Consider the following 72,089-nt stretch of genomic DNA (forward strand, 5'->3'; position numbering starts at 1 on the left):
TAACTTTGTATTTCCAGAGCAGCGTTAGGTCAGGCCCTTAAGGAATGTAGACCCAGAGGCTAATATTTGCTCAACTCCAAGTTCAAAATAACGAAATGAAAAATTACAGACTGTTAAGACTACTGCCGATTAGATACTGGCAGCTCACCTTGAACGCCCTGTGGTTTTCTAGCTGGCAGTTGAGACACATGGTGTGACGTTTTAGTAGGCGCATTCCCAGAAACATTATCGAGTCTCTTTACTATGGACATACTTTCTCTGGCCCAGTTCCCAGGCTAATGGACTCACCTTTTAGGATTCTATACTCCGCTCCTTTCCAGTTATTCATTCTTTTCCTTAAATTGTTGCATTTCCAGCATCACGGATGTTTTCAATTTGATGTGTTGCTGAGCTAAGTGATTGTTCTGGAACACGTTATGGACATTTCCAGTTGCCAGTGGATGTGCTGACTTTTCATGCAGCACAGCTCATCATAAAATCCATGCTTGCCCTTCCAGAGGCTCCTGGCCTGCCGCATGGTCCTCCCTTCCAGGCTGTGGTCTTTTACCCATGTGCCCTGACTGCTGTTCATTCTCATATTCTGGAAATTACACCATCATTAAGGACGACCAAATCCAAGAATGCAAAGCTTTGGTGAATGAAACGCCATCACTAATTAAAAGGAGGCTGCTTTGAATTTGTCCGAATAGGCCAGAGACTGCATATAATTAAATCACAAGTGTACTGGTTCACATCAACAGGTAGAGATTAATGGGTGAGTAGTCTGAATAACAAAACATTTTTTAAGAGGAGCACATGAACTCAAATCCAAGGGTGTGGGTTGAACTTCATTAGTAAACTCTCTCTTAATCAAATGTCTCTGCTCTTAATGAGAGAGCTGTATTTTAAGACCAGAGAAGGAGCCTGGAAATCAGAACAGACCCACTTGTACTTTGCAGATATAAATTTCTCTTACCTAATTGATGCCTTAAATCAAGATGTCACATTAGAGGCCTGTGTTGAGAGAAGGTCTGTAGGAGATCTTGTTTGGCTGAGGCACGGTTTCTAATTCCTCAGAATTTGCACCCATTTGGGCCGGCCGTGCATTTCCAGGTATTGCGGGCTTGTGGGAAACCCTGATTTTTTAACCAGCCCAGCGACATCAACAATGCATCCTTTCATCTGGTCTTTCTTCAGACACCAGTTGGTTCAGCCCTGAATATACGGGACAGTGATAAGTGCTGCTAAGAATACATGCTCAGTATCAGGTTAGGAGCCAGTATCACCATGCCATGACAATTAACGTAAAATTTAGCTCAAAACCCGATATTCTCAAAAGTGATTTAATTGCTGAGCATTCACTGTTATGCTGTTGAATCTTTGAATAAACTGTATCAGATTCTGTGAATCTGTGTCACGCGGTTAATGTTCATGCCTGGCTTGCACCATTAAGGCTGTTTGGAGATAGGATCTTTCCTACAGCTCTTCTTTACTTGTGAGCCTTGGTTAAGTGCTTGACCAGTGTGGAAGAATGTTTAATTGTTCTTCAATAAACTTTTTACTGTGTGAAGATAGGGCGGAGGGTTTGCATATTCCTCATACTCTGCTTCCTCTTAGTGTTAAATCTTATATTAGTGTGGTACCTTTGTCACAGCGGATATGCCAAGATCAACGCATTATTCTTTACTAAAATCCATACTATTCGTCTTTCTTTGGACTTTTGGATATCTTTTTTTTTGTTCTAGGATCCCACTCTGGTTACCCCATTGTAGTTAGTCTTTGCTCTAGGTTTTAAAGTGTAATTTTGACATGGATGAAAGTATACACTTAATGTATCATTGCATGGCAACCAGCCACACTTAAATTTTTCCATATTAAATGCTCTCCTTTCTTTTTTATAAATGGGTAATTTTTTTTTTTTTTTTTCCGGTACGCGGGCCTCTCACCGTTGTGGCCTTTCCCGTTGTGGAGCACAGGCTCCAGACGCGCAGGCTCAGCGACCATGGCTCACGGGTCCAGCCGCTCTGCGGCATGTGGGATCTTCCCGGACCCGGGCATGAACCCGTGTCCCCTGCATCGGAAGGCGGACTCTCAACCACTGCGCCACCAGGGAAGCCCAATGCTCTCCTTTCTTTAAACATCAAAAAACTGATAAAGAGTTAATGATCACTACCTGATTGATGCTATCAAAAGTTTGAGTTTTCTGGTAGTTTTACATTGTCCCCCTGTGTGTTTTTTTACAGTGAAGATCACTCACATCCAATGGAAAAGGTTAGAGCGTCATGAATTCACATTTTTTAAAATAAGTTTATTTTTTTTAATTTATTTTTATTTTTGCCTGCGTTGGGTCTTTGTTGCTGCACACGGGCTTTTCTCTAGTTGTGAGGAGCGGGGGCTACTCTTCGTCGCAGCGCGTGGGCTTCTCATTGCAGTGGCCTCTCCCGCCGCGGAGCACGGGCTCCAGGCACACGGGCCTCAGTAGTTGTGGCGCACGGGCTTAGTTGCTCTGGGGCATGTGGGATCTTCCCGGACCAGGGCTCGAACCCATGTCCCCCGCATTGGCAGGCGATTCTTAACAACTGCACCACCAAGGAAGCCCCCATGAATTCACATTCTTCATGGACACGTGTGGTGTTAGTACAACTTTTAGTATTTTACCAAAACGAAGGACATGTAGATTTGCTCCAAGTAATAGCCTAGTTTTCAGAAAACAATAATTAAGTCCTGAGGAGTTAGGGCAGCCAATTCCTCCCAGAACCTTTTCTCTCTTTAGGTCTTCCCCATCTCCAGTCAGCCAGCTGGGGTGAGGGTACCGGCATCAGGTAAACCCAAGGGGACCTTTGTGTAAAGAAGCACTCAGGACAGCCATGTGGGAGATCTGACTGGACTCTCACCACCTTGGACTAATCGCTGACTGAACTGGGCTGGCAGTAATTGCCGAGGTGGGTTATGGGGTGAAGAAGGTGGATAGAGGTCATTCGTCCAGCCCTGGTGACCTGCAGAAGAACATGCTAGTCGGGGAGAAAGCAGATGACACGAGTTCCCAATGCTGCATTCATTTTGGTGGCCCCTAAACTCGCAGTGATGAAATCCTTCCTTAGTCCTTCTTGTCACGAGCCATGTCTTATCTACAGCAGGAATGTGAACGTGTGCTGGTCTCTTCCAAGTGAGACTTTCAGCTCCTAAACTGTCATATCTTTGGATAAATAATCCTAGTTCTCTAGCTTTCCATAGTTCTCTGTCTTTCATCCTTTAGTCATCACTGTGTCTCCCATGCATCCTCCACATCCTGCCTACTTGGGCAGCCAAATCCTCCCCACAGGGTCTGGGCAGTGGCCTGATGTGCTGATGTAGCATTTAATGGCATTTGCTAATCACCTAGTACAGTGTGCTTCTCTCTAGCCTTCTTTTTTTTTTTTTTTTTTTTTTTTTCTCTTTTTGGGCATGAAATTTTAAAAACCTAATAAAATTAATATTTGTTCAAAAGCCCACATATTGTATGATTCCATTTATATAAAATGGCCCAAACAGATAAATCCATAGAGACAAAAAGTAGGTTAGTGGTTACAGGGTCTGGGGGAGGTGAGATTCTGGGGGACTGCTAATGGGAACAAGGTTACTTTTGGAGGTGATAAAATATTGCAGAATTACATAGTGGAGATGGTTGAACAACTTTGTGAATATATTAAAAACCACTTGATTATAGACTTTAAAATGCGGACTTTTGTGGTATGTGAATTATGTCAGTTAAAAGCTTGATGCTTGTTCATTGTAAAGATGTTGAAAAATAAAAGAGGACATTTAAATTACCTATATAATTTCAGATAACTAATAGTGACACTTTGATGCGTGGGTGGCAGTTTTGTTGTTTCCGTTTTATGTTTGTTTCATTTTTTTTTTCCTTTCGGTTGTTCTTGACCCTTTTAGGGCCAGGAGAAATCCTGTTGGAATCTGCCAAGGCACTAGACCCTGGTCTCACCTGTCACCATACCCCAGGTTCACATTTGCGCCTGTTACATTTTGCTTATAAATTTTAGGAGGTGCAGCATCTTGAGTAAAGATGGCTGTTCTGCACTGTAGGAGAATGAAGACTCTTAACTTCAGAATGTAAATACTGCCCTTATTTCTCAGGAAGCAACAATAGGGCCTAGTTTTGCTGGAACTTAAGGTGTCAGTTCTAAGGACCGAGGTGATTGGATATCGTGAATTTATTCACACATTTGACTTGCAGAGGAAATGGGCAGGATCTCAGCCACTGTATGCTTTCACATCTAAGTCCCAAAGCTTGGGGTCCCTGATATTAGCCTGGTGGGCTACTTGAAACTTACCTGTTTTTCCAAATATGTAGATGATGCTCTCTTGCTCAAATGCCCAAGCTAAATTTTGCCTAGGGTAAAAATTAAGGCTGAGGAGAAACAAAAAATCAAATTCCAGCATATGTGCTGACCAGGGCAATGTATTCAGGGAGAATCTCAGCACTTCTAATGTCAAGAACAACTTTGCATGTCTCTGTGGGGGTGACATCTGCTCATAAGTCAACAGAAGCATTTGGATCACCTCCGGCTCTTCTCCCATGAAGAGTGCGCATGTCTACACCCCGGCTTGGATGCTCATGAAAATACTTATGCTTCCAAACTAAAAGCTGCCTTGGAAGAGCCAGGAGCCTTGTGCCCAGTGGAATTGGGCTAATGGCGCTTATTTTTCTTCAGAGTGTATATTTATTTGACTGTTTCACACCATTTGTCAATTTCTAAGCAGTTAATAATTTTTATGCCTCTTTCAGATATGTGTATATAGTACAAGTGTGTTTGATTTCCTGTGGTCTCTCTACATTTAAACAGTGCTGAGTGATGGTATGTGTAACATGCCAATTTAAAATTTCAAACCTCAACTGAACCGCGTTGATTGGCTTACATAGCTCGTGCTTGTCCCTGTCCTGTAGCAGCCCCAGATTCTGTCTAGGTTTTAGTGCTAGGACCATTAGCCCTCAATAGAGACGCAGCATCTGATGTCCTCCAGCTGTTTACAATCCATTGAGGAAAATTTAAAAATATGCAACTATTAATTCAGAGAAGTGATGTGATTGCCACCGGAGAGGTGTACAGTTTGTTTTGGTTTGTTTTGTTTTTAATATTTATTAATTTATTTGGCTGCGTCGGGTCTTAGTTGAGGCATGCGGGATCCTCCACTGTGGCGCGCGGGCTCTTCGTTGCAGTGCTCAGGCTTCTCTCTAGTTGTGGCATGCGGGCTCTAGAGCCCATGGGCTTAGTTACCCCGGGCATGTGGGATCTTAGTTCCCAGACCAGGGATCAAACCCGAGTACCCTGCATTGGAAGGCGGATTCTTACCCACTGTACCACCAGGGAAGTCTGTTGGGGCATAGTTTTAAAAGGTGTTCCTTCTGAATGGTTGATCAAGGACATTTTATGAAAGATGGTACGGGTGCATGGCTTCTGACGGGTGGGTAAGTTTGGACTGGGAGTGATAGAAAGGACTCTACCATAATTGAATGTGAAAAGCCATGGGCCCATTCAGAAATAATGTCTCCTGTTGGTTGCTTGGGAACTGGGCCTGAATTCTAAGGGCATTGCAAGCTGCTGCGTCGCCTCGAGTGTCCTGTGACTTAGGAACAAGCGGGTAGAGAGGATCAGCTTAGACACACGGGTACCCTTAAGTGTAAACCGGCCAGTGTTTGTTTAGCTAAATAATTTGAAGAATCTTGCGTACCTGGTTCTGCCTGAAAATCACTTGTACTGCACTTTTAGACACCAGTTTTTCTGAGCAAGGCCTCATCTTAAGCGGGATCTGAAGTGTCTGGGGGCTTTGTTAGTTCTCGTCTCTCATTTGAGAGGCAAGTGGGATGACCCAATATTGAATTATAAACCGCCTTTAATAATTTTTTTAAAATGTGGTAAATACATATAACATAAAATTTACCATCTTAACCATTTTCAATGCACAATTCAGTGGCATCAAGTACATTCACATTGTTGTAAAACCATCTCCATTATCCAGCTTCAGAACTTTCTCATCTTCCCAAAATGGAACTCTGTCCCTGTTAAACAAACACTAACTGCCCATTCTGTTACCCACTATTCTACTTTCTTTGAATTTCAGTACTCTAGGTATCTCATTAATCATATAGTATTTGTTTTTCTGTGTCAGGCTATTTCACTCGGCATAATGTCTTCAAGTTTCATCCATGTTGTAACACGTGTCAGGATTTCCTTCTTTCTAAGCTGCATCATTTTCCATCGTATGTGTGTCCCACTCTTTGATAGGCTTTGATGCTATAAACCCAGATTCATCCAGATGTGTTGTCAGAGTCACCCTTGACTTTGCCATTTCTACCCCCACCTCCAACCAGTGCGACCCAGTCAAGGCCAAGGTATGGGGTGAAAGTCTTGAAAGTAAACTGCGTTGGGATATTGAGAAGGGTCTCTATGAGGCCCCAAACAGTTTCTAGGTCATCAGTCACACCTGCCCACCCTTCCCCGGCATTCCAGGACGGGGGACCCATGACTCTGTGTTGTATTCCCACTTGAACAGACCAGATCTGTTCTTGCCTTTGGTGTTTATGATTTTGGGGGTGGCTGCTCCCTCTGACACAGCCTCTGAGGTGTGGGGTTGCAATTGCCATAAGGATCAGAAACTTCTGTCCTTAGAGTTACGGGTAGATCAGCCCTTGGCTGCTAGCTGCCGGTGGGTCTGGAGGCCGGGAGGGGAATGAGCTGCTGAAGAAACCCTCCAATTCTGAATTTATTCAGAATTACCAGGGGCCTCTATTTGGAGGGCCACCTGCTGACTCTGGCTCCAGAGTGTTTAATTTTGCCAGCCCGTGTTTTAATCTCTCTCTCTTTCCCTTAATGAAACTTCAGCCACATGTTTGCTTCCTCCGTATGTGCCGCAAATCATTTGCATTTTGCTGTTCTTGGGATAAAGCAAGAATCACTTTTGCTGTTGTATCAAATCTGATGCTAGAAAAGCCCTCTGGAAGCTACCATAACGCCTTATCCCTCTAGGTTTTCTATACGGTGGGGAGTTTTGCTGAAACATTATTATCTCTGCATGAGAAGCAGAGTAAAGGTCCTGAAGGGAAATCTCAGTAATGTGTGTGCTGTGCTCTTTTTGCACAGGGCAAGCAGAGGTTCCCGACCCGAATGACCCTTTGGGACAACTGGATGGACACGACAGCCCTATTCCAACTCTAAAAGGTAAATTGTGAAGTGCTCTTTGAATGCAAGTGTTCGAAAGTGTTTTCGTGGTACCATGTAGAGGGGCTCACAGTGCCATTCTACTCAAGGCTTGGCCTGATGAGATGGATGGTCAGGGTCCCCTGTGGCCCAGTGCTGCCCCATGGGTGGGTGTGAAGTCGAATCCAGCCTCTGTATCCCAACACTGAATCAAATCTTGGAGACAGAGTTTTGGGTGAAGTAGAAAAGAATACATTTATTGCTTTGCCAGGCAGAGGGGGTCACAGCAGGCTAATGCCCTCAAAACTGTGTGTCCCAACCTGCAGGGGGTAGTGAGGAGTTTTATAGTAATGGCTCAAAGACGGCATGATCAGCTTGTGGACATTCTCCTGACTGGTTGGTGGGGAGGTAAGTGGGAGTCAGCATCATCAACCTTCTGGTTCTAACTGGTCTGGGGTCTACATGCTTGTGAGCAGCATACCTTTCACTTCTCCCACCAGGTGGGGGTTTCAGTTTCTGCAAAACAGCTCAAAGATATTGTTATGTGTATCCCTTGAGGGGGAACCAGGACCCTGCCCCAAGGCTGCACTATTGTTTCTTGACTGTTCCTCCCTTGTCTCCACATCCTCTCCCTTCCCTGATTAGCAACTGTTGGAACTGCCCATTGGAACTCAGGGAAGGTCATGGAGGCCGAATGAAGCCTATTTCCTGTAATCAAGAAATGGGGGGCACAGACTTTTGTGCCCAGGAACCCCACAGGGTCCTGCTTAGTATCCGTGCAGTGGCCTGCCTCCCTCCACATCTGTGTCTCTTGACGCAGTTGTGAGGGTGCTGAGGGCTGGTTGGAGCTAGTCAGAAGCCTGTGGGTGGGTGGGAGATAGAGGGCAGGGGTAGACAGATCGCCACTGGAGGGAGGAAGGGGCTTTGGGGATGTTTCGTGGGCCTGAGTGGAGCCTTAAGAGCTGGACTCCTGGCTTGGCCACGAAGTCTCCTGAGGACAAGTGGCCGTCTCCTGGGCTTATTGTCGAGGTGTAATTGTCCAGACTAAGGGGCATCTCAGGCGGGCAGGTGGCCCTCCTGCAAAGGATCACCAAAGACCATGTTCTTTGTCTTGTTGCTCCGGGCTTTCCCAGAGGTCACTGTAAGGGTTACTGTTCACTTGGCACTCTTTGTTGGCGTCTTAGATTTGTAGAGTCCATAGACCCCCTTTCCTGTGATGCAGCCCAGTCACTTGAGGAAGTGACGATTTTCCTGCTTCATCCGCTGTCACCATATTGCCTTAGATTATTGCCTCAGTCAGCTTGAGCTGCCGCAACAAAACACCACAGACTGGATGGCTTAATCAACAGATATTTATTCCTCACAGTCCCGGAGGCTGGAAGTCCGAGATCAAGGTGCTGGCATGGCCAGGTCCTAGTGAGGGCACTCTTCCTGGTTTGTAGGCGGTGCAATCTTGCTGTGTCCTCACAGGGAGAGAGAGCGGGCTCTGGTTTCTTCCTGTCTTATAAAGATTCGGATCCCTTCCTGGGGGCCCCACCCTCATGACCTCATTTTAACCCTAATTACTCCCAATGGCCTCTCCTTCAAATACTGTCACACACATGGGGTTAGGGCTTCAACATGTGAATATGGGGGGACACAGTTCAGTGTATAACAATTAACGATTAAAACAACCACTTCATTTCTGTTTAATTTCTTTTTTTAAGCATTATTCAGAACCCAGAAATCCATATTAGTTGCTCAGCCCCTTGCACATTGAAGGTCCCTGTGTTCCCTCAGGAATGTGTTCACCTCCACGTGTCCAAGGCTGGGTCTCCTGGGGATTGAGCAGCAATGACTCAAGTCCACCAGTCTCAGCCGAGTTGACCAGATGTCCCTCTGTGTCCTGAAAGGGCCTTCTGGGGTCACACAGGGAGCTGCTGCCTTCTGGCCTCGAAACAGTCGTTTAAATCAACAGAAATAGAGTCACAGATGTAGAAAACAAATTTATGGTTACCAGGGGGGAAAGGGGGTGGGAGGGATAAATTGGGAGATTGGGATTGACATATACACACTACTATATATAAAATAGGTAACTAATAAGGACCCATTTTATAGCACAGGGAACTCTACTCAATACTCTGTAATGACCTACATGGGAATAGAATCTAAAAATGAGTGGATATATGTATATGTATAACTGATTTACTTTGCTGTACACCTGAACTAACACAACACTGTAAATCAACTATACTCCAATTAAAAAAAAAAAGAGTGCGTGGCTCTACATGCTGTTCGTAGCACCTGGTGTCTGGAGGCTCCTTGACAAGGATTTTCCTCTTTAGTATGTTATGCAGTAAATACACAAGTTAGTTTCCTCAGTCGACCGCCTCGCAGTCCTACTTTGGTCGCTGTGACCTTGCTTGTTAGGGGAGAGCCTCTACTGGGACAAGGATGTGTTCCCCAGGCAGACAAGACCTGGTCTCTGGAAGCTTGTGTACAATGCTGGGCCTCAGGAGAGGTTTCTTAGGAAGAAAGATACTTTTTGATGGTTAGATTCTGAAATCACTTCTCACAAGTGTGACTGAGCCCGAAGTCGAGACAGCCCACACAGATTTCCTGACTGCTCCGTACCAGGCACTGTGTGAGGCTGGGCACAACTGGTGATCAAAACAAGTGTGTCTCTGCCTCTCAGAGTTTACTGGACTGGGGAATTGGCATCGTAAGGGAAAACTGTTAAGTTATAAAACTAGGAGTTGTGACGAGTAGTCTGAAGGAAGAAATGAGGGTGTGGTGAACTGGAAGGAAAGGAAAGGATGTCTTGGTTTAAGGAAAGGATGTTGTGCTGAGGTCTGAACATCTGACATTCGCTAAAAGAAGGTGGGAGGAGGGTGTGTCTGGGGCCAGGGCAGAAGCCTGTGAAAAGACCTTGAGGCCAAGAGGATTCGGTGTCCTGGGGCAGCTGGGAGAAGGTGGGGGCTTATGGGCTGGGGGAGCTGAGGTTGGAGAGGTTTTTGGGTCCGGTACCATGGCCATCAGCCATGTGTGGGTCTTTAAATTTAAGTCAATTAAAATTAAATAAAATTGACTCCAGTTCCTTGGTCTTACTAGCTATATTTCAAGTGTTCAGGGGCCACCTGTGGCTAGAAGCCACCATGATATGGGCAGTACAGATCTAGAGCATTCCATTATCAAAGAAAGTTCTGTTGGGCAGCCCTAGGAGAGCGTGCACAGCTGTTTAGATGGCAGGAGAAAGCTCTATTTCATTGTAAGAGACGCCCTTCATTCTGGAAAGCCTGGGACGTGGTATAACCTGATTTACTGTTTCTGAAGATCTCCCTGGCAGCTCTGGAGGATGATGGAGGGGAAGTAGAGGGGAATTAGGAGGAAGGTGTGGCTAAATAAGTGGACGAGCCACAGCAACAGCCTAAAATCCAACCTGCAGTCATTCCGTGGACGCTAATATTCCCTTGGGAAAACGTGCTCTGGGGCTGTGTTTAGATGTGCAGACCTCTTCCTCCAGGCAGAGCGGGGCCTCCTTGTGGGCATGGGCTGGGGTGTGCAGGGGCCGGGAAGGAGTGCTGCACTGGCCACTGCTGTTCTTCAAGCCGAGTGTTCACAGCTGCCCTAAAGGAGGCAGAAGCAGCCGCTGGACTCCCGGTCCACTTGGTTGGAAGATGCATTTGCTAATCGAGGTGCTGAATGACCATGGGCTGAACGGTCATAGAAACTTTATTGCCAACTAGCCGTAAGTTCCAAACATCAATAAGTCAGCTTCAGTGGCTTGGGTGGGATTCCTTGACCTCCTTTTTGGTATTCGAGCAACTTCTCAAGCCTAGAACAGGACGCTTTCTAATGTCCTCTGCTTAGTTGGAATTGGGTTGCCTCGTGATTTTGTTAGCCCACTTGTGACTGTGTTACAACTGTGTGCACATCAGTGTGTGTGCAGGGCTGAGGGGAGTTTCAGTTAGAGTTTGGAAGCTTCTCCAGGGCGCAGAAATACCAATTGCAGAAGTTAACTTGTCAAGCGGGTGTGCGTGTGTGTGTACACGTGTCTGTGAGCATGTGTGCACGCTTGTAAAAAGGCAGTAAGAAAGGATGCAGAGGCCCACAACAAGCCGGGCCCCTTTTCTGTAGTGGCAGCACCGGATAGTGAAGCATGGTGAGTGCAGCGGTCCGTGCTTGGCTTGGCCAGGAGACAGGCCTGGATTGAGTGGCGCTCCACCATCCTGTTGGGGTCCGGGCACTGCTCTCGGCCACATCTCACCCCCAGCCATTGGAGGGATGGAAGGGCTTAGTGTATAGCTCTCACCCAAAAAGCAGTGGCTGGATGCTGAGGCCATTTGTCATTATCACAGTTATGATTTTCAGTGTGTCCATCAGTTTCTAAGCATCGAGACCACAGCAGCCCCTCAGGGACAGGAGCCTGGTGAATGGCCCCCCAGGGAGACCCAGGGGCCTCAGTTATTCCCTTGCAACACAATTCTCTAGTCCTGTCGTGCGATTTTACTTCCTTATGGGTTATGGCTCTTACACAAACGAGGACTCAATCCACTCTTCCTTTCTGATCCCCCGACCTCCTTCTCACACCCTCAGTGACGGAAGGAACTGGCCTGGCAATGCCAAATCTATTATTCCACGCATTTTTTTGTTTAAAGAGCTTCAGGGAGCATTACTACTTGGCCACATTTGGCTTAAATCATATATAAAAAAATAATAAGAGCCGAATGGACTGTATGAGTTATTTCTTTAACCCAGTTACCGTTTATGATGCCCACGCATCTGTAAAATTGCAGGCAGGTGGAACCGACCAGCGGCCAGCCTGTCACCAAACAAAACAGGATCTGAGAATTAGTGACAAGCGTAAAAAGCATTTGAGTTCAAATGCACTGTGCCAAGATTGAGCACTTAACATGTAATTGGTGGTTGGTATTCAGGGAGAGAGAGATCCCAGAGTCTAGAAGGAAAAAATGAATACAAAAGACACTGTGATTTACAGCTGAAACGTTTGCCTGAAATTTCTGTATTCCAAAGTACTGTCACTGTTAGGACTGAAGGCTTACGACTCCGGTTATAGCGATATTTAACAGGAGTTTTATATTCTTTGCTATATTAGACACACTATTTATTATTATTATACTTACAAAAGTGTGCATTTGGCCTAGAAACCATTTGCTCTTTTGTTCCAAGGCTGTATTTTAAATGCATATGTAACACATCTCCGGTTTTGTAAAATCAGTACTTTGGAATGTGTGTGGGAAGTGGATCATTTCTGAGAGCCCGGACAGGTGGTACTCATCTTGTTCGTCCTGCAGCCTCCAAAAATAGACTCGCTTGCTTGTGTCTCCTGTCTTAGGAGGAGGACTACTCATCACCCCCACTGAAACCAGAAGGGGAATTCCTGACTCTCCCCACGTGAGGATGTGTTGCAGTGAGAGGTGATCTGTAGGGCATTCTAAATCACAGGGCCGGAGTCGATGCCTTACTCACCAGGCTGCCCCCTGCTATTTGCGACACGCTGTGCTGCAGTGCTGAACTAAAATTTCCTGGGACAGAGAAAAAAAGCCATCAACGGAGTTCACCATGTTGGCATGAAGACGATGCCTGATGTCTGTTTACTGGGTGCCTGGTTCCCGATTCACATAGGACACAAGGATTGATTAGCATATATGTTGGGTGCATTTCTGTATTATTCTGGAACTCTTGATGTGTGTGTGAATGTGTGTGTCAGTGTTTCCTGCAGTTTACTAGAGAGTGAGGGTCTCCAGGGCTGACGGGGTAAACTTGAAAACAGCACCCTGCTTGCAGACACAGTTAGCGTTAAGTCTGTGGCTGGAAACTTGGCACCTCCCCTCTGGGTGTCCCCTGGCTGGTCATGGAAACCTGGGGCTCCCCCAGACAGTGAGCGGAGGGCCTAAAATGTTGCCCCACTTCCTCTGGACAGATGTAACATGGGTTTCCAGGCTCTGATCCCTGGCCACTCTCGAGGTGAAGGCTGCTCGTTGAGCTCCCCTGACCCTCCTGCCGGCTGTGAATTTGCAGAGCCCATTGGGCTGCCCGGGATCTGGACAAACTCAGCCATGTTGGGAGAAAGCCTCAACCTACAGATGAGAGATTTCGAAATGTACACAGTCATGTTGTCCGGGGCGGATTGGGTGGCACGGGAGCTCGTACACGTGCACGGGAGCCCACTCTGGGGAGGGCGGGGACACAGCCTGCTTCCAGGAGCATGAGGCCAGTCTCTGTCTCCAAGCCTTCCTCTCTGCTTCTCCTTCTCATGTCCCCCACTCACTCTCCCAGGGTAGCTGCTGGAGACCTGCACGTCAGCTGGGATGTAGTCACGGCAACTGGTGGCCAGTGTCTGGCTGGACCATCCATTGTTGTCCCTATTGAAGGTGACAGAGAGGCAGTCATTCTTCTTCAGCCCACTGAGTTTGAACACCAAACTGCAGGGAGCTTGTTCATGTGTGCTTGTCTAACGTCTGTCTCAGGTGTGTGCGTCTGTGTGTGTGTGTGTGTGTGTGTGTGTGTGTGTGTGTGTCTGTGTGAATGTATCTGTGTCCCTGTCCCTTTGAAAGGATGTGGGTGTCACCCTGTTTGTCAAATGGTCTCCTTCCTTCTCCCTCTCTTCTGCTTTTATTCCTCAATCCCTCGAGCCCCCTGCAGTATTTTCCAAGGGCTGTCATAACAAAGGACCACAAACTAGGTTCCTTAAGCAACAGAAATTTATTCTCACAGTTGTGGAGGCCAGAAGTCCAAAATGAAGGTGTTGGCAGGGTTAGCGCTTTCTGGAGGCTCTGAGGGAGAAACCGTCCATGTCTCTTAGCTTCTGGCATTGCCGGCAGTCCGTGCAGTTCCTGGGTTTGGGGCCGCATTACTCCAATCTGCCTCTGTTTTCACGTGATCTTCTCTGTGTCTGTATCCAAATGTCCCTCTTTAAAGGACACCAGCCTTTGGATTAGGGCCCACCCATATGTCCTCATCTCAGTTTGATTACATCTGCGATGACTCAATTTCCAGGTAAGGTCACATTCACAGGTTCCAGCACCACTATCTCACTGGGGGACACAGTTCAACCCACAGCACCGTGTTCTCCACCAAACACTGTTACTTACTTTTCTCCATCTGTCAGGTCCTTTAATTTCATTTCCCCCTGTTTTTCTCATTTTCTCTGATTTCCAACCTTTCTAGTCTCACACCCTCCTCTGACCCTGTTGCTCCCCCGGTAAGCTCCCCTCCTCCAACTCTTTCTGCTGCTGGTTCCGTGCAGACCGCTAGACAGCTCAGCGGGAAGGTCTGAGCCCCTGCCACTGCCCCCGACGGATTTATTGGCCTGTAAATACTTCCTTCTGGGAAGAGCAGCTTTGTCCTCTGCGCTGGCTCTCAGGGTCCCCTCATCACCTGCCCTTCTAGGCAGGTTGTTTTATTTCCCACCAATCAAAGCCCTGTGACCTCATGACCCTAGTACACATGGCTTTCCTTATCTCCTCCCAGGCTAGTCAGCGTGATCTGGTAAACAAGCAGACCCTCAAACACCTTAGTCATTTGACCAAGTTGGTGAATATGTGGACGGTCAGTTGGTGTAAAAAAAAAAAATCGTTAATCATTGATCTGACTGTGAGGTCAGGAGTGGTGTCCACTGGAAACAGGTTCTTTGTTACCTCTGCCTTTAGTATGTTTTCACGCTTGGACTGAGCTCCACTGTGTAGAGTTTAGGGGCAAGCAGAGAGCTGGCCTGGGCATCAGGGAGATGGAATGCATTAGCGTCAGTTGTTGAAGTGACCCTGCTGTGAGGAAGGGGAACCCCCCTTGGATAATCAAAAGGGAAAACTTCTGTTCTCCTCTCTTAACGCTGTGGCGGGCTGACCGGATCCAAGGTAGCAGAATTTGCGGTCGCCTATGTCTAGCTCCTCCTGGCCTGTTCAGTTGCGTCTGGAGAGGTTTGGGGCAACTCTAAAGGAAGGCTTTGTGAGCTAGAGGAGAACTTAGCAATGGCCAGTACAAATGCCATATTTCACATGGAAAGGAAATGAAGCTGAGAGGTGAAAAACTGGCTGGCAATTGAACACCAAGGGAGAAAGCAATATTGTGCTTAGTCTTCATAGAATTTTCTTTCTACTTTCATTTCGGCCTCCAGAGAATAATGATGGTTGTAATGGTGGACCAAAGTAACTTGGCCTCCCTCAGACTTAAATTACATACAAGTGCTCAATAAAATATTCGTAAAAGATGTAAATGCTTAGATGAACTTGCAAGAGAGATGGAGAAATGCCCAGGAGCCAGGAATAGGAAGGAAACAAAATTGTGATAGCCCTGGACTGCCAAGGCAGGAACCAGCCAGGTGGTTCCACTTTGTTTACAGCCATGGAGAATGGCCCAGTTTTCCTGGGAAAAAGTTTAACTGAGACAAAGAGTTGGACTCTGCAGGTGTTGTGCAGTTATGACATGAGCTTTCCAATGGTGAGCTCTTCAGCGGTGTCACCTTGTGGCCATGGGGCAGATGTGGATGCATCCATGGGCTCCAGAGTAGAACGAGCACCAATAAGACGAGGACACTTTGGCAAAAGATGGTGCAGGCCAAGGGTAGCCACAGACACATCAATCTTCAGTGTTTTGACGCTGGAATAGCTTTCACTAGAGAGGATACCCAGAAGTAGAAAATCCTGATTTTGAGATTACATGAAATAACTAAACATGCTAAAGTTACTGATTTCACTGGAATTGGATGTATTACATTTCCTTCAATCAGGAGAAATAAGGGGTTGAGAAAAAAATGAAGTTTGGTTTTAGAAAAATGAAGGAATTTACATTTTTTATGCCTTAATATAAGGCCTATGAAATATCACCCCTGCTGTAGAAACTATTCTGCTAGGCTTAGTTACATCAGAAGCCTTGGGTTTCAATATCATGCCAGAAGGCAACCCATGAGGCAGAGATCAGAGATGTTGTAGATTAGGCACCGTGGCTAAGTCCTAGGAGACCTAAGGAAACAGGGGGGAATTTTCATTCATTAGCCCAGGAGGGTGAGAAGAGGGCTTGCCTGAAGCCTGGTTCGAGGTGGGAAACACAGAAGGCTTTCCCATGAGAAATCAGACTTGGATCCACACATCAGGAAACCACATTTACATTTACCAGAATGTTGTGGGGGAACCCTGAGCCCAAGAATGAACGTGAACATTTGACACTGCCTGTTGCAGGAACCCAGTCCTAAAGGGATGCTCACAGAAAAACCAGCCCTGCAGGGGAAAATTACAAAGTACACTCAGAGAGGCCCAGGATGAGTGATGAGCTAGTAAACAATGAAGCCAGAAGGATTAAAGATAAAGGAAGAAAAAGCAGTGGTGGGTTTGAAAAGGAACCAAAGAGACCTTCTAGAAATGAAAAATGTAGTAGACGAAATGAGAAAACTTGATGGACAGTAGACTGTGCTTAGCTAAAGATTCTAAAAGGACAGGAAATATAAAAGTAGGTGAATAGTTTGGAGGAATCACATTAAGAAATTCAGCATATATCAAGAAGGAGATTTCAAAGGAGACATAAAGGGGAAGGGAGAAACGATATTTCATGAGATACTGGTAGAGAATTTCACAGAATTGATGGAAGGCATGATGTTGGAAATGGCACGGAGGCCCGTTGAGGCTAAAATAAAACTAAATTCACAGCTAGTGACACTTCGAAACGGCAAAGACAAGGGGAAATATGAAAAGTAGCCGAAGAGGGGAAAGGTCAGATTACCCACAAAGGAACAGCAGAACTTGTAACAAAACCACAAAAGACAGAGGACAGTACTGTAATTGTCAGTCTAGAATTCTGTACCCAGCTAAGCTATTATTCAAGTGTGGAAGTAACAGGTAATTTTCGACCAAGGGTAAGAGTGTTTACAACTTCAGTCCTTTACCCAAAGAGCGGATGAGAATCAGGAAGAGCTCAGTTGAACCAGGAGGAAGGAGTGAGATGCAGGCAGACTTGGCAAGGAAAGAACTCGGTAGCCTTGGTAAAGGTTGGCAAATCTAAAGAAATACTGTTAGTAAAAATCATCAGTAATAATGACCCCTGGGAATGTACAAATGGAGTGTAACTAAACACTGGGAAGCAATGACTCAAAGCTCTGGTGTCTGGGGGGTGATTGTAGCTCACAGCATTTCAAGGTGCTTGTATTTGGTTGTATTGGGGAGACTTTGTCAAATTAGGTATGCCTATAAAAATTAGTAAAGCTAGCTACTTAAACCTAACTTTCAAACAAGTAATGGGAGAATAAAGAAAAAAAATGAGTAGAAAATAGGAAGAGAGAATTAAGAAGCAAAATTAACACTTTAAAAATAAACCCATCAGTTAAGAAACTCATAAGGTTAACACATACAGACTTATAAATTAACCTGTTAAATTATACGTTGTTTACAAGATTCATGTCTAGTATGTAAACATAAAAATCATTAAAAAAATAAAAATACAGAGTAGGACTACATTAACCAAAAGTACTCTGAAATAGGTACATTGCTATCAAACTAAATGGTGTTTTAGACACAGAAGCCTTACATAGTGATGTAAAGACTAGACGATATAATAAACTGGGAGTTTACTGCACCCAGCAACATAGTTTCCAATATATAAGCAAAACCTCAGAGAATTATTAATGGCTATTTGCCATATACAGTATCAAATTAACACATATCTCATTGAAGCTAATAGATAAGTATAAGTATTAAAAATTTGAGCAACAAATTGACAAGCTTAATCTATTGGGCATATATAAACACCTGCATTGAGCAATTAGGGAAAACACATTCTTACCAATCAAATGTGGGACGTTTTAGGAATTGACTCTGCACTAGGCTGTAAAGCAAATCTCTCTCTCTTTTTTTTTTTTCATGTTTCATTTTCTGTTTATTCCTTGAAATTGTGGTGTTTGTGCAAGCACATCTCAGTGGTATCAAAGAATTATCATCACACAGACTATGTTTTGTGACAACAGTGCAATTAAAGCACACCTTTAATAACCAAGAAAAATGATAAATTACAAGTTAACTGGGGTCTGACCAACCACATGGAGATTAAATAAAATAATTTATTTGGTGGCTAAATAAGAACTTGAAAAATTCATATTTAATGCATACATTAGAAAAGGAAAAAGATAGAAAATTTATTAGGAGAAGTTAGGAGTATAAAGATTTGAATAGACAGCTACAGTAGGAGAGCCTCAAGGACTGGTAAACCTTCCTAAAGACTCTTGAGCTCATGAGGAATCCTTAAGATACAACCTAAAACAACAGCACTGTTTCATGTCCAAAATATTGGCAAACATTTGAAAGCTCCCAAACACCAAATGCTGGCAAAGTTGTAGGAGAAATACTTTAACTCAGACACTTTTGAGACCTAGATCGATGAAAGATTTCAAGGCCCTATGACTTATCACTAATGCATCCAGGTGGATGCTTTTGAGGTTATTCCCATACATGTACAAGTTGAGGTGTATAAAGATGGTCATTAAACACTGTTTGTATTAGCAAAAATGTGGAAACGATTTACTGCTCCAGAATTGGGAAATGGATAAAGAAATTGTGGTTTGTTTGTACAGTAGAATATTATACAGTAATTAAAATAAATGAACTACATCAACATAGGTAAATCCCAAGCTGACTCTGAGTGAAAAAAAGCAACTAGCAAAGATGATCTTTCAGAGAAAATTCTAAAAGTATAAAATAATACAAATATGAATTGGAATAGTGTAGTTCTCTGGAGAGGAAAGGACAAATAGGGAAGGGTGTGCTTTAGTTACATTCCAGAATGTCTTATTTTTTAAGTGTTGTAAGTCAAATATGGTAAAATATTTGCGTAAAATCTTGATGTTGTGTACATGGGTACTACTATGTTAATATCTGTATTTTTCTCTGCAATATTTCAGTATTAAAAATTGTTAGCTCAGGGCTTCCCTGGTGGCACAGTGGTTGAGAGTCCGCCTGCCATTGCAGGGGATGTGGGTTCGTGCCCCGGTCTGGGAAGATCCCACATGCCGCGGAGCGGCTGGGCCCGTGAGCCATGGCTGCTGAGCCTGTGCGTCCGGAGCCTGTGCTCCTCTCCAAATTGTTAACTCAAAAATAATTAATATTGAAGAGGAGGCAAGAGGAGATAGGAGCAGTATGAACTTTGGAAGCAAAAAGGCTATATTATTGTTATTTGAAGAAAATCTACATAGAAAATCTAAGACAACTCAGAAACTCTTATAACTAAGGTAGTTCAGTAAAGTGGCAAGATAAAAGAAAAATATACATAAGGGACAGAATAATGGCCTCCCAAAGATGTCCACGTCCTAAGTCCTGGAACTCAGAGCATGTCACCTTTCACGGAACAGGGACTTGGCAGGTGGGACTAAGTTCAGGATTTTGAGATGGGAAATGATCCTGGATGATCCAGGTGGGCCAATGTAATTACAGAGGTCCTTATAAGAGAGAGACAGGAGGGTCAGTCACTCAACAGAGATGTGATGATGGAAACAGAAGTTGGAGTGATACAAGGAAGGCACCATGGGCCAGGGCATGCAGGTGGCCTCCAGAAGCCAGGAAAGGCAAGGAGAAAGACTCTTCCAGAGCCTCCAGAAGGAATACAGCCCTGCTGACACATTGATTTTCGGACTTCCGACCTGCAGAACTGTATGTTAGTAAATTTGTGTTGTCTCATGCTGTTTGTGCTAACATGTTACAGCAACAACAGGAAATTAGTACAATACGTAGAAATATAATAGTTTTCCTATAATAAATGCAGTTCTCTCTCCATCATCCTATCCCAGTTTTTAAATGGAACTTATCAGAATGGAAGAGAAATAGCCGTGGAATTGAGAAACTCGCCCCTCCGTCAAAGTAACATTTGTTATTCTTGATGTCAAAATGTGTTTCAGTCATCATAATTTAACGCATGTGACTTTGACATAGCAACAGGCCAAGATCAGTGGGGTGGGGGGCAAGGTTAGAAATGAATAGTGGCAGCTGGGAACACCCTCTGTGGAGGTGACTTTCTGGCAGAGAATTGACTTATGAGAAATAGAAAATATCAGAGGACTAGGGGTTCTTGGCTGACTGCACCATGAGGGATCAGTTGGGTGTGTTTTAGGAAGAACAAGGGACCCCCCCCCCTTCCAGTGGGGGAGAATGGGGGAAGGGAAAGAATATTCCAGAAGCCTTGATACCATGGGTATAAATTAGCTTTTCTTCATTATCTGTCTTTCTGATTTCTTCCTGAAGGCTCACTTTTACTCACCTGCCTAGGGAGGGAGCTATGAATGTATGAAGTTACCATGTTATCAACCCATAGTTTTGGTCTCTCTGAGCTTCCTGCAGAGCATGAAGGAGGCTGATTCAAGACCTAAGTCGGGACATGGGTGCCGTCTGCGGACATCCTGCCCTTTTGTCCATTCCCAGCTGGACAGGCCTCTTATATGCCATTGCACTCAGAACCTCCCCAGGTATTCTTTCCAGTCCTACCATGCCCTCCAGCGATGCTTCTCAGTGTTGTTTCGGGCCTGCTCTAAGTTCATTCTTGGATGGGTTTCGTTCACTGGAATTGTTGCTTTTCTTTCTCCTCAGCGCTTCAGAGCAGGGACTCTTAGCTCGGGCTGCACACTTAAGAGTTTTGACAAATTGCGCAACTGGATGTATATTGTAAGCTTCCAGGTGACCCCAATGTGATGACACTGTTGAACCCCACTGGTTTAGACGGTGTAGGGTCGAGAAGAGTTGGCAGGAACTCCCCATGTGGACTAGATCACTTCACTAGATTCTCCTTTGTTTTTTGTAGATTGAGGAAGGTGTGGCTTCAGGAGTGAGTGTTCATCTGGTTGAGAGTGAAGGGAATCTGGATAAATTGGGGAGGAAATCAGTGGAAGGCTTACCCCGGGATCTGAGCAAAACTGAGGGTGGTTGCCAGCACTCTGGGAAGGATGCTTTCAAGAGAGTGGTCCCCCTCCCCTTTGCCTGACACCTCCACCTCCCCTCTACCTGCTTGTCCGTGATTTGTTCACCTGGTCTTACCTTGCCCATCCCTCCTCAGCAGGCATTTCCTGACCCCAGGACTACACTTGTAATGCTGTGCAACCATCACTGCTCTCTAGTTCCAGACATTTTCATCACCCCAAAGTGAGACCCTCTACCCATTAAGAGTCACTCCCTTATTTCCCTTCCCCCAGCCTCTGGCAACCAGTAATCTATTTTCTGTCTCTGGATTTACCTATTCTGTACATTTCACATAAACAGAAATAGCCAAGAGTGCTTTAAAATTTAAGTCAACTGTGTAAGGTGCTTGATTCCAGCACCTGTGGATTTCTTTAGTCCTTGTTAGCTAGTGTTGATAACGCATCGGAAAGGGAAATACCAGCACCATCTCTGGATTAAGCCTAATAGATGGTTTCACAGCGCCCTACCCGGTGGGACAAGGTTAACATCAGGGCTGTCTATGCCCACATGGCGCGCAGACCAGGCACGAGCCCACCTGCCCTATTCTGCATTTCTCAGAAAGGAGCCTTCCTGAGGGACATGGAAAGACTTAAGTCTAAACCGCTGTCAATTTGTCAGTCAGGGGTGTAGGAGAAGCTGTTGGTGGGAACAGTGAAGAAGAACTCCACGTTTCCATACCCATTCGATGTAAAAAAGATATTCTTGAAAAGAAGTAGACACTAAGGGTCTATGTTTAGAGTAACTGGACAGTCCTGGACTCTCCCCAGGTTTCCTTCTAAGTTGTACAAAAGGAGCTGTCTCCTTAACTTTCTCCTGTGCTTCCCTCCCTTTCTTCCCTTTCTTCCCTTTCTAGACAAATGTTGTTTCCATGTTGAAGAAGATCCTTCTATATCTTTCAAGATTTTTAGCCGATCGATGGCGACATCCCAAGTTGATGTATGCAAATGGAGGAAGGCGGTAGCAGAACTACTCTCAAGCCAGCCCCCCAAATGGATGAGACAAGAGCCAGCAGTGACCACCCTGTCTCAGCCCTCAGAACCCCTGGGCCTGCTCCTTTTAGGTTTTTGCTAGTCAGCTTGGAGACACAGATCCTTACACTCTGCCTTTACACAAAGCCATTGCCTGTGTCTCCCAGGAAGCCATGGTTTGTCAAAGGCCTTTGGAAAAACTGTCATCAGGGTAGAGATGAGAATTATAATGAAACTTATGCCAGGAAGAAGAGATCATGGTGATGTATTCTGTCATATGCTATTTTGAATTGTAATTTGATGACTATTTTATATGCCCTACTGTGCATTTTCGTGTTATGAGACCTTAATGAAGCGTTTGAATCTTAAGCAACTTGTAAGGGCCTGGGCTCTGGCCAGAACATAGTGAAACAGTGTGTTCGCTGTAATCTGGGCAGCCCGGATTATACCAAGTAACCGCTTCAGAATGTCAAATCAGGTCTCATTTTGTTTTCAAAGATGCCGGGTCTAGTGCAGGAGCGTCAGGAATGCAGGTCTCTCCAAGGTGAGCTTGTGCTGTTAATGAACAGCCCTGACATCCAAGATATCACCCTGCTTGATTCAGCCTCTTTTCAAGGTGTTTGCCATCGACATTTTAGTTACCTCCCAGCTTTGTGTCATCAGTAAGAATTCTTTTCCTCAACTTGAGTGCACTGAGAAAGGGGTTGGCTAGCAGAGAGTCAAGGTAGAACCTAATGATGTTGTTAATAATATTCATAAATAGTAATCAGTACTACTTAGTGACACCTCTCTAGACCGATATCTATCCACTCTCCCCTGTGAAGGAAAACTGTCCCTTCATCTTGAAATTCACAACCTCCCACCTCCTCAGTTATCTCCTATCACCCAACACCTGAGCCATCACTCATCCTGTGAAACTTATCCCCGGGGTCCACTAGAAATCCTATAATTTTTCATCCAATTAAATCAGTAATACAGATATGTGCCATCTTTCAATGTTTCACTTCATTAAAGCAGAAAAAAAGAATAGGGACCAACCAGAAATCAAGCCAAAAGATTTAGAACTTGAATATGCTTTATAGGCTTTTTTGATTGCTCTATTATCTTGGTTTTGTCTGTGGTAAGTTCATCTCCTGATGATTGATTGTCTTGTCTGTCTAGCCTTAGTGGGTTTTTTTAGTGTTGGAATTTTAGTGTGCATGTTTACCTTGACAGAAGGTATCCCCCAGCCCCTGACTTCCTACACCACACACACACACACACACACACACACACACACACACACACACACACACCCCTCCCCCTCCCCACCGCTGTCTGCCTTACTTCCTCTTGTTCCCAGTGGCCTTTGTCACCAGCTGAGAAGCTCTTGTCTGTGGTTGAACTGGAACCCCACGTTCCTGGGCAGTGTTTCCAGCCCCACTAGCTCTGTATTTCAGGTACTTTTAGGCCCTGTTTTCCTTCCTGTGTGTGAGCCCTGGACGGCTTCTTCCTGCTCCTGCCCTGGGTGCAGTGGGCAGCAACACTCAACCGTGTTATTTTTGTTGTGTTCAGACCAATGATTAGCTTGTTTTTGAGGCTATCTCTGTTTTGTCACATGCTTTCTTTTTCTACTTTCCTTATTGTGGCTTGTGCTTGATGGTGTGGTAGAGGGAGGATGGACTTTCTGAATATGAATTTGCATCATAAATTTAGTGAGATTAGATTTAGTGCTTTCAAAAAGAAGTAAAGTTGATTCTCATTACTTGCAGATTCCATATTTGCAAGTTTGCTTATTACCTAAAATGTATTTTTAACCCCAAAATCAGTTCTCACAGTACTTTCATGGTCATTCATAGACATGCCCAGAGCAGTGAAAATTTTGAATTGCCCAGTGCACACATGCACACATTCCCAGCTGAGCCTGAACAAAATGACACTCTGCCTAATGTCCCAACTCATACTGTAAACAAATGTCCTTTTCATGATCTATTTAGTCCCATGTTTTTTGCATTTTTGTACTTTTTGTTGGTAATTTGCCATTTAAAATGCCCCCAGTAATGGTGCTGAAGTGCCGTCTGGCGTCCTAAGCAAAAGATGTGCCTTATGGAGAAAGCATGTGTGTTAGATAAGCTTCCTTCAGACACAAGTTATTGGTCTGTTGGTCGTGAGATCAATGTTAATGAATCAACAATACTTACTAAATAAGGTGTCTTTAAACAGAGCACAGTAAAACAAGGTTCTTTATTGATCGGTTGATTAGAATGCTGTGACCAGAGGCTCACAGGAACCTAACCCTGTGTTTCCCCAGGAGCAGTGAGTCCGTATTCTCTCATTCAGTGTTTGAGGCAACATTCTAGAACAAAATTACCCCAAATAACGAGAATGGGCTATACCTATGTGAGAGAAGAAGGAACCCCAGGCAGCCTTCTCTCCCAGCCCTCACGGACTCTTCTCCTTTGCAGGGTACTTTCTGAATTTCCTGGAGCCGGTTAACAATATCACCATAGTCCAAGGCCAGACAGCGATTCTGCACTGCAAGGTGGCCGGAAACCCGCCGCCCAGCGTGCGGTGGCTGAAGAACGACGCCCCGGTTGTGCAGGAGCCCCGGCGCGTCATCATCCGCAAGACGGAATACGGTTCTCGGCTGCGGATCCAGGACCTGGACACGACGGACACTGGCTACTACCAGTGCGTGGCCACCAATGGCGTGAAGACCATCACCGCCACTGGCGTCCTGTTCGTGCGGCTCGGTGAGTGGGGACAGGCCCCGGTGTGTTGCTTATCAGATAGGAATGTCCCCAGCCACCGAGCAGCAGATTAATTTGCGGTTTGAAACTGAACACACACAAGTCAGCAGAGAGAAAATCAATAAAACCCTTCCCCGAGGTCTTTCCCATTGTGCACGAGATCCTGGCTTAACCTGTTACCCATTTACTAGTAATAAAAGAAAATAGACGCAAATGGAGAGGTCTGTAAACCTGGAGTGCAGAACATAATCTCAGGCAGGCTATGTGTCAGGAGGTCACCCCACGGGGAGGCTGGCCACGCACGCTTCAAGCCCAGGCAATCCAGACAGGCACCCACCCACCCACCCACAGAAACCCAGCCCGGCCCAGAGGATGGGCAGGGAGCAGAGCGTGAGGACAATTTTGTACTCTTGTGCTTGTCACAGGTGGCATGAAGCAATTAAATGGCAGGCAGGAATATGTCCCTTTCATCCCAGTTCTGTGGAGGTCCCTGCAATGCCCCAGCCATTCTGTCACCAGTAAGACAGATCTTGTGAAACAAGTTTAGATGAGAAGAGAGAAAAGACAGCAAAAACTCCCAAAATATCTCCTGACATTTCTGCATCAACACAGAGCACCCCTTCCATCCTTGGTGGTTTCCCCCATCCTTGGCATATAATATTGGGCAGGGGCAGAGCTGGAGGCCGAAGACAGCTCACCACAAATAAGCACCCTGGGCTGCGGTTGCCTTTACCACGGGCTGGATTGGAAAAAAAAATTATACCAAATCATGAAGTATTAATAACTTGTCTTTTTTCTTTTCCTTTAGGTCCAACACACAGCCCAAATCATAACTTTCAGTAAGTATTTGCTTTCCTCAAACCATTTTCTCATTCTTTGTGGGCTTCCGTTATATAAGAACCCCGGCTTTAAATCGGGCAAACACATGTTTCTGCTGAATTTGCTAGAAGTTGGCTGGACTTCACACAAGGATGGCAATGTGCTTGCTTTTGGATGGAAAACTGTTATATTTTCCGTGTTGAGTGTTAGGGGAAAAGTCATAAAAGCAGGCATAGTTAGTTGCTATCAGAGATCGTGACCTTGCAGGGCAACTGGAGGCAGTGTAAGTGTACAGACCAGGTTGCCGGGGCTGCCAGGACCCTGGTGTCCTGGACACATTTAAAACAGAGAGGCAGTTACCCTGAAGTCCCAGTGCCACCTTAACTGCATTGCCAGCTGCAGTCTACAAAATGTGTGCTCTTAAAGCCTCGGGGAACCTCCACCATAGGCGAGGTCTCAGACCCACTTCAGAGCTGAGGAGACTGAGGCTCAGAGCCTGGCTCAGGGGTCTTCACCCACCTGCAGGCAGGTTCTGGCTGTGAACTCAGGCCTCTTGTTTCCCGGTGTAGCGTCTTTTCTCCTCCGGACCTCACACATCCATGAGAATCACTCTTTTCAGCGCCTGTGTTCGAGGTTAGCCATGGCTGTTGGATTCCTCATTTACTCTTCAGGCATATCAGAAAGCCTTTGCTTCACGTCTGAAAGTTCTGAGCAGTGGTGCAGACGCTGTGCTGGTCAGCCAAGCAGTGTTTGCTTCTCTGTGTCCCCCTGCTGCCTCGTAAACCCTGGCCATTGGGGTGAGGTGGGTGGGCAGGGGCCCCTCTTAGCTTACATCAGGTGCCACTTGCAGAAGGCAGAATTTTGAGAACTTTCTGTGCTGAGCCATAGTGTCCAAGCATTTCTCCTTAATAATCATTCATGCATAGAGTGAGAAAAGAAGAAATTGTATCCAGGGCACATCTGTGAGGCTTTCGAAAAGGTATAAGTTATTCAAAAGTTGAATTCTTATTTTCGTTTATATCTTATGTTGTCTATTTATGTATAATTTAAGTAAATATTATATAATATAAACATATATAATATATTGCAAAATATATAAATAAATAATTTACGTATAATTATAATTTATTAAATATACTTATATTTAATTTTACATACAAATTAAAATTTTTTTCTATGTTTTTTAAAAATTTATTTTATCGAAGTATAATTGATTTACAGTGTTGTGTTAGCTTACATTTTACTGTGCTAGCCTATCTTTCCATCCGTTTCCATTCATCAGTTGTCTTATTTCTTTTATTCATTTCACAATAATTTGCAGATATTTGTACACTTATCCTGAAATATTTTGGATATCATTATGGATTATGATATCATTTAGAAATATTATGGAAATCATTAACAAGAGTTCAACATCTGTGTACTTACTTACTATTCTTGTTTCTTCTTTTTGAGTTAAAACTTACATACAGGGCTTCCCTGGTGGTGCAGTGGTTGAGAGTCCACCTGCTGATGCAGGGGACACGGGTTCGTGCCCCGGTCCGGGAAGATCCCACATGCCGCAGAGCGGCTGGGCCTGTGAGCCATGGCCACTGGGCCTGCGCGTCCGGAGCCTGTGCTACGCAACGGGAGAGGCCACAACAGTGAGAGGCCCGCGTACTGCAAAAAAAAAACAAACAAACTTATACAGTGAAATGCACAGATCTTAAGTATTCTATTAATAAGGTCCAGACAATGCAAAAACCTCTGCAATCTAAACCGTTATCCAGGCACAGAACATTCCTATCACTCTAGAAAGTTCCATCATGCAACTTCCTGGTCACTACCCCTCTTCCCCAGGCAACAACTGTTCTGATTTTTTTCTACCATGAGCTAGCTTTACGTGTTTTAGAACTTCATAGAAATGAAATCCTACAGTACGTAGCCACCTGAGCCTGGTTTCCTTCACTTGACATGATTCTCTCGAGAGTCATCCATGCTGTGCATGTTTCACTAGGCTGCTGCTATTTATTGCCAAATAGTGTGCCCTTGTGTGACTGCATCAGTTAGTTTTTCCTTGATGGACACCTGAGCAGGTTGCATCTTTTGACATTGATGAATAAGCTGCTATGGATAGTCTCATACAAGTTTTTTGTGGACATGTATTTTCATTTCTGCTAGGTAAATACCTAGGGTCAAAGTTCTGACTTATAGGGTATGTGTGTGCTGAGTTTTGTAAGAAATACCAGACCTTTTCCTAAGGTGATTGTACCACTCTGTACTCCCACCAGCAGGTAGGAAAGTTATGGTCACTGCATTGTTTGCCAGCATTTGATCTGGTTGGTCTTTCTAAGTTGAGCCATTCTGATGTGTATGTAGTGGTTCAAGTGATCTATATGTCATTCTGACTTCTTAAAAAAGTAGTTTTTATTAGTCATTTTAAATTTTCATACAGATGCATTTAAGACAGTAAAGTTTCCTCTGAATACCATTTTGGCTACATCTTTTTCCCCTCCAGGCAACATAAGCTTTTGTTTTTTGTTATTTTCTGATTTTTGTTGTATTATTATCAGTGAATTTGGGATGTATTTTACAGTTGGTAGTTGGTTGAGATTTTCTTTGTGGCCAATTTGATATGGTAAATTTTTGTGAATATTTCCTGTTGTTTCAAAAAATAAATGTGCTCTGATGGAAGCCAGTACACAATATTTCGATTCATGTATTAAATCACATATGTTAAGTGTGTTATTAAAAGTGTCTATATTTTTTGTTCACATTGGTTACAGATATCTGAAAATATATGAAAGCTGTCTATACTCATTTCGGATTTGCCAATTTCTATCAGTTTTCTGTTTTTTTTAATTTTGAGTTTATATTCTTAAATACCTCCAGGTTTGAGACTATATAGCTTTTGTTCTGTCTTGTTTTTAAGTCTCTTTTGAGGCTTTTTGCCTTGAATTCGATTTTGCCTAGCAATAATATTGCTCCACCTACTTTCTTTTTATTTGCACTTGCTAGAAAGCTGTTTTACTATTCCTGTCCCACTTTTTGCCCTCAACCTTTTTGTGTTCTGTTTTATGTAGGTCTCTTGTAAATAGCATATAAGTGCAGTTTTTTTAGGGGTGGGTGAGGAGGGGCGTTTGCCAATCTGGTAGTCCAGGTTAATACCTGTAGGTTAAGTTCATTTTAACAAATATACAATACTCCATTCTGTGAGTCAGTCTCACTTTAATTGTCCATGTGTTTACTCAGTGAACGTTAGTTGTTTTCACTGATGCAGGCCATCTTATGTAAACATCTTTCCATGTCTACTTGTTCCAGTGGGCGAGAGTCCAGCAATAGAAGTCTGGGAGTGGAATTGCAGGTGTTCACTTCCCACCTCTACCATGTATGGTCAGATTGCCTTCCAAAGTGATAAAGGACTTCATAGTCCCACCAGCAAAGCATGAGTTCTTATTTCCCCATGTTTTCCAGCACGTGGTATTATCAGAACTCAAAATTTTGCCAATATCTTGGGTGTCAATTGTAAGTTATAGTAATTTTACATTAGATTTCACCAGTAAACAGTGAAGTTGAACATATTTGTATTGGTTTAATAACCATTGGATTGCCAGTTCAAGTACAGTCCATTCTTATTTATAGACTCAATACTTGCAAATTTTCTTACTCAGTAAAATTTCTTTGTAACCCCCAAATCAATACTCAGGATGTTTCCATGGTCACTCATGGATATGCACGGAACAGTGAAAAATTTGAGTTGCCCAGTGCATGCGTTCCCAGCTGAGGTCTGCCATCTTGTTTCACGTCTCCTGCTGTGCATGTGTCCTTTTCTGGGTCTGTTTATATTTTGTGCTTTTCGTTGGTGATTTTGCTGTTTAGAATGGCCCCAAGCACAGTGCTGAAGTGCAGTCTTATGTTCCTAAGCACCAGAAGGCTGTGATGTGCCTTGTGGAGGAAATACGTTAGATAAGCTTCATTCAAGCATGGGTTACAGTGCTGTTGGCTCCAAGCTTAGTATTAATGAATCACCAACCACATTAAATAACACATCTTTAAACAGAAACACACATAAAACAAGGTTATGTATTGATTGGTTGATGAAAATGTTATGACCACAGACTTGCAGAAAAGAATCTCTTTATTTGCCTTAGGAACAATGGCTCAGTATTTGCTAATTCAGTGTTTGTGGCAACTTTATAGAAAATGACTGTCACAGATAACCAGAGTCGACTGTATTTTGTCCATTTTTCATTAGGATGTTTGTCTTTTTCATATTGATTTGCAAGAGGTTTATTTTGCAGGAGTTTAAAAATATATTCTAGATATAATTTTTACACAGTTTCTACTCCATCTAGAATTGATTTTTATGCTGGTATCAGCTAGGGTTCTACTGTAATATCTTCCTATCTCAGTGGCCTAGTGCCTTGGCGTCATCTAATGAATAGCCCCATCCGTAATCATTAAATTTAATGTCACTTCTGTCACCTGTGAAATTTCTATACATGCGGATCTGCTTCTAGGCTCTCTATTCTGTTCTAGTAACTTTTGTGCCTGGAATAAATACCACAATATTCTAACACTGTATCTTTGTAATATATCTTGCTATATGTAGAGAAATATTTTCGCTTATTGCTATGGATTAAATTGTGCCCCCCACCAAATTCAGATATTGAAGTTTTAACCCCCCCTTCATGGGACTGTATTGAAGATAGAGCCTTAAGTAGGTAATTAAGGTTAAATGAGGTCTTAAGGGTGGGTCCCTGATCTGATAAGGCTGGTGTCCTTATAAGAAGAGGAAGATACATCAGAGATTGCTGTCTCTCCTTTCTGCCATGTGGGGACACAGCGAGAAGGTGGCCGTCTGAAAGCTGGGAACTAAATAGGGTTGCACTTTGATATTGAACTTAACCTCCAGAACTGTGAGAAGTCAATGTCTGTTGTTTAAGCCCCCCAGTCTGTGGTATTTGTTATGGCAGCCTGAGCTGGCTAATACAGCTACCTTATTACTATACCATTTTTCTAAATTATCTTGACTGTTATCTTTTATTCCTCCATATGAATTTTATCAGTTTGTATTTTTATTGGAATTGCATAGAAGTTTGATTTTTACAGTTACTTTTTCAGATACAAAGGTGATTGTGTATTTTTTCTCCTTTCAGCGTATTAATATTACGGTATGTAATAGAGTTCCTATTACTGGGTAGCTTCACAGTTCTAGACTGAAATACACTTTGTCAGGGTGAGATATTCTTTTAATATTATGCTGAATTGATCTACTAACTTTGTGTTGGCAGATGACCTGCTTTGTTCAGATACTTCGTAGCCTAAGGCACCAGCCCATTGATGGTTGTCTTTTTTGTGACCATGGTTTTTTTCTCCCCATTGACTGTAATTATGTTTCAGCAGACTCACCTTCAACTCCTTTATGATATCTCTGGAAGTTGACCAGAACAAAGACAAAAAGAAGGAATATCAGTGGGTTTAAAATAGAATTACCCACAATTTCTCTGTTTTCGTCTCTGGAATATCACTAGCTTATCCAATTTTCCTGAGAAAATGCACAGCAGTTAAAGCTCTTTCATTGCTGGTCTGGTGGTATATCCTGTACCTGCAAATGGAGAGTTGAAACAGTGAATAATCATACAGCACTGGTTGATCCCTGTGTACAGCATGTCAGCATGGGGACACGCCGAGGTTGGTTCTGAACCGTGAACAGGGATGGTTGTGATGACTCATCCCCTCCAGGCTCTTCGCTCTCTTCCTCTGGCCGCTGCCCTCACACATCCACGCACAGGGTCACCAGCAGTGTTGGTGGGTATCAGTTTGTGTGTATTGAAGGAGGTGGGGGGGAGGGTGGAAATCCTCAGAGGTTAAGGGATTTATTACCATTAAAACATTGTTTTTCCTTCCATCCATTTGAAGGCGGGGTGAGGAGGGTGTGTGTATGGAGAACAAAAGCTTCAAGGACAGGCTGTCTCTCCACAGACGTAGGTTCAAAGACAGGGTGATTATAGCTTACTCAGGTAGCAGTTTTGGTAATGCGAGGGGATTAATGTGAGGCTGTGTGTCTCACATTTCATGTATGGGTATCATTTCTAGCTACTCTTTTAAAAAGTGGTTTATTTTCACGATGATAGACACATACGTACACTGGTGGGGTAGCCTGGTGTTACCAGAGTTGGGTGAAGGCGTCGGGGTGCTCCCTGAAGCGTGAGCATCAGGGCTTCCATGTTCCCTGTGTTGGTTGTCCTAGGCTATCCTGATGGCTCACAAGTAAACGCACGCATAATGTGCTTCAACGAACGTCTGCTTAAAGGAAAATGTGTTGTGTTTTGGGCAGTTAAAAGTTACGTTAATTATTGGCTGCTGGGAAATCACTTTCCTTGAGGCCATGTCTGAGCCCTTCTTGCTTCAAGACTTGCAGGTAATTCCAAGGTTTCAGCCCTTCTCCACCCATAAGCTCATGACCCCGGCATCTCCACTTCCAAGTCTGACTTATCTCCCCATCTCCAGGCCCCCCAGTTCAGCCCCATGGTGGGCGTCTCCAGGCAGATGACTCACAGGCATCTCACAATTTGCATGTCTAAATGGAACTCAGCCATCTTCTACCTCAAACTCCTTCCATTGCTCTTTGGGAAATTGTCATAAGCCTAGTTCAAACTTTATCCTAATTATAGGAAAATAGCACTATTAAAAAAAACCCTGAAACTGCCAGCTGACTAGCCAGTAATTAAAAGTGACTTCAGGAGAAACCAAGCTGCCTTACTGACAAGTTGGTAAAAGTAAATTAACTTAGACAAAAGGCTAACATTTAGCATTTGATGTTAAATTCATTAAACCACCAACCTAATGAAATTGAGTTGGAAGGGGGAGAGAAGCCAACCTAATTTTTTCTCCATGACTTCTTGTTGTGATAGGTTCTTTTTTCTGGAAAAGTAACTCCCCTTAAATCCCATAGTGCAGAACTTGAATAAAAGATAGAAACTTAATTCATTTTAAGATTATATGATACAGGCGATAAGTGGCTAAACACGGTCATGGTTAAAGTAATTAGAGACTACATACACATTCTTTTAAATTCAGATCATATAGTGACACAAATGAAAATGTTTGTGCTTTAGCAGTAATGATAATTCTAGCACTTGATGGTAGCGGCACATTTAATGCTCCCACTAAGTCTTTTTGTTTTCAGTTGAACTCATGTATCAGCTATGATGCCCTATTATACATGAATGAGAGCTTTTTATACACCAACCTCCAAATTCACCCGAAATCACCAATCTTCCAAGGTTGATGTGAGAGGGACCAGCCCCCTGAACATGACAGAAGAGAAAAACGTTTACTTGCCAATGAACTATTAGTGTTGGAGACACTGTTTCTCTGCCTCTGGCCGTCTCATGTGATCCTAGCCTTAGAGATGGCCGTTGCAAAAGCCAGTGTTTCTAAAAGGTTTTGCTGACTTGGGTTTTTATGACATGAATGTTAGTGTTGGCTTTATGAATGAATTTGCTCCGTTCACATTTTTGCCCATCAAATATGACATCAGTATAATTGCATGCAGGAGTATTTCATCTCAAAAGTAGAGAGGAATAAAGTATGATGTCTGATTTTCAAGGACATCATTCATTCATTTATTCATTTATTTAACAAATTTATACTGAGGGCCAGCTATGTGCCAGGCCCTGTTCAAGTTATTGGGGGTCCAACAATGAATGAAACAGACAAAAACTAAAAACTCCTGCTTTGTGCCGCTTACATTTTCCTGGGAGACTCTTATTTCTGGCTTCTTCTACAAAATATAGTATCTGAAAAATACTTTATGTGGTTTATTCCTTTTTATTGATGACAATTATTCTGTTGTATGAAGATACTACAATGTATTATCTGTTGATGGACATTTGGACTTCCAATTTGGAGCAATTATAAATAGACTGCTATGAATATTTAATTTGGGGGAACATGTTTTCATTTTTCTAGAATAAATCATAGGTGTAAGATTGCTCAGTCAGATGGTATGTGTATATATAAACTGTATAAGAAATTGCCAAATTCTTCCCCAAAGTGATCTTTCCATTTTATACTGCCACCAGCAAAGTATGAGTCCCAGTTGCTCCACATCCATACCAACATTTGATATTCTCAGTCATTTAATTGTAGCCATTCTAATGTCTTGCATCGTGATGATTCATGGTGTTTTAATTACATTTCTTCAGTCACTAAAAATGGGGCCATCTTCTAAGGACACACTTTTGTGAAATATCTGTTAGGCCTTTTGTCCAATTTTTACTGTGTTGTTTGTCTTCCTGCTGAGTTATGGGAGTTCTTTATATTTTCTGTATACAATTTCTTTGTCAGATATTATAAGGTGTTTTCTGCCAGCTTGTGGTTTGCCTTTTTAATTTTCTTAATGCTGTCTTTTGCTGATCAGGAAATTTTAATTTTGGTAAATCTGATTTATCATTTTTTCTTTTCTGCATCATGTCTAAGAAATCTTTGCTTTCGCCTACCTCAGTACTATAAAGGTATTCTCCTGTGATTCCTTCTATAAGCATTTTAATTTTAGCTTTTATGTTTAGGTCTATGACCCATCTTCAAAACAATTTTTGTGTATGGTGTGAGTTAATGCGTTTAAGTTCATCTTTTTCCATACAAATATCCAGTTGTTCCAGCATCATTTTTGAAAAGACTGTTCTGTCTCCCTTGAATGCATTAGCGCCTTTATTGAAAATCACTTGACTACATGTGAAGATATATTTTGGAATTCTGTTATGTTCTATTGATCTATCCTTACACTCCAATACCACATTGTCTTAATAACTGCAACATTACAGTAAGTCTTAAAATCAAGGGGTGTAAACTTTCCATCATTCTTCTCTTTCATGATTGTTTTGGCTACTCTAGTACCTTTACATTTCCATTTAAATTCTAGATTGTTTGTCAGTTTCTACCACAGTGCCTACTGGGATGTTTTTAACTTTTGATTTTGAAATAACTTCAGACTTATAAAAAAGTCACAGGAATAGTAATAAGTAATCCCATATGTCTTTACCCAGGTTTACCAATTTTTTGTCATTCTGCCATATTTGACTTATCATTCCCTCTATGCCTGCTTGCAGCTATTATTTTCTGAACCATATGAGAGTAGGTTTTCTGAACCATATGAGAGTAGGTTGCATTCATTACACCCCTTTGCCCTTTAACACTTCAGTGTATATTCCCTAAGACCAACAGTGTTTCCTTACAGAACGACAGCTTCAACTTCAGGATGTATGTCTTTGAATTGCCATTCATACTCCAATTTCTTTCATTGTCCCAGTAATGCTTTTTAGATCTCCCTGCCCCTGGGTACAGCTCCTCACCATGTTGCTTTAGTCCCCTTTACTCTGCAACAGTTCCTGGACCTTTCATGACACTGAGATTTTTGAAAAGTGCAGAACGGTTATTGTGTAGAATATCTCTCAATTTGAGTTTGGCTGATGTTCACTCGTGATTAGAATCTGGTTATGCATTTTTGACTGAAGTAATGTAAGTGATATTTCCTTCTCAGGGTATCACATCTGGAGGTACATGATGTCAGTTTGCCCCTTATTGGTGATGTTAATTTTTCTCACTTGGTTAAGATCTGTTTTCTCATTATACAGTTATTTTTCTTTTTGTAGTAAAAGGTAATTTGCGGGGAAATCCTGCTAGGATTTTGATGGGGTGATATTGCACCTTGGGAACATTGACTTCTTTAAACTATTGAGTGTTCCCATCTATGAACATGGCATGTATTTCTATTTATTTGGGTTTTCTTTCCTTTCTCTCTGCAGTGTTTCAAAGTTTTAAGTGTGGAAGTCTTGTACATATTAGGTTTATTTCTAAGTATTTTAACCATTTTAAGTATATAATTCAGAGGTATTAAGCACAATCACATTGTTGTGAAATCATCACCACATCCCTCTCCAGAACACTTTCATCTTCCCAAACTGAAACTCTGTATCCATTAAACAATAACGCCCCATTCTTTCCGCCCCCAGCCCTTGACAACCACCATTCTACTTTCTATGAATTTGACTACTCCTCTGTGTATTTTTAATATTATTGTAAACGATATTTTTTTTTAAATTTTATTTTTTTTTTAATTTATTTTTGACTGTGTTGGGTCTTCGTTTCTGTGCGAGGGCTTTCTCTAGTTGCGGCAAGTGGGGGCCACTCCTCATCGCGGTGCGTGGGCCTCTCACTATCGCGGCCTCTCTTGTTGTGGAGCACAGGCTCCAGACACGCAGGCTCAGTAATTGTGGCTCATGGGGCCAGCTGCTCCGCAGCATGTGGGATCTTCCCAGACCAGGGCTCGAACCCATGTCCCCTGCATTGGCAGGCAGATTCTCAACCACTGCGCCACCAGGGAAGCCCTGTAAACGATATTTTTTAAAAATTTCATTTGCTAATTGGTGCTCAAATATAAAAATATAATTGATTATGTTGTCCTTATCTTGTGACTTTACTAAATCCATATTAATTTTTGTAATTTTTTAATATATTCATTAGAATTTTCTATGTAAATTATGATATCTATGAGCGAAGACAGTTTTATTTCTTCCTTTCTAATCTGTAAGCCATTTATCTATCTACCATCCCCTATCTATCTATCTATCTCCTTATTGTAATGGTTAGGACTTCCTTGGCGATGTTGGGTAGAAGAGGTAAGAGCAGATATCTTTGTCTTGTTTCTATATCTAAGGGGAAAATGTTCCTTATTTCAACATTAAGTAAGAAATTCATTGTAGGTTTCTCATAGATGCCCTTTTTATTAGATTGACAGTTATTTTCTTTGTTGAAAGTTTTGATAATGAATGAGTGTTGGTTTTGTCAATTGCTTTTTTTTTAAAATATTAACTGAGATTATTACATGGTTTCTCTCTTTAGCTCTGTATTTTCAGTGATTGGTTTTTAAATGCTGAAGTAACTTTGTACTCCTGGGTTGACCCAGTTTGGTCCGTTACTCATTTCTATATTGTCTTTTTATTTTGCTGGGTCCAGTTTGCTGTTGTTTAGTGGAGCATGTTGCCATTTTGATCAGGGGCCATATTGGCTTATAATGTCCATGGAACAGACTTGTCAGCTTTTTATATCAAGTTTATGTTTGCCTCATAAAATGAACTAGAAAGTATCTCTTACTCCTTTATTTTCTAAAAGAGTTTGTGTAAAATTGCTGATGTTTCTTCCTTAAATATTAGACAGAATTCACCAGTTTCTATTATTTGGGGCTGGAGTTTTAATCATGGGAAGGTTTTTGACTACAACTCCAAGTTCTCTAAGAGATTTAGGGCTATTCTGAGGTTTTATTCCTATTTATACTAATTTTGGTATATTGTCATTTGTCATTTTTTCTAAGTTATTGGATATATATATCTGTGTTCATTTATTATCTTTAACATCTCTAGAGTCTTTGGTGAGTCCCCTTGTGCCTTCCTGATATTGGTAATGTGTGTTTTCTCTTTTATTAATCATTTTTTCTAGGCGTTACCAACTTGGTTAATTTTTTGAAGAATCAACTTTTGGCTTTATTGAGTTTTTTATTGTTTGTTTTCTATTTTATTGATTTCTGCTCTCATCATTAATATTTTTTTTCTAATCACTGCAGGTTTAACTTGACACTCTTTTTCCAGCTTTTTAAGATGTAAAAGCTCATCTAATTTAAGCATTTAAAGCTATAAACGTGTCTCTTAATTACTCTTTTAGCTTCATCCCACGATTTGAGGTATCCTGTTTTCATTTCTCATATGTTATATATTCTCATTCCATTTAAAATACCATTTAATTTTTCTTGCATTTTCTTTTTTGAGCCCAAAGGTTATTTAGAAGTGTGCTATTTAATTTCCAAATAGTTCGAGAGTTTCTAAATATATTTTTGTTATTGATTTCTAATTTAATTTTGTGTGATCAGAAATTTATGGTTTCAATTTTTTAACATATTGTGAGTTATTTTATGGAGAGCATATGGTCTGTCTGGGTGAACGTGCCATGTACACTGACACGTGTATGCTGTCTTGTTGAGTATATTGTTCTAGATGTCCATTGGGTCAAGGGGGTGGTTAATATTTCTGTTGTTTCTTCGCTTATTTTTTTTGTTTAGTTCAGTTAATTGCTGAGAGTCAGGTATTAAAATTTCCAGCTATAATTATGGATTTTTCTGTTTTGTCCTCTAGTTCTGTCAATTCTTGTTTATATATTTTGAAGCTCTGATATTAGGTGCATTCATGTTATGTCTTTTTGCTTAATAGACCCTTTTATTTGAAAGAAGTTTTTGCTGAGCATGGAATCCAGGTTCACAGTTCATTTTCTCTGCTAGTGCCTTGAAGCTGTCATTCCCTTGTCTTCTGTTTTGCTTTGTTTCTGATGAGGAGTCAGCCATTATTTTTTATCTCCCCCCTTTTCTATTTATCCTAGGTTTTTAGCAAGTTGGTTGTGACATCAGCAGGTGTGGTTTCCTTTGTATTTATTCTGCTTGCTTTTCACTGATCTTCCTTGGTTGGTGTGTTACTGTATTTTAATGAAATTTGGGAAAATTTTGGCCATCATTTCTTCAAACCTTTTTCCCAACTCCGTGCATCTCTCCCCTCCTCTTGGGATTTGACTGTACATAAGTTAGACCTCCTGTACTTTCCTATAGCTTACTAAGGCTGTTTAATTTTTGGTAAATCTTCTTGTCTCTCTTTGTTTCAGTTTGGAAATTTTCCATTGACCTGTCAAGTTTACCAATTTTTCCTAGCTTTATCCAATCTTTTGTTAATATCATACCATGAATGTTTTATTGGAGATTCTATGTTTTAGTTATTCCAGTAGATTCTTTTACAGTTTCCATCTCTCCTGCAATCACCCATATCTTCATTATAGTTTCTTCTGTGCATTGTTTACCATACTTATAGTTCCTTAAAGTGCTGGTCTTCTAAGTCTAACATCTGGGTTTATTTCTCTTGACCATGGGTTATATTTCCCTGTTTCTTTACATGCCTGGTAATTTTTTTATTGTACACCAGTCATTTGTACATTTATTGTACACCATACATTGTGGTTTATACTCTAGGTTTTGTTACCTTCCTCTGAAGACTGTTTTGTTACTGCAGCTTCTTACATTACTGGCAGGTCACCTGAAGCTTATGGAGTTTATCACTTTTTGTTGAAGCTGTTGCTTCCTCTGCTTCACTCAAGCAGGAAGCCTGTTTATTGCAGGCAGACCCTCTCATAATAAGAATAATAATTATGAAATGGTTTAACCACTTTTAACAAAAAAACTGTTTGGGGAAAATGTTACCTTCCTACACAATGTGTAACTACATTTGAGTTTTGGTATTGATTACTTTTCAACCTCAAAGGAGCCTACTTTCCTTTAAAGGTTATTCATTATTTATAACAAGGAATTTTTCTATGGTTTTCTTCAAACCAGTTTTTGTTTTTAGCAGGTACCATTGCAGGGAAGGTGCTGACTGGCCCCACCATCTCCTCAGCCGTTTGTGAAGAAGCCCTTTCTATCACAATATGATGGCTCCTTTTTCTGTTTCCTCCCAATCTCCTACTCCTTTCCCATTGCTTTTTCCCCCCGATATTGTAGTAACCTCTCTCTCTCTCTCTCTCTCTCTCTCTCCTCCTTTACCATGAACTTGTTGGTATACAAGTTACTTCTTCATCTGTGTTATTAGTGCCTGGCAGCATTAGGAATGGAGGAGATTTCCAAAATTGAGTTTCTATCACATTGATGTTCTGAGATTTGGTGAGCATGCTTGTTTCACTTGTGTGGTTTAAAGGATTTTATAGAAGGCAGCTTCTGTGTCAGCACTTTTCTTTAGTCTCTGAGTGACCAGTTTTACAGACTTACTCCAGCTCTGTCACTTTTCAGAGGTCCTAAACAATGCCAGGTGAAGATAAGACATAATTCTGTTTGAAACTGAAAAGCAATTCCCACTTGTTTTCTCAAAATTCAGAAACCTGAAAGATGTCATTGTCCAGCCATTTCTGTTTGCGTTTTTGGACATTCTCTAAAATTCAGATTAGAAGCCCACTGAGATGAGTAAGCTGTGAACACGATGTGATGGCCTTGAGCCCCTTCTCAGCGTGTCTTCCCTGCACCCTTGTTGCTCCCTCATCCTGTGGGCACCTGGCCAGGGAGAAGCCCACAGTGAGGGACTAGGCTTTGTATTCCTTGACTCTTGAGGCAGAGGAGAGAAATTGCTTACTCTTGTGGGGGTCACCCAAGGGACTAACTGAATCAAATCTCATACCCTAGGTGGGCTGACGTTAATAAGAACGTGCGCATCTTCATGCTTTTCCTGGCATAGCAGGCAAGTGACCTAAACCCAGCCTGCAAACAGGGACACAGCTCACACACCGGGGCAGAGTTGACTTGCACTTGTGTTTGTGTATTTGGCAAGTGTAACATTGGTTTTAGTTTAATCAGCAGTTAACTCCAGCTCACAAAGGGTGAGAGAGGGGTGGGTTGGGTGTGTATTGTTAGCACATGTGCTTGCTTATTTAAACGATATTTAAGGAATCCTTGACCCAAAGAAATAATGGCCGGTGAGCTTGAGAGAAAGGGCATCTGGCTCTTACTGACACCAGAATCTCCTGTTTTAGATTATTTATGGCTCCAGGTTCTTTTCTTTTCTTTTCTTTTCTTTTTTTTTTGTGGTACGCGGGCCTCTCACTGTTGTGGCCTCTCCCGTTGCGGAGCACAGGCTCCGGACGCGCAGGCTCAGCGGCCATGGCTCACGGGCCCAGCCGCTCCACGGCATGTGGGATCCTTCCGGACCGGGGTACGAACCCGTGTCCCCTGCATCGGCAGGCGGACTCTCAACCACTGTGCCACCAGGGAAGCCCAGGTTCTTTTCTTTGAAAAAGAAATTTTCTTCGGGGGCTGAGAAGACAGTAGAGGAGGGAGAGAGCCAGAGGTGGCTGAAGAGACTGTGTCCTGCCAGACCCTTTGTCTCCACTGTTACGAGCGTTCAGACTTTACATTTGTGAGAAAGCTAAGACAGGGATTCTTAAAGTCCATTTGGTTAAATTGGACACAACCCCGATTTCGTTTGGGGATGGTCCAAATCAATGTAGGGTGGATGACAAGTGTTAGGCTTATGGCAGGTGGCAGATTTGCTAGAAAACAAGTGACTTAATTACAGGCCTGAGGCACTTTGCCGAAACTTGTTCTGGGAGCTCCCGGCCCCTCTCCTTTGCTCCCCAGCAGACGGCAGCCCTAATATATGTGCTTCGGCCCACTTTTACTATCTCCTTGGAGCATCCTCAGGGCCACTTTAAAAAGCACCTAGGTGCTTAGAATTACTGATTTTATTGGCCAAAGGCAGGACTAACAGGTTTTACCGAGAATAATTTAGCACAGACTCCAAGGGGACATGTGCAGGCTGTTCCCTACAGGCTGGGGGGAAGGTCGGACTGCAGGGCAAGTGGGAGGGCTGTGCTTTTGAGAGCCTCCCTCTCTGTCCCCCGTGTTTATACGTGTGGTCTGCGCTGTGGAGCAGTGGCGAGGTCACCACTCCTCTGTGGTGTAATTAGCACATCTCGCTGCACAAACTCTTTGAGGCCCTGCCTGACTTTTCGGAATCCTCTCCATTGCTTTCCTCTGTTTCAAAGAATTCTCTCCTACAGTTTAACAGTAGAACACAGTTTCTGAATGAACATCATTTTCATAAAAGCGTCGCTTGCAAACAACGGAAATTAATAGGGGTGTAATGTTTCTGATGTAGTTTAAGACTACGATGAAACATGTTAATCGTTAATACCCTGCATGTATTTGAACATAGGCGTGAGCACGTACCCACCCATGTGTACACTTCACATTTATAATCCGCCTTTCATACTCAACTTCCTTTGTTCCATCCCCCCTGACCTTAAAGATGCTGGATTTTTTTTTAAGTGAATAGACTTTATATTTAGAGCAATTTTAGGCTTACAGAAAAATTGAACAGAAAGTACAGAGAGATATCATGTACCGGTTCCCCACATCTGTACATAGGGTTTCCCCTATCAGTAACATCTTATGTCAGTGTGTGGTGCATTTGTTATAGTTAGTGAGCCTATGTTGATACCTTATTATTAGCTAAAGTCTATAGTTTACATTACAATTCACTCTTGGTGTTGCGTGTTCTCTGGGTTTGCACAAATGTGTAATGACATGTGTCTGCCATTGTCGTATCATACAGAGTAGTTGTACTGTGCTAAAAATCTCTGTTCTCCTGTTCACCAACCCTCCCCCCACCCTTTGGCATTCACTGATCTTTATACTGCTCCATAATTTTGCTTTTTCTAGAATGTCATAAAGTCGAGATCATACAGTATGCATGCAGCCTTTTCAGATTGGCTTCTTTCACTTAGTAATGTGCATTTAAGTTTGCTCTGTGTCTTCTCATGTCTTTTCTTGATAGCTCATTTCTTTTCAGTGCTGAGTAATATTACATCGTACTACAGTTTATCCATTCACGGTGGAGATTTTGGTTGCTTCCAAGTTTTGGCAGTTATGGATTAAGCTGCAAACATGCATGTGCAAGTTTTTGTGTGGACAGAAGTTTTCAATTCATTTGGGTAAATGCCAAGGGACAAGGTGGCTAGATCATCAGATGCTGAATTTAAAAAGAAAAGAAAAAAATCTGGGATATTTGACACCTTCCAGTGCACTTACAGACCATGTGTTTTTTACCAGAGACGACTACCATGAGGATGGATTCTGCCAGCCTTACCGGGGAATCGCCTGTGCACGTTTCATTGGGAACCGGACCATTTATGTGGACTCTCTCCAGATGCAGGGGGAGATTGAAAACCGAATCACAGGTAGGAGCGCAGACCTTTGTTCTGAGACAGTGAGCACACACGCAGCTGCCTGTCGCCACGCTGGTGTGTTTTCAGTCCCACTTGGGTGTTTTGTTGGTTATGACCTTGGACAGTGAGTCCCTGTGCCCTGCCTCCTGCAAGAGAAAGTCAGAGGCCTTTTTCAGAAGCAGTTGCAATTACCACCGCGGTTTATCCTAAAATGTTCCCATTTATATATGAAAATTAGCAAGTACAGTCTGCTTAGAATGTGCCAACACACTGAATTAAGTCAACCACGTGGGTCCGAAGCCCTGCATTGTCTTGTCCTCACCGCGTGGCCAGGCCAGCACCTGCCACATTCATTCTAGGTTTTACTTTTCCTGACTCTTTTGCCTTCTTGGAGTTACGCTTGATTAAACGGTACCCGGGCCTGATTTTAGCTGTTGGAGACAGAGGTTCCAGGCCATCGGCTGTGCCTGGGGACACTGCAGTGAACTCAGACCCCCGTAGGCCCCCAGTTTCCAGGCATAGCCAGGTCTTTGGGTACCTCCTCCGTTGTGTGAGAAATGGAGCAGATCATTTAGGAGTGAAGCTGCTCGTTCTCCGTCATTTTAGAAGTTACTGTCTCTGGTTGGTTGTTAGTCCTCACATTGGTGTCAAGGACTTCCTGGGGGAAAACCCTTGAGAAGTGAGAAAATGAATTAGACCAAGGCCCCAAAAAGCCCCCCTCCGCCTCTCTCTGCTCTCCCCACAAGCCCAGACGTTTTCTCTCCAGACTCTATAAGGAACAAGGAGGATCTTGTGAAGATGGCAGGTGTCCCCGTTGAACTACATCCTCTGCACAGTGGTTCTTGACCCCGACCAACCTGCGATGTGGGGCTCCCGGTGATTCTGGAGGGATTTGTGGAGGGGCTGGCAAAGCACTGCCCTGGTAAGGGCACAAAGGAGGTCCCCAGGTAGAAACTCACATAGGTGACACTGATGTTCTTCTAAGTTTTAGGTCAACCCTGGCTTTGTATTTCACCCACAGTCTGGAGGGTCTAAGGTCACGGTCACAGAGGGGCCTGGCTGGCCCATGGTTACAGAGCCCCCTGAGGACAGGGCCAGGTGTCCAGTGAGAATGGAAGGGCAGTAATGGGACCTGGAGATCTTGGAAGGTGCTATCTTGTTCCAATGGGAGAATCTTTTATAATTGTTGGTATCTCTCATTGGAAAAGCTTCTTATGCCATTTAAAGCAGAACTTCTCAAACTTTCTGACCACAACGTACAGTATCAATAAAAAGTATATTTTACATCGTGACTTAGTCTACACATACCTCTACTTCACAGAACTGAAATGGGCTACAGGAAACAACATTTGCCCTGAACAAAGGCAGTGAGTGCACTGCGATTTTTCTCTTCAGTTTTATTTCATTAAAGAAAAAAGTTGGTTTCAGCCTTAATGCAAACCATGCACCCTGACATCCTCTGTTCCATTCTAGTCATCTTTTAAAATGCTACCCGCAGACCAGAATTAATTTTATATCCCAGTAATTGGCAAACACTGATTCAAGGCACAAGACTGTCTCTCAATTATTTCTTCAGGAATTGTTTAAAGGATTAACAAATCAGATGTCTCAGCAGACTCATTTTTATAGTAGTTTTTAGGTACAAGTTTAGAATGAGGGTTCTCTACATTTGTGTATTTTTGAAAAAATAAACGTCAAGTTGCTCTAGACTGACTGACTTGAGGTTTAGAGACTGCAGTGGTTGTGGAGATAGTCTGTTTGGAGAGCGTGCTTGTCAGAACTCATTCCAGGGACTCTGGAAGCTTCCCAGGAATGGGCCCCAGAGAACCGTCAGAGTGATGTGCTGGGTGTAAACGAAAACGGGGACATGATGGTTGGACCTCCTCGGTGCCTAGAACCATCTTTCAGAAATAAGCCCTCACATGATAGGTTCTGGGGCGGGGGTAGGAGAAATCCTAAAAGGGTCAGCCTTGACATCCTATCAGTTGGTACCCCAAAAGCAATGCCATGTTTGGCTTTCTTAGGTCTTTCCCTGCCTGGGGGTCAGGTCCAACACTGGCAACAACCCTCTTGGTAGTCAGTTGCCAGCTCACGTGATGGGACTGAACTGGGTTCAAACTTGGTTCGTCAGCTAACTCCAAGAGACCCTGCACCTTAACCTCTTACCTCTCCATTCCTCAATTTTAATATTGTCCACAAGGGACCAGAAGACTAAGGATGATGTGGGCAGCACACTACAGAGTGCCTGGAACCCAGCGCTGCGTGCCTGTTACCAGACCCTCATGGACCATTCACCTCACGTGCTATTTTATTGGCTCCATGTGGGCTTTCATTCCCCAAAGTGTGGCCTCGACAGATCACTTGACAGATAAAGACCCAGGCCCAGAAAGGACTGAGTGACTGACAACCCTGTAGTAAATGACAGGGCAGGGCCAGAACTGGGCTCCCATGCCAGCTCATCTAACCCAATGCCTGCCATGGGTGGCTGGTGGGTCCTTGGGGCGGGGGTGGGGGGCGTGGGGGGGGGCGGTGTGGGGAATGGGTGCCAGCAGCGCCACCTGCTGGCCACAGTGGGCATGGCACTACAAGTCATGGGTGAAGCTGGGGCGTCCCAGGAACTAAATTCCAACCTCTCTGGTTTCCTCCTCCCCACCTCAGCAGGGTGTGTAGACAGAGGCGCCTCTTTTCCTCCAGCTGTCCAAGATCAGATCCTGATAAGCAGGTCCTTCATAGGTCAGAGTGGCGTGGGCCTTCTGGCGTGGGCATGTATGGGGCAACTGATGCTTTCCTTTGAACCCTGACCGCCACAGCCCTGAGGAGAGCGCCTGGAGTGCACGCCTTCCCTCCTGCCACTGGCAGCTCTGCTCCCGCTCACCTGCCTAGACTTTGTATCTGAAGCTCCCACCCCCTTCCCTTCTCCACATCAGGTGTCAGGTTCTTCCCATCAGGCTCCATCTTGTGACGTCTTGCCCCTAAAAAGCAAGCCAGCCCACCCTGGCTCCAGACTCTCCTGCGACAGCCTGCTTCCCTGCTCTCCTTTATCACAAAGCCCTGCCCCTCTCCCCACTTAGAACCTCCTCCAGCAGTTTCTTGGCTCTCCCCAGACTCCACCTGAGGGACTCCCCTGTACCCCCATTTGTCATCTTACTCCTCCTTAGGCTGCATGTCACAGGGCGGATCGTTCGTCTTTCTGGCACACTATCTCCATCCCCTGGCCAGGCCTCCCCTCTTCTCACAGGCCCTGAGATGTCAGGAAGACCCAGGCTTGGTCCTTGTGCCTCTGCTCCAATCTCTCCTTCTAGAAGCCACTCAGCCCACAGCTTTACCTACCGCCATGTGCTTGCAGAGCCAGTTCATAGCAGGACCTTAAGAAGTGGCTTTGGGTCTGATAACAGAATCTTTCTGTCATGGAGGTAGCATCTAGGTGGATGAGATCTGGGGCCTAGTTTTCTTTCTTTCTTGTCTCGCTTTTGATGTTTGTAAATGAAGCCCTGACACCAGGGACCTTCTTTGTCTGGTGCAAACCTGGGCGGCCTATGTGCTCCCCGGGGCCCTGCTCTTGTGAGAGCCTCTCGCGGCTGGCAGAAGACAAGGTGGAGGGCGGGGGGCGGCGGGGCATGGTCGAGATGGGGGCCACGGGCGCCGGGCAGGGTGGGTGGGACCAGGGGCCCTGGGAAGAGTGGGGAGCCAGGGCTGGAGATGAAACCAGGGGCGCTGGGCAGGGGTTGCCGGGCAGATGTTGGTCCCAGGCAGGGCCCAGCCCACCCTAACGCCAGCCTCGTCGCCTCCGCAGCTGCCTTCACCATGATCGGCACCTCCACGCACCTGTCGGACCAGTGCTCGCAGTTCGCCATCCCGTCCTTCTGCCACTTCGTGTTCCCGCTGTGCGACGCGCGCTCCCGGGCGCCCAAGCCGCGCGAGCTGTGCCGGGACGAGTGCGAGGTGCTGGAGAGCGACCTCTGCCGCCAGGAGTACACGATTGCGCGCTCCAACCCACTCATCCTCATGCGGCTGCAGCTGCCCAAGTGCGAGGCATTGCCCATGCCCGAGAGCCCGGACGCCGCCAACTGCATGCGCATCGGCATCCCGGCCGAGAGGCTGGGCCGCTGTGAGTCTGTGCCCGCCCCCGAGGCCGGGGTCCTGCTTCTTAAGAGCCTGGGGACCCCATTCCATCCGGGGAAGTCTCACAGACCGGCCCCCATTCCGGTAGGGCAGTTGCGGGGTGGGGACTCGCCGTTGTCCGGTTCCAGTTGCACAGCCCTCCTGGCCCTGCCTGCTTGTGGGTCCCCAGTAAGTCACTCTACCCTGATGAGCCACAAACTTGGCTCCTCTACGAATGGGAGGACTTTCTGCACCTGCCCCCAAAGCTGTGAGGAGCTTTGGGGGAGGCAGGGTCCGCTTCCAAGACTGCCTTGTGGTGCACAAGCATCTCTCAGCAGCTGACTAGGATTGTGGCCCTCCTTGAGGGGAGGGGACCCAGGGAAGCGGTCGCCTCCCTCCCAGGCTTGGGAAATATTCACTTCCTTGGCGAGGCCAGGGTTCCCGAGGGCGGCAGGGCTCCTCACCAGGGCAGTCAGAGCCTGGTCTACAGACCCACTGCACCGTCCAAATCCTGGTTGCCAGGCTGACTCCATGGGACCTCAGGCAAGTTGCTTAAACATGAGCTTCCTCATATTACACGGGGATAATAACTGCTGATCTCAGTAGCTGGAATGTAGATTAAATGAATTAGTATTTAGAAAGTTCTTAGAACAGTGCCTGCACACGGCAAGCACGGTGTAACCGGTGTTCAACAGACACACACCCCAGGTGTGGCTCAGAGAGGCCCTGGGTCCCCCTGGCCCCGGAGTGGAGTGAGCCTGGGGCTCTGTGCACAGGAGGCTGAGCCGCGTCCTCACTGAGGCTGGCGGGCCAGGCCTGGGAGTTTCTCTTCCCTGCTGCGTCGTTTGGTTTTGCTTCTAGTGCAAGCGAACGTGAGGCTGGGGTTGACATCGTCACTGTGGAATGGGGGTGCCTCGTGAGTCCAAAGGTGTTTCAGGGCCATAGAATAACTTCTGACCAGTTGTTTCCCCATATATGTACCTGGTGCACCCGCCCATTAAATTTGTGGGCTTGGGACTGTATTCAGTCATTACGTCTAATGCTGCTTTCCTTGGAAGTGATGTCAAACTCTTCGGTCTTTTGGAAATTTCAGTGTGGGTACATCCAGGCAAAGTGGCTTTGTTGTTCCTTTTTGGAATAGTTGAAGAAGGGTGCTCCCTGGACCCCCAGAGGAGGGCGGCTTCCTCTTAATTTTTGGGCCTCCTGACGCATCTTCTCTCTCAGACCATCAGTGCTACAACGGCTCAGGCACGGATTACAGAGGGACGGCAAGCACCACCAAGTCGGGACACCAGTGCCAGCCGTGGGCCCTGCAGCATCCCCACAGCCACCACCTGACCAGCGCCGACTTCCCCGAGCTCGGAGGAGGGCACGCCTACTGCCGGAACCCCGGAGGGCAGATGGAAGGCCCCTGGTGCTTCACGCAGAATAAAAACGTACGCATGGAACTGTGTGACGTACCCTCTTGTAGTATGTATTCGCTCTCTCTTTTTTTTTTAAAGTGTTGACTGTGGGGTGTACTTTGTGATGATGTGGAACCGGGAGGCTGATAGCTCTGGGAGCCCCCTGCCCACACCGAGTTTCACCACCATGATTATTTGTTTTAAATAAAGCTGTTGCTGGTTGTAAAAGTAGTATCTCGTCATTATAGGACGTTTTAAATTATAGAAAAGTCTGAAGAAGAATGTGTAAATCACCCCTAATTTTACCACTCAGCAGAGACTACTGTTTACACTTGGGGGCCCTTCTGTCAGCCCTCTTTCCATGTGTGGTCCTGGGATATTCAGTTTGGCCTCTTGTTTCCCAGTGAACATTGTCATGCATTTCCCACTATTAGTGGAAATGCTTCCCATTACTATTACAACCAGCTTCTCAGACCAGCATCTGTGGTTGGGGCACAAGGCCTCCTGCTTGCCCTCCCTCGCCTCCCACTCTGCTCAGCTTTTACACAGAGGCTCAGCAGAGTGAGGAGAAAATAGAACTTAAATCTCTTAACTGTTTTCCCTGCAATTTCTGTCTTAAATTATGACTAGGAGAAAAGTTTGTAGTTCATGGTTGCAAATTTTACAGACATCATTATCTCTGTGCAGGAATAAATTTTAAGAATGAAAAGCTTGGTAAATAGATTATAGTAAAGTTATTCAATGGAATGCTACAGTTGTTTAAAAAAATTTCCTGCCAGGAAGGATGTTCATATTGACCTGTTAAGGGAAAGAAGCAAGCTGGAGGGCAATAGCTGTGGTATGTCTTTTTGGTTTGTCTTTCTTCCTGTTCTTCTCTCTGTCTCTCTCTGTCTTTCTCGTATCCTCCCTCCCTTCCCTTTCCTTTCCCTCTCACTTTCCTTCCTTCCTCCCTTCCTCGTTCTTTCCTTCTGATAAAAGAAACAAAATGAGTGAAGGGTACGTGAGTGAGCACGTATATGCACCTGTATTTCATGGAAGAAGTTTTGCAAAGATAAACATCATACTTTCAGCAGTGATTTCCCATGACCTACAGATATGTTAAAGCATAAGATGTTTTTACAATGAGCAGTTTTTACTTTTGTAATTAAAAATGAATCGAATCATAAAGAGAAATATGTATGTTCTTTGACCTGGCAATGCCATAGGAATCTTATATTGCAGAAATATTTGCACTTAAAGGGCAGAAATGCAAGGATGTTTGTTGCAGAATCACTTTTAACAGCTAAATGACAAACAGAGTAATTGTTTACCAACAAGGGGTTGGATGATAATTGAAGTACATCCGTACCTTGGGACAGTGTGCAGCTCTTGCAGAGTGCCTAGTGCTGTCTGTTCTGCGGGAAACGTGGCCTGAGATATATTATTCTGCCACAAAACCAGGAGCAGGAAAACATGGATGATGTGATTCCATTTAAAATTCTGTTTTTAAAAATTATATGAAACTGCTGCTTCTCTATGTCAAATTAGTTGAATATTGGTTATTTCATGTTCAACTTAAATATATACATAAAAAATTAAGTGAATACCAACCTATTAACAGTAGTATATATAGCCTTTGGTGAAATTAGTTATTAGGAACATTCACGTTTCTCTAATGCTGTCAATAGAATTATTAATAAGCATGTGTTCTGTTGGTGATTTTTAAAAGGTAATGATAAAAGTTAATGGTTTACAAACCTATGGATGGTGGTCACATCTCTCACCTTGGCCTGAGGGTCCTGGAATCTCCCCTTAGCCCTAATCGTGAAAAATGACCTAGAATCCCCACTGCCCCTGAGTCTTCTGAAATATCTGCCTCCGGGGTGGGGTCAGGAGAGTTGTGTGTGTGGTTGCATTTGATTTTTATCTTCTTTTGGAGGCTGGGGGGCAAGACTGGCTTTGGGACAAGGCTTCTTTACTATGGTGGTGGTAGTGGTGATTTTTAGAACTGAATTAGCTCTTTTGGGGGACCACATGGACCAGAAATCACTTGTTTGCTTTTACATGGAAAGCTCATTACCCACTGGTCATAGGGAGGCCCAAGTCCCATGTGATTATTCACAAGGTTAAGGTGAAAACTGTTGTGGGGAGAGGGGCCTTTTGGAGGACTTGCCTTCCACATCACAGAGCAGAAGCCTCAACTCTCCCTCAGAGGGCAGCGCTGCCCACAGGGTTCCTGGCCGTCCTTTTAGCCTTGCAGCCTGGGGCCCTCTGTGCTTTTCTGTAAATCCTGTAGGGGGAGACAGAGCGTTGCTCTTCACCGTGGAAAAAAATGAAGGAAAAACACTTGGAACTGCTGCAAATTGTTAGGTCAAACTCATTGGCTACCAGTGCTCTTTTAAATCAAATGCATTTTTAATTATTGTCTTAAAAGAATATGGGTTCATTGTACAAAAATGTGGAAAACCCTAAAATGTTGAATGAAGAAAAGGATCATTTCTAATGCCAGTATCCAGTTTCCTTCACTGAGGACAAGCATGTCCCATGTGTTTCATCGAGTTTAGTAGAGATGAAAAGTCAGAGCACCCATTTCCAACGGTACTCAGATTAGAAGGGAATGTGATGGTGGTGTTTGCTACCGTAAGGCCTTTAGAGTTTGTTTATTAACTTTTTTTTTTTTTTTTTTGCGGTACGCGGGCCTCTCACTGTTGTGGCCTCTCCTGTTGCGGAGCACAGGCTCTGGACGCGCAGGCTCAGCGGCCATGGCTCACGGGCCCAGCCGCTCCGCGGCATGTGGGATCTTCCCGGACCGGGGCACGAATCTGTGTCCCCTGCATCGGCAGGCGGACTCTCAATCACTGCGCCACCAGGGAAGCCCTAAGAGTTCGTTTATTTTTTGAGCTCTGTATTCCTCTTTGTTTCCGTGGTGGGCAGTTCTAGATTGTGTCTCATAAATGTTTAGCGGGATGTGTGTTTTTGGGTACATTACTTTTTTCGAGGTTTGGCTTATAATTTTGTCCCTTTGTGAAACTTACCCTGATTATCTACTTGTGCTTGAATATTTTAGTTGGAGGTGGGAGTGGGATGGTAGAGAACTTCGAGTTGCAAACAGGGATGTTTTCAGAAAACTCACGAACGCCTTGCTGTTCACAGGCCCCCAAGACAGCAGCAGGCTGGGAATTCTGTACATCCTGGTTCCGAGCATCGCCATTCCCCTGGTCATCGCATGCCTTTTCTTCTTGGTCTGCATGTGCCGGAATAAACAGAAGGCTTCTTCCTCCACGCCCCAGAGGCGGCAGCTGATGGCCTCACCCAGCCAGGACGTGGAAATGCCTCTCCTCAACCAGCACAAGCAGGTCTGTGTGCCCCCGTATTCAAAGAGGCAGCTCCCCCAGGCTTAACCTCTACCTGGAGATTCTTAATTTGCTTGATACACAGCACATAATTCTTTTAAACTGTCCTTCCTTTTGCCGTTTCTTCTCTAAAATATACCAGGACGTTTGTGTCCTTAGGGGGTATGTGGAAGGTGTGTTTGGACTTCACTGTTCTCCCTCGACGGAGACCAGCCATTTTAGCATGGGCCCGAATGAGGTGTCCTCACTTTGCTGTGCTTCAGCTGTCCCCACAGGAGGACACACAAAAGAAGGGCTCAGATCACCCCCACCACTAGAGGGTCAACATGGTATTTCTGAGGGATGATGACCTGTTTTCTGGTCAGTTTGGGTTTGGGTTGGTTTTGCTTTGTTTTGTTTTACAGGGAAGGACACAGCAACAGTCCTGTAGTGGTGGTAAGGGGGCAGACCACCCCCAACCTGAGTTCTTAGGGTAGCGAGAACACACTGAAATGTGTCACAGGAGGAGGTCTCTCCCAGCCCACCTAGCTTCAGTGAAGGGGCATTTGCATTGCTTGAAAGTTTGGGGGGAAAACCATTCCCATCCAGGCTCTGAAGAGGGAGAAGGTGGATTCATTCTGCTCAGTAGCCAGGAGTCACGGAGGGTTTGCTGTGGGTGAAGGGCCGGCAGGCGAGGGCACAGATTCCCTTGGGTTCAGAGAGCCTCCGAGGACGGGGGCCAGGCACACAGAAGGCATGGGAAGTTGTAGAGGCTGAGAGCAAGGTTCAAATCGATTTCACCTGTGTGGTGCTTCTGTCAGGTGGCATCAACTGGAGAATCTAATCGAGAGGAAGGGGCAAAACAGGCCCTTGGAGGCACATCTGGAGAACAGCTGGCCTGGACTCTAAAAATGACTCAGATCGGGGGACGCACACCTCAGGGTTCGAGGGAAATAGACATTGCATCTTGTTGTGATGAACAGTGGTGACTGGGCCTGTCAGTGGGCACGTAGCAGGGAACATCAGGAAAGTCCCTGAGTGGGGGACACAGCTGGGAGGACAGCCGGAGTTCAGCGTGGCTGGGGTGTGTAAACAGGTGTGCGCACACACACACCCTCACACATATAGTCTGCAATGTTATCTTTGGGTGGGGACATTGTTTGCAGCCTGGTTGGGACCCTGTTGAAGGTTTCAGGCAGCCTCATGGTGTCAGAGCACATTTAAGAGCAGAGAGCATTGTGCGGGGCAGGCTGAGCCTGGGCTGGGTGGGACTGGCGGGTCCTCTGCAAGCCCAGGCTGGGGGGCGGCTCTAGGACTGCCGCCCCCCCAGAATGCCCTCCCAGCTGTTCAGCTCTGCCTCCTCGCATCTCGGTGGCAGAAATGTTTCACCAGAGCTTTTCTTTTTGGCAGGCCAAACTCAAGGAGATCAGCTTGTCCACGGTGAGGTTCATGGAGGAGCTCGGGGAGGACCGGTTCGGCAAGGTCTACAAAGGGCATCTGTTCGGCCCGGCGCCGGGCGAGCAGACCCAGGCCGTGGCCATCAAGACGCTGAAGGACAAAGCGGAGGGGCCGCTCCGGGAGGAGTTCCGGCACGAGGCCCTGCTGCGGGCACGGCTGCAGCACCCCAACATTGTCTGCCTGCTGGGCGTGGTGACCAAGGACCAGCCCCTCAGCATGATCTTCAGCTACTGCTCGCACGGCGACCTGCACGAGTTCCTGGTCATGCGCTCGCCACACTCGGACGTGGGCAGCACAGACGACGACCGCACGGTGAAGTCCGCCCTGGAGCCCCCCGACTTTGTGCACGTGGTGGCGCAGATCGCCGCGGGCATGGAGTACCTGTCCAGCCACCACGTGGTCCACAAGGACCTGGCCACCCGCAACGTCCTCGTGTACGACAAGCTGACCGTGAAGATCTCGGACTTGGGGCTCTTCCGCGAAGTGTACTCAGCTGACTACTACAAGCTGACGGGGAGCGCGCTGCTGCCCATCCGCTGGATGTCTCCCGAGGCCATCATGTACGGCAAGTTCTCTGTGGACTCGGACATCTGGTCCTACGGCGTGGTCCTGTGGGAGGTGTTCAGCTACGGCCTGCAGCCCTACTGCGGCCACTCCAACCAGGACGTGGTGGAGATGGTCCGGAGCCGGCAGGTGCTGCCCTGCCCCGACGACTGCCCCGCCTGGGTGTACGCGCTGATGATCGAGTGCTGGCACGAGTTCCCCAGCCGGCGGCCCCGCTTCAAGGACATCCACAGCCGGCTGCGGGCCTGGGGCAACCTGTCTACCTACAACAGCTCGGGGCAGACCTCAGGCGCCAGCAACGTCACGCAGACCAGCTCCCTCAGCACCAGCCCCGTCAGCAACGTCAGCAACACCCGCTACGGGGGCCCCAAGCAGAAGGCCCAGCCCTTCCCGCAGCCCCAGTTCATCCCCATGAAGGGCCAGATCAGACCCATGGTACCCCCTCCCCAGCTCTACATCCCCGTCAATGGGTACCAGCCCGTGCCGGCCTACGGGGCCTACCTGCCCAACTTTTACCCGGTCCAGATCCCGATGCAGATGGCCCCGCAGCAGGTGCCTGCCCAGATGGTGCCCAAGCCTGGCTCCCACCACAGTGGCAGCGGCTCCACCAGCACGGGGTACGTCACCACCGCGCCCTCCAACACGTCTGTGGCAGACAGGGCAGCCCTGCTCTCGGAGGGCACTGAGGACACGCAGAATGTCCCGGAAGACGTGGCCCAGAGCCCCGTGCAGGAAGCAGAGGAGGAGGAGGACGGTTCCGTCCCCGAGACCGAGCTGCTGGGAGACAATGACACTCTGCAGATGGACGAGTCTGAGGTCCAGCTGGAAGCCTGAGGGCTGCAGGGCCGCGGGGCGCTTGGCAGGAGACTTGGGCCTCCCTGAGGAGCGCGCCCCGGGTACCAGTGGGCTGGAGTGCAGTCTCCCTGGGCGAAGTCCTCCTCTGTCGTCCTCTCGTGCATGGAGCAGCTCTGTGCCCACCTGCTTGGTTGGAGGGTCTTGTAGCCAATGGCTCCTGACAAGGCAGGGGTGGTAGGTAACGCAGCAGGACGCATGGTGACCCCCAGTGCCACCTACATTTCCCTGGAGGTCAATCGGCCGTGAGCAGTGCCTGTGCTTTGAAGGAAATTAGGTGGCATCTTCCCTCCATATTGCATAGGGATTGAATATTTCCAAACATTGGGAAAACAGGCCTGCAAAAAGGCAGTGAGGTGGGACCTCGGGCTTTGCGATGCCCAGCGACTGGGCTGCTGCATGAGGATGGAGGAGGCTGCTTTTCTCTCTGCTACCCACCCCCCCCCCCACCGCCCACCAGTAACAGTCTCCCTTCAGCCACCAAAGATTAGTGGGAACAGGACGCGTTCGCCTGCCGCCTGTCAGAGTCTGATGAGAAAGGGGCTCCTGGAATGGGAGTTCTGTATTAAAACGAAATGTGCCTTAAAAGAAACCCGCACAATTTTGTACTTCTGTGAAATGATTTTAATTATCCTGCATGTGTATTTTGCCCAGTTTTCTGGATTCAAGGGAAAGTGTTTTTGGGGTTTGGAATGTTACAAAGGAGACAATATTGTACAGAGCACAGTATTGTTATTTTTTTCTTTTTTTTTTTAGAATCCTGTACAGACCTTAAATGTAATTTATATGGCTTTTGTATGCCATTTTCATTGAAGAATTTTGAGCTTAAAATAATGACTTCGTAATTTAACTGTTTACGTTACTCACATTGGGATGCCACCTGATTGTATTTTGGTTTGCTTGTGTTTGTACCATATGTAAGCGAGGTCAGTTCATTTCAGAGCTCCTATGAGAGAAGGAGCACAGGTACACTGCATCCGACACACGGGGTAGAGCGCACTTGTATAACTCCCACACCTGGTGTATCCAGTAAAGAAAAACAGAAGGTTCAGTCTGCCCTCCTCAGGTCCTGAGGACATCAGGCAGCGGGAGGTGCTGGATGACGGAGATGCCCAACGGTAATGATTTGCGCTGAGGTTTAGGGGGCTCATCCAGGACCAGCGACTCCGTTTGACTGTGGATATACGCTGACAGATAAATGATGGGAGCAAGTTGCATTGCTTTTCTCGGTAAGGTCTGTGGCAGGGATTAGCTGCAGATGACAGTGAAGATGGTCTTTTGTTTTAAACCTCTCTCCTCCTGAGGTCCTAGAGCCCCTGCCATTTTTAGACCTGGAGTCTGGCTCTTCCCAAGGCCCTGGAGCAGGGCTGGAGGGGGAGAGAGCGAAGGAGATTGGGCCTCCTTCACCACCTGCTCAGAGCTGCCTGCGTCCCCTCGTTGGCTGGCAGCGTGGCCAGCTGAGTCCAGGTACATCTGGACCAGGGTCAACTGCGGGGTCAGTGGCTCCAGGGCTTCCAGTCAGGAGAGGGGATGGGTGAGTCCTGGAGATGCTTCTGCCAGCCAGCCAATGGCCTTTGCTGCCCCTCGGGCACGTCCCTGTCTCCCAGCATGGCCTGGTTGGTTTTCCGTGTTTAATGGAATAGGTCCATAACCCTGGGCCAGGCAAGACTCAGGTAGGAATTCGCTTCACATCCTCAGGCATTGGCTCTTTAGCCTGCATCAGAACATCCGGCAAGGCTTGTTGCAAAATGAGCACTGCCCTCCCCGCTCCCAGGTAAGTCTGGGTTGGACCGAGAAAGTACATTTCTAACAAGAGCCCAGAGGGTCCTGATGGTGAAAGCCCCTTAAGCACAGCATCATTTGATCCTACCCCCTGGGTCTCCCTGGCTCTCCAGCACATCAGGTCGTCTTGTACACCCCTTGCTCTTCTGCTTTACCATAATGCTGCTGACAGGTAGAGCCCCACACACAAACAAATAAAACGTCTCATTGTATATCCTAAAATCAGGAGGGACTCTTCCCTGCTCCGTAGAAGGAAGTAATGTGAATGACTGGGAGCCCTTCGGAGCCCCTCTACCAGCAAGTGTAGTCTGGATTGCATATTCAAAGAACTCAGGGTTACACGGAGCTACTTCTCATTTCCGCTGATCTTAAAGAGGAACTTCAGTTTATCTCTAATTTGGTACACCTGATGGTTTAACTGTTGAGTCGAGACCTAAGAGTGAACACTGGGAAATAGCCCTCTGGCTGCTCCCTCTGCAGATGCAGTCAGGGAGGTGGGCAGCCACTTCAGTTTCCCATCACTGAGCCCCAAGACTTGAACGTCGTGCTCGGGGCCACGGACAGAACCTCAGAATGAGCAGCAGAGATTCTGCAGAGAGACACAGGGTTTTTTGGCAGAGTGGGGGGAGGTTTTGATTTGGAGGATTTTTTGGCTAGAAATAACACGTGTTTGTTACAGCTCATTCTAATTGTAAAATCTTGATGCATCTTTAGGAAGATTATTGAGGCTTTAAAGTTCATGCAGTTGAACAAAAGTGACTTAATTGGCATGTTCCAGAACAACTGATTTTAGAGCTAAGCCGCATGATTCAGATAAATGTCACTCGTACCTTCTACCTAGCCGCATGCCTGTCCCTGTTTATACCCACAAGAGGGAGATTTTCACACCTATTCAGTAAAGTCACCTAAGTGTAATTAGTTTTAATCAAGCCATACAAAGCCACAAACACCTTGTACACTCCTTATATCTTTTGGTATACAATACTTGTTGTGAAACAGAGCACTGGCAAACTTTTCTCTGCTAATATTAGGATATTTCACTCAATGTTACAGTTCTATAATGCTTCCCACTAAATTAAGACAAACCTCTTGGGTCTCTCAACAGGGAAGCACTTGTTTAAAAGTGTTCACTTTGGGTGAATTCCACCTCGCAGTTCAGTGTTGGTAGCTACTTTCAGACAGTTTGTGAGTTTCTGACGGGAAAACTGAAAATCTTTTGTGAGATGAACTTTTCAGGAGGAGGATGTGTCAAAGTAAGCAATGTCAGAGGACCTTCTCGCAACCTGGCTACTGGAAATCAACATGACCATTCCAAGATCAGACCTGTTCCCAGCTCACCCCCTTGTTTTCCTTCATCAGTCCCCAAAGTAGTAGAGACTATAAGTGTTTTTTGGCCTGGGACTTAGTGGGTGCTCAGTAATTAGCTTTGCTTTTTTTTTTTTTTTTTTTTTTTTTTGCCTATTATGTACAAATTTATTTTCAAAGGGCCAAATTTCTCTTCTCACAGTAATACGTTACCCATACATTTAGCCACATTTATTAAATAAATAGATCTCTTCAGCATAATTGCTTTGAATTATACCTTAATTTAAAAAAATTTTTTTTAAATTTATACACAGTATAATTTACCTTTTTTAATGTACAGTTCAAGTTCTGACAAATACCTATGGTTGTAATTACCACCAGAAACAAGATACAGAACAGTTCCAAGCATAATTTCCTTTTAAATGTCAATTAATCAACAAGTATTTGTTGACTACTGACGTGTCCAGTGGTTACTGGTCAGTCTTTGCAGATAGCAGTTTGCTGTGGATCACTGTCATCAAGGTGTCACTTAGTAGACAACCAAACTTCCTAATCCTCTTGTCTCTCCCTGGCTCTCAAACAGTTCAAAGCCTGGGCTCAACACTGTCTTCCAGGATGACACCTTGCAGTTCTTCTTCACTCCACTGGACCAACATCCATTCATTTGCTCCCTTCACAGCCCTATGACAGGTCGTATCTCTCAGTAATTAGCTTTTGAAATAAGAGTAATGTCTTCTTTAGGTGAAGGAGACCTGGATTTAGGCTACCTGACACTCACCCTGAGAAGAACATGGGCCTGAGTGTTAGGTGTTTACACTTAAGACCATAGATCTTTTGTAGCACTGTATTTCTTTTTCAGTTTTATTTCAATCGTTTAGTTATTGTATAGCTCATACATTCCTATAGTTCAGAGTCACAGTGGGAAGTTCCTCGCCCATCCCCAGCTATCCCACCTCCAAATGTATTACTGTGGATCCTCTCAGTTTTTTAATGCATATCTAAGAATACTTGCCAATGTGTTCTTATATTTATCCCATTTTTTAAACGTTAAGAGGTAACCTTCCCTACAAATTGCTTTCTGCTCTACTTTTTTTTCACATAGCTGTGTATCTTGGGGGTCTTTGCTTGTCAGTGGGTGGGAGCTTGTCTGCTGGAGGAATTCTTTCCTAGCAGTGGCCCTGCGAGCAAGTGAGGGCAGGAGTTGTAAGGGGGCAGAGGTCACCACAGTGCCTGCCCACAGGGCTCTGGAGGGCTGCTGGGGTGAGGTGGACGAGGGGGGGCTATGACCAACACACGTGGCTCAGCTCTAATGTGTGTTATTTGAAAGACAGGGCAAGTCAACATTTTTAACTCATTAGTATTGTTTTTTCACTAATTTGTCCTGTTTATTCTCTTTCCCAGTCTGAAGTGCTGAGGTTTTAGTGGAAAATATTGCCCCCAGACAGAGCCATAGACTCAAAACCAGCCCTTGTGTGTTGGAAGGTGTCGGGGAAATATGCAAGTACCCAGGCGAGAAATGGGGCCAAATGACCACTTCTTTGGAATTCCAGAAGGCAACTACAACACCCGCCCCCTGCCCCAGGATGGCAACTGCCACACACACACACACGCACACACACACACACGCACACACCCTGGCCCAGGATGGCAAGTGATACACACACACATGCACACACATACACATGCACGCACACACACCCTGGCCCAGGAGGCAACTGCCACACACACACACACAGACACACACACACACCCTGGCCCAGGATGGCAACTGCCACACACACACACACACACACACCCCCTGGCCCAGGATGGCAACTGCCACACACACACACACACACACACACACACCCTGGCCCAGGATGGCAACTGCCACACACACACACACACACACACACACACACACACACACACCCTGGCCCAGGATGGCAACTGCCACACACACACACACACACACACACACACACACCCTGGCCCAGGATGGCAACTGCTACACACACACACACACACACACCCTGGCCCAGGATGGCAACTGCCACACACACACACACACACACACACACACACACCCTGGCCCAGGATGGCAACTGCCACACACACACACACACACACACCCTGGCCCAGGATGGCAACTGCCACACACACACACACATGCACACACACCCTGGCCCAGGATGGCAACTGCCGCACACACACACACACACACACACACATACACACACACACCCTGGCCCAGGATGGCAACAACAACCCCCCCATGGCAATTAAAACTCCTCGCACCCCAGGAGGACAACTCACCCCCCACCCCAACCCAGGTCACGACTGCATCCACCAGGGAACTAAGTTCAGGTGATATTAACGGTATTTCTCAGGTCTAGATGGAAAGTGGGAAGGGAGACAGTGTCCAGACAGGTAAAGGAGAATTCAGGGGAGGGAGAGGCAGCCTGGCCCCTCCCTGTGCTCCTGTGGCCCCCATTTGTGACAGTTCCATGTTGAACAGGTTTAAACAGTCATCTTATTGTCAGTTTTTGCTGCATTTTATATTTTGATTGTCTCCTCACCATGGGATCTTTACTGGAAAACTGCACTAAAGCAGTTTGGGGGAAAGCTAGTCTAAACTAATAATGTAGAACCATAGAATTTTTTAGGGAAATTCACCATTACTTTGAAACATGCAGAATAATCCAAATTAGTCTATGGGAGCCCAAGGAAAAGACTGAAGAGACTAACATGCAAATTGCCTGAAAGGTGGTTTTTGTGTTCAGGAAGTATCCTCCTGCTAGCTGACTTCCAGTCTCGATTTGATGGCCAGATTTTCCCACAAATAATGCAAAGGTGTACTTTAGCCACAGCACTAAATTAGAGAGTCTGACGATTTACAGGCTGGGAATAGCCGGGCATTCTAACCTGCAGATAGACCACCTGAAAGGCCAGCCATGGGTCCTTGCACATCTGGCCACTATCTTGTTTCCAGTCTCTTATGCACTGCACACTCATGCATCTAACCCCGGAAGACCCCCAGCATTTTGTAACAAGGGTCCCAGAGAAGGCACTTTCCTTTCCTTCAGGTAGAGATCTTGGAGGTCACTTAGTTTCCATTGGTTATCTTAGAGAAGACTGAGCCACTGCTTTTTTTCTTTAGCAGCTTAACTGTGCTATAATTTACTTCCGTAAAATTCACCCATCCGAAGTGTACAATTCAGTGATTTTTTTTTTTAGTAAATTTGTGAAGTGTGTTGCCTTCACCCCAGTCTAATTTTACAACATTTTCATCACTTCCTCAGCCCTGGGCAATCTGCTCTGTCTTCTGTCTGAATGGATTTGCTTTTTCTGGACATTTCATATAAGTGGAATTATACAATATGTAGCATTTTGCTTCTGGCTTCTTTCACTTAGCAGAATGTTTTCAAGGTTCATCCAAGTTGTAGCACGCATCAGAAGCTCATTTTATTGCTGAATAGTATTCCATTGTATGGATAAACCACATTTTGCTTATCCATTCGTCCCTTGATGGATTTGGATTTTTTCATTTTGGGGCTATTATGAATAATGCTGCTATGAACATTGCATATGTTCGTATGTGGACATATATTTTCATTCTCTTGGGTAGATTCCTAGGAGTGAAATTGCTGGGTCATATGCAAAAATCATTGATCTCTTTAAGAAATTTCCAAACTATTTTCCGAAGTGGTTGCACCATTTTACCTTCCCTCCAGCAATGAATGAGGACTCCAGCTTCTCCACATGCTCTCCAACACTTGCTATCATGTGATTTGTTTTCATTAGAGCCATCAACTTTTAAGACTATCGAAAGAAGACATTACTTACATGAAAAGATCGAGGTTGCAGACAAGTTTTATGAATTGTTCATCAAATCTCACCAGATGCCCTTCACTTAATTGTTCTTATAGCCATTCAACAAATATTTCTTGAACATGTACCATTAGCTAAATTCAGTGGTGAATGAGATAGGAAACACCATCCCCACTTCCTCAGGAGGAAGTTTATTAAACAAGAAACACTGTAATAACAGGCTAAGTCTTCCATGGGTAGCAGTATTTTCTGTGCAATGAGGCCTCGGGCAGAGCCCAGCTGTGTCAACTGAAGAGGATCACACAAGCATCAGTAGATTGGGTCCCAGCGTTCGCAACTAACAACGGACAGAAATGCCTCCTCCATCATGGGCACACTGGCAGGGTTGGTACCCACTGTCTTCTAGAGCTTGTGTGGCTAGAGTGTTTCTTTGGAGGCTTTACCTCCATCTGGAGATCTCAACATTTCCTGGGGCTCGGAACATGTTGGCAGGGCCATACCCTGGTGCCCAAGACCTCCTAGATCTGCCTGTGAACGTGGGTGGGGAAAAGTACATGTTCATTTTCACTAACCTCTAACTGAAATGTAGCATTTCCTCTTACTGCAAATGTAGGAATAAACCCCAAACATGTGTTCAGCGTGCTCATGGCTGCTCACCATGAGTTCTTTTCACATCACATTGCAAATGCCACATCACTACTCCAAGATGACACCCATTATGGGGCCTGCTGCAAAATCTTGCTACCGAGTTAATAGAGAAGCACATATATTACAATTTCTTTTTCAATATTTTGATAATTTCAATATAGATGTTTTCTCCGTAATTTGAGTCTTTTATTTTCTGCATTAAAACCCTACATTCAGAGAAAGGATCCAAATGCCAAGGGGTTCATCTGTGATGAAGAAAGATAAGAAAAAGATGCCGTCTTTACGGCTTCTCTTCTGAGACCACCCACTGTGTACCTAGTGCCCTGCTCCTCCCAGGATGCAGTTCTTCTCTGGGTGGGAGGTGGAGGGATGCTGCCTGCAGACTGAGCAACCACTTTTTTTCCTTTTTTTTTTTTCAATTTTATTTATTTATTTGTTTATTTGTTTGGGGCTGTGTTGGGTCTTCGTTGCTGCCCGCAGGCTTTCTCTAGTTGTGATCTCCCCCAGGACCCGGGGGTCCCCTTGCTTGCACTCACTCATCAACACCCGCCTTTCCCACTTGCACCCCGGCTCCACTGCTTTGGTCCAGGTGAGATGGAGCGGTGGTGGCAGGGTACTGTACCACCAACTGCCTTCCTACTTTCTCATGCTGTTTCAACAGTGCACATCAAGAAGAAACAGCAACACAGAGAACCAGGAACAATGTCTCCCTAGCCCAGTGGGAGCGCAAACTGGTTCTATGTTTTTTCAGAGTAAATAACAATATTGTTGCTTTTTCAAGTCTACAGGGGCTCACAGGATCCTGCAACATAATAGCTATTCTCTCCGAACCCCACAACATCCCTGGAGTGGGTGGAGGAGACTTGGGTTCCTGGAGGCTCCATCTGCCAGGCTAGTGTCTCACCAGGGAGAGCAACCACTTCTTTTCCTTTTTTTTTTTTTCAATTTTATTTATTTATTTGTTTATTTATTTTGGTCTGCGTTGGGTCTTCGTTGCTGTCCACAGGTTTTCTCTAGTTGTGGCCAGCAGGGGCTATTTTTCATTGCGGTGCATGGGCTTCTCATTGCAGTAGCTTCTCTTGTTACAGAGCACAGGCTCTAGGTGTGCAGGCTTCGGTAGTTGCAGCACATGAGCTCAGTAGTTGTGGTTCGAGGGCTCTAGAGCGCAGGCTTGGTAGCTGTGGCGCCTGGGCTTAGTTGCTCCGCAACATGTGGGATCTTCCCGAACCCTAACCTGTGTCCCCGGCATTGGCAGGCGGATTCTTAACCACTGTGCCACCAGGGAAGCCCTCCTTTTTTCCTTCAGATAAATGTTCTTCAAATTTTGATTATTATTCCATAAGGGTAAATTTCTAGTTCCTTAAAATAGCTCTTTCAGTATGGATTTCCTTAACATAAGAAATGTCACATTTCTTCCAGTCAACTAAAAAAAACCACACACACACAACATGGGAGTTATGAGTTAACTTTTATTTGGGGCAAAAAGAGGACTATAACCCAGGAGACAGCATTTCAGAGAGCCCTGAGAAAGTGCTCCAAAGAGGTGGGGGGAGGTCAGTGTTATATGTGATTTTAGTGAAGGGGGAGCACACGCAGTCAAGCACACATTTGGGGTGAGGCTTGGCGCTACTCAGGAGGAGCGGACGTCACCGTTAGTGATTTTAGTGCTTTTCTGGATACGAGGAGATGCAAGAATTGGGCTCATAAAATCTTCTCCTGAAAACATCTAACTATCTGAAGACCTGTTCTTCCAGTTTTTCCCAGAGCACAGAGTGTCTCATTCCTGATCTCCACCCTGAACTCCTCTCAGGGAGTGTTGAAGTTCAGCAGCTACAGTGGCTCACGATTTAAACCTTGTCGAGGTAGAGGGCAAGTGCCAATGTGTAGTCAGCTTTCCCTACGAAACACAATCTGCCATGTTCACTTTATGAGGTACGGTGATCTGATAAGAGGTTGATTATGTAGGTGCTATAAAGATGAATATTCATTGCATAGGTTGTATTCTCAATAAATTTTATTAACTTGATTATACCTTGGGGGCATTTTTTGCCAAATTAGCATAAAAACCTGAAATGTGCAAGGAAACTAGAGTGTTTATTAGAGAAGTTCTGCTTTTTGCTATACTGCAGTTAACACAGCTATTTAGAATAGCAGTTATGGATTTAGTTGTGGGTGAAACACTCTGTTGCAAATGCAAATGTGCAATGTTACTGATTGGGCCACAGAAATCACAAGGAGATACTTACTCTCCAAACTGATCCAAGGGGAGATCATTAGATTAATTTGTTGACAAATGCTGATGGAAGCCTGCTGTGCCCCTGCTGCAGGGATCAGGCAGAGAACCATGTAGATAAACCCAGCAACCAACTACATTCTCTAACGTCTGTGATGCTCAGTTCTCTGACGAAAACACAGCATGGGGAGGGGAGATTCCTTGGCAGGAGTGGGTAGTTTAAGAAATCCGGTCTTTACTCACCAAATGTGCCTCTAAAAAATACTGTGACCAAGAATGATCTAAGTCTTCAAAGTTCCTTTTCTTGTGGCCAGCAATGGTTTTTTCATCCTCTTTAACTGGAAACAAAACCATGCAGGTATAGCAACGTAGGCTTATGCAAGAGAGAATAACGAAAAACAGAGAAATACACTCTCACTACTAAAAAATTGCATCCCTCTGAACAGTGTGAATTTCCAGTTCACGAGGTTAGCATCTCAGCATCATGGAGAGTGGGAGAAAGAAACAGGTGGCGAGTCATTTGATTTTTATGGGGACAAGAAGTCCATATTCCCCCACATGATTAGCTGTGCAAGAATGTTACGTCCTTAGATCAGAACTCTGTGCCCCCCAGGGCCGCTGAGCTGGGATCAGGTTCCAGCCTGGGGGTGTCCTCAGCCTCTCTCAGTCCTCAGCCCCCAAACAGAAGTGGTGTAACTCTGACAAATGCCACTAGAGGCCACTAGAAAAAGAATTCTATTTAATTAATCCATTGAGATCCTTATCTCTCTTTGCCTAAATATAATTTTAGTCCACAGTCAGAAAAAAGGGCAGGACAGCTGTTTGGTGCACCAATTTAAAGGCGGGGGGCATAAATCTAAATCTAAATCAATGGAGAAAATTGTGCCCCAGGTGCCCTCATTACCCACCTGCAAAGGCAGGGTCTCAGGAGGTCAAGTCCCAGGGCAGAGGTTTTCTCCTCTGTTTTATTCACTGCTGTGTCCCCAGCTAGAGTAGGTGGGGGGCGGGGGGTGGGGTGCTGGATGACTTTTAGGCTTTGCTGGGCAGGATCATAGAATGGAATCGCTGTAGACAATAGAATGCAGATGAGGCCGTTTTCCCTATGATGCCCAGCATGGCCCTCGGTAAGGTGTCTAAAGACTTTCTTCCCATCAAGTGTCAGGACAGACTGTAGTGAGGACCCAGAGCATTAATCTAATTTGTAACCTTTACTAAGAAGTCACTTCAGGATGTGTTCCAGCACACAAGGGGAGGAAATCAAGAGAAAGGATGACATGGAAAGTAGCAAGAAGGCCTCCTAAAATTCCTTTCCCAAATTTCATAATTCAAAGTGTCTGCTGTCTCCCCCGCACCATCCTTCCCTCCCTTCCTTCCCCTCCCCATTGGCTTTGAGTCTCTTAGGTGGCCTGATACCACACACGCACATGTGCACACACTCACGCATTGCGCGTGCAACTCCATTCACCTCCAGGAATGTCATTCTTTGCCTAGTGACTGATTTTCTTTCTGAAAATCCTCATGGCAAATTTCTAGTGAGATTGTCCAACTCTAGACTTTTTTAGTACTAAGCTATTTCTAAATGCAATTATAAGAATGCAGAGAATACTCTCGTGCACAAAATTGTGACTGGCCACCATGCGTGGTGGAGAGAAGCCCTAGGTGAGTGGCTGCCTCACCATCCCCCGCAGGGCTCTTGTTGAGCTACATGATCTGTGTGTCCTCCCCCCCTTTTCTCTGGGTCCACTTTCCTTCGCCTCTCCAGTCTGGTCTATTCTGACACCCTTCTGCTTTCTTCTACCCCACACTGATTGCCTTTTCACAATATCTATGCCTAGGGATGGAACCTGGGGAACAAATTTTCACATTTCACCAGGAACCCCTCTCTTCTTGACTTGAAGCACTGCCAAGTAATAAAGCTGTCATTCACAAGGCTCCATGGCCAGAGGTCTTGGTCAAGATCTGTGTGAATTCAAATGCACACGCATTGTTGAAACAAGACTAGGACAAATGCCTTGAAATTAAAGTATTGAGATTTTCAGAGTGACCTCCCCACACCAAGGGAAAATGTCTATATTAGTCTTCATTCCGATTAAAATGTAGAATGCCTGTATTGATATAGGAGATGGGGCACATGTTGAATGCTGGCGTTCCTTCAGAAGTTATACCCTCGGTGACTTATGTTGCTAAAAGGCAGGTGATCATCCAAACACAGGCAGGAGTGTCCACTGTGTTCCTTGGGCAGTGATCCTCAGCCCACTCAGCCTTCCCCACGGCAAGGTGAAATGATTGTCTGAGGTCAAAAAGATTGAATAAAAACACAAAGGAAAAAAGACTGGGGTCACTGTGAATGTGAAATACAGTGGGAGTTAAGGCCAAAAGAGCTCAAAGAGAAAATGAGGGGGTCCGTGGAAAATGTCAGGGAAGCCACAGATGTGTATACACCAGGCATGGCAAATAAGTACACAGAGCAACAAGTCCCAGGAATAAACAGCCGTTGTGGGAACAGTAAATGCATCTTTTTTTTTTTTTTTTTTGCGGTACACGGGCCTCTCACTGCTGTGGCCTCTCCCGTTGCGGAGCACAGACTCCGGACGCGCAGGCTCAGCGGCCATGGCTCACGGGCCCAGCCGCTCCGCGGCATGTGGGATCCTCCCGGACCGGGGCACGAACCCACGTCCCCTGCATCGGCAGGCGGACTCTCAACCACTGCGCCACCAGGGAAGCCCGTAAATGCATCTTTTAGAAACTGAAAGAGCAAGTCAGAAAAACATAAGAAAACACAGGAGGATGTTAGTAGCACAATCCCAAGCTTGAGGGAATAGACTTGAAAACTTTGATCCCTATGCAATGTGTCATCTTAGGGCACATTGCAGTGATCAATCCATGTGCTTGACAACAAAGTCAACCTGAATATAATTCCCAAAGGAGAGATGTCACAGGCTCTATCCTCTGACCATCTGACCGCAATCCCAGAAATCTAAAGATGGCCATCATCTTCTGATGTCAAAGGCATTGAGAACTGACTTCATTTCTTACCTGGTGAGAAAATCAGACTCACTGAGGCCTGGAACCCCACTGTCCATGGATATGCATTCTGCCACTGCGCCCTGCCAGCGGACTGCCCATGCCTGGATGTCTGCCTTCCCTGTGGGCACCATCATTTCACTGTTTATTGGCCTTTCCACAACGGAGAAGGAATGAAGTTTTGAAACAATCATGCCCACAAAAGTCTGGGTTTTTTCTTTCTTTTGTCAGAAGCAAGTTTGTAGCTGTTGATCCCCACTGATTCCCCCACCCACAGCTTTAGTGATTGTAACATCCTGTAACAGAGCCACAGCAGCAGGTAGGATGGTCCCCAGGACACACAAGAAAGCGTTTCGCTTCTTTCTGCCTCTATCACAGAAACAATCCGGTTAAGTAATAGGGAGAAGGGTGACCTAGGAGAACCTTAAATACAGGCTGGGTTTAAGAAAATCAGAGGCCAAGGAGCAAGTTTCGTCCCCTCCCTTTCTTGTACAAACGCTGGTTCCTAAGGAAAGATTATTCTTAGGAGTGAGGGGATAGGTCAAGTAAACATTGCCCTATGAAACATAAGTATCACCTCTCTCTTTTTCCTGGTAACAAAATTTAATGGACATACTTTTAGTGTTGGACAGTTTGTTCAGCCCATGTTATGGAGCCTGTCTGATAAAATTGCTCACAGCACATCGTGCTCTTCAATATTATTTTTTCTCATGGAGAAACTAAATTACACTTGGGTTAAATCAGACTTTCTTTAAATTTACTTTTCTTCTTTCTACCCAGTGCCCTGCCTCCCCAGCCCCCCAACCAGGTATGGATCGGGCTCTGAACCAAAGAGTCAGGGTATCTACACCATTTTTACTAGGAAACTGATGAAATTGGGGTGGAGTAGAGAGACAGGAGAAGGGTGAGACAGGATGAGCTTCTGAGGAGAAACTGTTGTGTTATCTCACCTCGCTCTCCCCAAAATCCGCACAGGGAGGTCGTACTTTTCCCACTTTGCAATTGGGAAAACTGAGGCCCCGGGAAATCAAACAACCCAAAGTGCAGGGTAGTAGGAAGCAGGCGTTGGAACCAGGGCCATGACATGTGCCTGGGGAGTGGGAACAGGAGGGTGCCGCGGCCAGGCCGGGCTTCAACCCTTGGGGTGACATCCGAGGGCATGGGATCCCCACTGGAGATCTTCCCACAGGGAGGCGCAATCAGGGCATGGGGTCATGGGGAGGGGGCACGTGCGAAATGTTCTCAGGGCCGGGAACTGCGTGGGGGGCGCAGGACTCCTCTCGGGGGCGGCACCCCACCCCAACCCCGTGCTGCAGGACCCACCCACTCACCAGCCCGAGGGATGCTTGGCTGAAGGACCTCTCAGGGCTCCGAGACAGTTGGCCCCCTGGGGGACGGCGCGGGTCTGCTGGGGACGGCGCGGGTCTGCGCAGGGCGGGTCCCCAGGGAATGAGCCACACCCAGGGGTCCTTGGCCACAGAGATTTTGGCCAACTTATTTTCTCTCCATCAGTTACTTAATATTAATTTAACTGGAAACCCATACAGGCCAGTCACCAGACATGCGATGACCTCAGCCTCAAGAACCACGTGACTGCAACTGCGTGGGAGACCTGAACCCAGTCTACCCCAGATTCAGGAGCAAAACAGGTGCATGTGGGGTTGTAACTGCTCTCTTTGGCTGGCTGCTGGACAGCAGGCTAGAACTGGAATAATCGGGTGAGATGTTTGGCTTTGGCAAGGATGGGGTTGCTGTTGACTGAGATGGGACGTCAGTGAGCTGGAGTTCGAAGTGTCCTGTTCCACTCTAGTCGCCCGGGACCCTCCTCCGCCTGTCCTTCCCCATCTGTGGTCCTAAGAACCCTCTGTATGGGGTCTGCCCAGCTGCAGAGCCATACCAGGTGCCACTGGGACCTGCCCTGGAGCTTCCCTGTCGCTGCAGAGCTGACCACACATATGCAGCCCCTATGAGCAGGGACGTTACCACACACTGGGAGGATACAGCAACTGGGGGAGATGGGTGCTGGCAGACCCATAGTTTGCATTCTCCCCTGCAGACAGGTTCTCCTGAGGTCCTAGAGACGTGTGTCCTGAGACATATCTGCAGATGTTCCCAACTGATTGGGCGTGGAGCCAGCAGTGCTAGCTCAGTCACTTGCTGTCTCATGTATGCTCTTCCTTCACCCCTGTCTCCATTGTTGCCTCCTGCTGTGTCTCCTAGGGACCCCAGTGTAGACACATGCCTGATGGATATTCTGTTGGAGGTGTTGACCGAGGCAGTTAGACATTCAAGCTTGGAATTCGGGGGGGGGATTCTGGGCTGGAAATATACATTTGGGAGCCAACAGCACACAGATGGCACCCCAAGCCATGACGCTAGAGGGAGCGTAGATTAAAAATGGAAGAGACTGAGGTGATCCCTGGAGCACCCCATTGGTTAAGGGTTCCAGAGAAGAGATGGAGGAGTGTCATGAAGGTGGGAGAAGGACTGAAAGGATGACCGTGCCGAATTCTGCTGCTGAGGCCCCCCCAGGCCTCTCACTGTGCGCAGTCTGTGAGGCCACGGCCAGAGGAGGTCTCCACGGATGTGTGGGTGGAGAGGCAGAGGGGTCAAGGGCAAACTGGAAGAAGTGAAGGACCATGGCTGTGGGCAACGAATCCTTTAAAAAAGTCTCACAGTCCACGGAGACAAGTTGTATGCTACTCTGATGCTCTTTTTTCTTTTAATAATCTCTTTTTTCTTTCTGGATGCTTCTAAGATTTTTTCCCTTGTTCTTCTAATTCACCAATTTCCTCAGGCTAGAGCCATATGTATTGGTTTTCTACAGCTGCCAACACAAAGTGCCACAGGCTGGGTTGGTCCTTCAACAAGAATTCATTTCCTCACACTTCTGGAGGCTGGAAGTCTGAGATCAAGGTGGTGGCAGGGTTGCTTCCTTCTGAGAGCCATGAGGAAAGGATCTGTTCTAGGTCTCTCCCCTTGGCTTGTAGGTGGCCTTCTTTTCCCTCTGTCTTCACATCATCTTCCCTCCATTTGTATCTGTATCTGGGTCCAAATTTTCCCTTTTCCTGAGGATACCAGTCATATTGGCTCACCCTACTGTCCTATGACCTCATAATTAACTTAGGTTACATCTGCAACGACCCTATTTCCAAGTAAGGTCACATTCTGAGGTTCTTGGAGTCAGGACTTTAACATATAAATTTGTAGGGGACACAATTCAACCCATAATGCTGAGCATGTGTCTGTTTTAAAAAATATGAGTATTAATATTGCTTAGGGCGAATCAGCCCTGCCAGCTGTTGGTCTGATTCTTCATTCAGATCAGAGAATTTTTTCCTGTTTGCTTAAATAGCTCTTCTCCACGTTTCCTTTTGCTTCTCGAATTCTTTCTTGTCACACGTTCCATCTCCTGGAGTCTGTCCTCCGAGTCTCTTATCTTTCTCATGATTTCCCTCTTTGTATTTTCGCTTTATGTTCTGAGATAGTCGTTCTGCTTGGTCTTTTATGGACGATCCGAACAAATACATGAACATTCCTGTATTGAATTTTGAAAATCATGTCTTTGCAAATTCATTTTATGCTTTTGGTGAAGTTCCTTGAGGATTCTTACCAGAGTGTGGATAACGTTCTCACCTGATTCTTCCAGTTCTGTCTGCCCAAGTGGGAGGCACCAGTTTGACATGGTTGCCATCTTGGCTTCCTCCCCCTGGTGGTTGAGACCTCGGCGGTGAGTATCTCCTTTCCTCCCTCTTCTACGTCTCATGACTGCATCTCATCAACCGTCAGGAAGAACTGCAAGAAACTCGTAAGCAACGACAAACCTGTGTGCGCTAGAAGGCAAAAAACTTCTGGTCTCATCGGGTGGCAGTCGACAAACTGCCACGCACGGGGCAAACCACTAAGCTCTCCTATCTTCCCAGGGGTAGGAGTAGCTCTGTCCCCACAACAGAGACAGGATCAATTTCGGCTCTCCAGGTGACTCCCTGCCCAGCTGGATGGGCACCCCATGCAGATCCTGTAGGAGAAGGCAACTTCTGAGATGCGATCCCTCCCGTGGTAGTTCACTGGTCCCTGCTGGCTGAGCATCAGGGGATGGTGGACGCCTGGTCTTTGCTCCAGATCTCCAGGCAAGGCAAGGCCCCTCTGCTGGGGCTTCCCTGGTGGTGCAGTGGTTGAGAGTCTACCTGCCGATGCAGGGGACGTGGGTTCGTGCCCCGGTCCGGGAGGATCCCACATACTGCTGAGCGGCTGGGCCCGTGAGCCATGGCCGCTGAGCCTGCGCGTCCGATGCCTGAGATCCACGACGGAAGAGGCCACAACGGTGAGAGGCCCGCGTACCGCAAAAAAAAAAAAAAAAAAAGACACCTCTGCTGTTGATTCCCTCAGAACCATCCTACCATGTATTTCCTTTCTCCTGTGGAGTCCCTGATCTAACATGTGGCCTCGGATCCACCAGCTCCTTGTTCTGCTGTGTCCACCCCAGAGGCAGTTGGGAGAAATATGTCAGATATACAAGCACAACTTGCCAGCTACCTGTAACCTTGCTTCTGCATTTTAGGAAATAATTGTTGGCTGTTTCCCCAGCATCCATTCCCCACCTCTCCTTCCCACTATCCCTGAGCTTCAGTTTGGAAATCCACGTGGTTCTAGAGAAGCTGGCTCCGTGCTTGGCTTCAGGAGTGGAGCAATGGCCCTGAGCTAAGCAGTCACAGTGAAATCAGTTCAGGGATGGGCATGTATTCTAAACTAGACCAACCAGCTTAAGGGCTTGCCAGAAATGCTGGGAGAAAGACTCTCCTCTCATCCTCCCTGATGAATGTGATCAAAAAAGCGTGGAGCCCCAGGAACTGCTCTCAAGAATTTTGAGATCAAAATAGAAGCCATTTCATGTTGAATCAGCAGTGTGAAGATGGAGCTGAAAGACTCAAAGAGACAAGTTCTTGGTGGCATTATTAAGCCCAGATCCATCTTTTAATGTCCAGATTCATATATTCTCTAATGAAGTGCCACTTCTGTAGCACAGTATATCATATGTATGGATAACACGTATACGTATGGGTAACATCAGAAGAAGCCTGTTTCCAGAGTACTTTCTTCACTGTAGAGCATAAGACAGAGGAATGTCACCTTTTTGTTGTGCCTCTAAGTTGCTTGTAAGGCCACATCACCAGTGCTCTTTTCCCTCACTCCTGATTGCAAT

The 72,089-nt window shown here is 45.5% G+C and overlaps 1 protein-coding gene across 1 annotated transcript; it reads left to right on the plus strand.

Annotated features, from left to right (window-relative positions):
- The first annotated feature begins 6,990 nt into the window (after positions 1-6,990).
- On the plus strand, positions 6,991-56,064 carry ROR2 (ROR family WNT receptor 2). Its single transcript, XM_022560694.3, has 8 exons — positions 6,991-7,193; positions 24,507-24,794; positions 25,600-25,630; positions 42,280-42,407; positions 46,189-46,503; positions 47,721-47,966; positions 51,032-51,234; positions 52,621-56,064. The coding sequence occupies exons 1-8, from the start codon at positions 7,088-7,090 to the stop codon at positions 54,064-54,066; spliced, it is 2,763 nt and encodes a 920-aa protein (XP_022416402.2). The 5' UTR covers positions 6,991-7,087; the 3' UTR covers positions 54,067-56,064.
- The last annotated feature ends 16,025 nt before the right edge of the window (positions 56,065-72,089 follow it).

This window comes from Delphinapterus leucas, chromosome 6, assembly GCF_059928025.1.
Source record: "Delphinapterus leucas isolate spDelLeu-1000000601 "Yukka" chromosome 6, BTC_Dleu_Yukka2, whole genome shotgun sequence".
Classification (NCBI taxonomy): Eukaryota; Metazoa; Chordata; class Mammalia; order Artiodactyla; family Monodontidae; genus Delphinapterus; species Delphinapterus leucas.

Bases quoted from the DNA above. Each gene is read 5' to 3' on its own strand.
- ROR2 (XM_022560694.3), top strand. From the start codon at position 7,088: ATGTGTGTGCTGTGCTCTTTTTGCACAGGGCAAGCAGAGGTTCCCGAC. The intron at 42,408-46,188 runs GTAGGAGCGCAG...TCGCCTCCGCAG, and splicing joins GATTGAAAACCGAATCACAG to CTGCCTTCACCATGATCGGC. The intron at 47,967-51,031 runs GTATGTATTCGC...TGCTGTTCACAG, and splicing joins GTGTGACGTACCCTCTTGTA to GCCCCCAAGACAGCAGCAGG.